Below are 70564 nucleotides of genomic sequence, written 5' to 3'. Positions count from 1 at the left end.
GTTCTGTCTCCCAGTCCCTTTGCAAGCTGGAGTCACTTGGCCTCACCCACAGTTCTGCCCTGTTTCCTAGTCAGAGTCAAGCATCTGTCCCTTCTGGCACAAGCCCAGGGTCTGTGTCCTAGCCCTTCCTACAGCCTTCCTCTCTGAGCTGCTCATTCATTCACACAACCAGTATTTTTGAAGCTCTAGCTATGTGCCAGGTTCTGTGTGGACAGCACCTTTTGTTCTATTCCCCTGTTGCAGCTTGGCTCTGCCCTCAATCATTTTCTAGCGAGGGAGTGTGGCAGAAGAGTGAAAGCACAGACTTTGGAGTCAAACTGATCTGGGTTGAATATTGGAACTGTCATCTATTTACCTGTAAGAGCTTAGCCCATTTGCTTCGCTGTGAGCCTCAGTTTTCTCATCTGTAAAGTGGGAATGCTGCCATTCCAAAGGCAGCACTAAGTGTAATTATATTTGTACCTGGCACAATGTGCGTTTCTGGCAGAAAAGCAAGAAGGAGCCTGGAACATGTGGAGAGACTGCGAAGATTACAGAATGGCTGGTGCAAAGAGCCCTACGCGGAGCAAGGGGGATGAGGCTAGAGAGGCAGACTGGGCAGATCACACAAGACAGGAGCCCAGGCCGAGGGACACGGGCTTGGCTCTGAGGGCCATGGTCTCTTTGGAATAGCCCTGGCTGAGCACCTTTCATGTTCTCCCACTGCCTCCATCCAGCCGTGCAGATTTCTTCTGCTGGCACTCCAGGCTTTCCAATAACCTCCCAGTACAGCCCTCCCTCCCACCACTCTCAGAATAGTATGGGGAATAAAGTGGCTTCTTCCTCATACCCTCTCTTCTGGCAAGTGACTAACGTGGGGTGCTGATGAGCAGGGCAATCCGGGCCTGCTTGGTGCCCCCTCCCCCTGCATCCCACCTCCCTCCTCTTTCCTGCCAGTATGATCCAGGGGGAATCGGCTCTCCTCAAGCCCAGCATCGGAATCAAGGTTGCTTCTCCTCCCCCCAACGAATGCCCAAAGGCTATGCATGGCCCAGCAAGGCCACTGGTTGCCAATCAGCGCCAGGGCTCCTCTTTGAGGACAGACCAAGGCTTTGGTCTGATTACATGGGCTCCAGCCATCTGAGATCACCAAGGTCAGGAAAAGCTGGCAGTCAGGTGGCCCCCACGCTCTGCTCCAGCAAGGCCACCCTGCTCTGAAAGCTACAGTCATGAAAATCAAAAGAAAGAAGGGCTGGATTAGAGAGGGAGACCTGGGTCCCAGCTGTTGTTAATAAGAACACTCTTTTTTTCTTTTTTTAAAAAATTGAGATATAATTGACGTGTAATAACGTATTACATATAATGATTTTATATGTGTACATATTATTAAATAAGTTTTGTTGACACCCATCACCATACATAGTTATCATTTTTTTCCTTGTTATGAGAACTTTTAATATCTACTCTCTTAACAACTTTCAAATATAGAGTGTTGTTAACTATACATTAGACCCGCAGGACTCATAACGGGAAGTTTGTACCCTCTGACCACTTCACCCATTTCAACCACCTCCCACCCCCTGCCTTGGACAACCACCAATCTGTTCTCTGTATCTATGAGTTCAGTTTTTGTAAGATTCTACATGTAAGTGAGGTCATACGGTATTTGTCTTTCACTGTCTGGCTTATTTCACTTAGCATAATGCTCTCAAGTTCTGTCCACGTTGCCACAAATGGCAGGGTTTCCTTCTTTTTAATATCTGAATAATATTCCATTGTACATATACCACATTTTCTTTATCCCTTTATCCATCAATGGACGCTTAGTCGGTTTCCAAATCTTGGCTATTGGAAATAATGCTGCAATGAATATGGGTGTGCAGATACTCTTTTGAGATAGTGATTCTATTTCCTCCAGATTAGTACCCAGAAGTGGAATTGCTGGATCAGATGGCAGTTCTATTTTAATGTTTTTGAGGAGGCTCCACACAGTTTTTCCACAGTGGCTGCACCAATTTACATTCCCGCCAACAGCGCACAAGGGTTCCCTTTTCTCTACATCCTCACCAACGCTCATTATCTCTTGTCTTTTTGACAATAGTCGTTCTAACAGGTGTGAGGTGATAGGTCACTGTGGGTTTGATTTGCATTTCCCTGGTGATCAGTGATGTTGAGCATCTTTTCATGTACCTGCTGACCCTTTGTAGGTCTTCTTTGGAATAATGTCTATTCAGATCCTCTGCCTACATTTTAATTAAATGGTTTGGTCTTTTTTATTGAGTTGTATGAGTTCTTTAACTATTTTGAGCATTGACCCCTTATCAGATATATGATTTGCAAATATCTTCTCTTGTTTTGTAGGTTGCCTTTTCATTTTATTGATGGTTTCCTTTGCTGTACAGAAGCTTTTTAATAGTTTACATTCTCACCTTTTAATAGAATTAATTAATTAGTCTTAGTTTCACATTCATCATCTCACTTGGAATCCCTCAACCACTGTGTGAGGGAGGCTACAGTGGAGATGGCTCTCATCCTTCTCTGCTGTACAGGAGGAAGCTGAGGCTCACAGAGGGGCCATGGCTTACCCAGCTCTCACAGCTGGTTGCTGCTGAGGTCTGCTGGCTTCTGGCCTCCTCCACTAGGCTGCCCACATGGTGAGTTTGGGTCACGTCATTTGCTTAGTACCAACCCAGAATCTTAGGATTTCAGTGCTGGGAGGGACTGATGTTTCAATTCCTCTTCAGTGGTCTTGGAGAGGGTGTGGAGAAAAGGGAACCCTCCTACACTGTTGGTGGGAATGTAAATTGATACAGCCACTGTGGAGGCTCCTTTATAAACTAAAAATAGAGCTAGTATATGATCCAGTAATCCCACTCCTGGGCATATATCCAGGGAAAACCATGGTTTGAAAAGATACATGCACCCCTAATGTTCATAGCAGCACTATTGACAATAGCTAAGACATGGAAGCAACCTAAATGTCCATTGACAGATGAATGGTAAAGAAGATGTGGTCGTATATACAATGGAATATTACTTAGCCATTAAAAAGAATGAAATAAGGCCATTTGCAGCAACATGGGTGGACCTGGAGATTATCATACTAAGTGAAGACAAATATCATATGATATCACTTTTAGGCAGAATCTAAAAAAAAATGCTACAAATGAACTTATTTACAAAACAGAAACAGATTCACAGATTTAGAAAACAAGCTTATGGTTACCAAAGGGGAAAGGTGGTGGGGGAGGGATAAACTGAGAGTTTGGGATTGACATGTACACACTACTATATTTAAAATAGAAAACCAACAAGGACCTAGCATATAGCACAGGGAACTCTGCTAGATATTCTGTAATAACCTAAATGGGAAAACAATTTGAAAAAGAATAGATACATATATATGTATAACTGAATCACTCTGCTGTACACCTGAAACTAACACAACATTGTTAATCAACTACACTTCAATATAAAATTTAAAAATTTAAAAATAAATGAATAAATAAATAAATTCCTCCTCAGCGTTCTGACAGCATCCAAGAATCTTTCAGGGAGTTCTTCCTCTGGGAAAGGAACCAGCACGGGTAGAACAGACACTGCCATGGCCCAGTGACTCTCCTGTCTCCATCTGGCTCATTACCCCCTCACTTCCAGGGACCTCCTCTCCCGTTCCTTCCCCCACTAACATGACCCAACTTCCTCAAAGAATCTGGAAGCCACTAAATCATGGTCAAAAAAATCTTGTCTGTTTTTGAGGGAACACACATTTCATTAAATTTCTAGAGGAAAAAAATTCCAGGAGGGCATTCGTAATTTTTAAAAATACATTACTTCAGGTTTTTTTTAATAGCCTGAATAATTAGATCCTGCAGCATATATTTCCATGTTTGAGGATTTCAAAAAGTTCTTCTCTAGCTGGTCAGGTCATTTTAGCCTGGACTAGAATCCAAACCAGATGGACTAGATAGACTAACATCTCTGCTTTTGTTTTTTTTAAATTAAAACCATTTCACTGAGACATGATTGACATACAAAAAACTGTACATATTTAATGTATAAAACTTGTTGCATTTGGAGATAAGTGTACATACACCTGTGAAACCATCAAGACAATTTATGTTGTAAGCATGTCCATCGTCTCCGAAAGTTTCCTCCTACCTCTTTATTTATTATTGCTATTATTATTTTTAACAGATTTTATTTTTTATTTTTATTCTATTTATTTATTTATTTTTATTTTTGGCTGTGTCGGGTCTTAGTTGAGGCATGTGGGATCTTTCATTGTGGCGTGCAGGTTTTTCTCTCTCTAGTTGTGGCAGGCGGGCTCCAGAGGGCGTGGGATATGTAGTTTGCAGCACGCAGGCTCTCTAGTTGAGGCACGCGAGCTCAGTAGTTGTGGCGTGCGGGCTTAGTTGCCCCGCAGCATGTGGGATTTTAGTTCCCCGACCAGGGATCAAACCCGAGTCCCCTGCATTGGAAGGTGGATTCTTTACCACTGGACCACCAGGGAAGTCCCCTGTTGTTGTTGTTATTATTTTTTATAAGAACACAGTGTTAGATCTTCCCTCTTAGACATTTCTAAGTATACAGTACAATATCGAGATGGACTCCAGTTTCAAGCTTGGACTAGATTCTTCCCTAGTCCATCCTACTCACTTGACAGACAGGGAAACTGAAGCTCAGGTCAGAGAGGCACTCTCCCCAGTGAAATTCAGCTCCTTGGTGGCAGAGCCAAGTCTCAACACAGGTCTTTGAGTTTCCATTCAGTGCTGCTTCCACGGAGCTGCAGCACCGCAGTGGCCTGAGATCTGGGCAGCCCAGGGAAGGGGCCGGGGTACCACTTTCTGAGCAGCCTTTGGCCTGAGACAAATCTGCCCAGGCCTGAGCCTCAGACTGCTTTGATGCTCCTAGTCACGCCTGTGTCTCGCTCAAACGACTGTCCCTTTGGACTGCTGCAAGGGGCTGATTAGCTGTAATTGCTTTGCCTAGAGCAAGCTATCCACTTAATAGAATCAGCTCCAGTAATTAGCCTGCTGGAGGCTCATTTCCCTTGCTGGAGCCCTAGGGCCTCTAGGCCCTTACTCCAACCTGTGAGTATTGGGCTTCTGCAAGCAGTGAGGTGTAGGGTATACGTGTGGGGACCTTGGGTGGGTGGGGATGGGGGAGCTGGGAGAAAGCAGTGCTGTGAGGGCTCAGCAAGGGCTCCAGGTACAGCCCTTCCTGGGGCCGGAGCGTTATATAGCATTTCCAGGAGGGTCAAAGGGCCTGGCACAGAGGAAATGCTCCATGAATGGACCACAGAGTGCATCTAGTCCAGCCCCCACACTCAGTACTTTTAGCAATCATGTCAGAAGGCATTTCTTGCAGATGCTATGTGCCAGGCACTGTACTAGCTCTTTGGATCCTTCTAAAATAGCCTCAACCCCAAATAGGCGAGGGAGATTAAGAGGTACAAACTTCCAGTTAAAAAATAAGTGAGTCATGGGTATGAAATGTACAGTGTGTGGAACATAGTCAATAATAATGTAATACCTTTGTATGGTGACAGATGGTAACTAGACTTACCGTGGTGATCATTTTGTAACGCACAGAAATATCAAATCACTTTGTTGTACACCAGGAACTAACAAAGTGTTGGAGGTCAATCATACTTCACAAACAAACAGACAAATCCGTAGAAAAAGAGATCAGATTTGTGGTTACCAGAGTTGCGGGGGAGGGTATCGGATGAAAGCAGTCAAAGGTACAAACCCCCAGTTGGGTCTAAGATAAATAAGTACTAGGGATGCGGCGTGCAACATGATGAACACAGTGAACACTGCTGTACGTTGTCTAGGAAAATTGTTAAGAGAATAAATCCTAAGAGTTCTCATCACAAGGAAAAAGATCTTTTTTTCTTGAATTTTGTATCTATATGAGATGATGAATGTTGACCAAACTCAATGTGGTAATCATTTCATGATACATGTAAGTCAAATCATTACGGTGCACACCTTAAACTTATATAGGGTGGTATGTCAATTATACCTCAATAAAACTGGAAGGAAAAAAAGATGAAAAAGAAAACAAGACAGCTTGAACCCAAGCGATCAATCAGGCTGTGCTTGCATAACTTCATTGACCAGGAGCTCATTACATCTGGGCAGCCCATGGCTTCTGCAGAGGCAGAGAGAACGCTCCATCTATTTTAAGCTGAAAGCTCTTTTACTGGAGCATTTCCACACAGATCACCGGCCCCTCCTAGGCCACCCAGAACAAAGCGAACCCCTCCTCCGTGTGACAGCTCACATGTCCTCTGCATCTTTTTTCCAGGCTGAACATGCCAAGTTCCTTGGTTTTGCCATGTACATCACGTTGGTGAAGTCCCATGTTAATCTGGTTGACAGGCCTAGAACTGGCTTCTGTTCATCCGTTCCTCTCTCCCAGTATATGGTCAGGACCCCAACATCCAGGACGACAGGATAGGACTCCTCTCCCGGCAGAAACAGCTGCAGCTCTAGCCAGATCACAACTCTACCCAAGGAGTGCCACGGTTGTGACCCAGCCCCTCAACTGAGGGAAGGACACCTAAAACCTGCTCACTGGGAATAAAGTCACCCCCCTTGCCCTCTCCCCGACCCGGATGGACACACACACACACACACACACACACACACACACACACGCTGCCATGCATGCTCACAGGCACCACTCAATGCTCACTGGCTGATTAATCATTGCAAGTGCTATTATAATTATTGTGTTTGTTGCTAAGAACTGGCTGCCTCTGCTTGCTTCTCAGAAGCCATAAACCTGCAAAGAAGGATCTCAAGATTTGTGAGGCTGTTGACTAGATCTCCAGGCTCATTTTTTTCCTTAGCAGCAACACGTTTGTCAGAGAATACGGGTCATGGCGGCTCCAGAATCTCTACTGAGGACAGGCTTAAGGGACTTAATTCTAGTGATGTGAGGGGGGAAAGTCTAGGGCACTTACCTTGCCCTCGAGGGCAGGATAGCTAGGCTCAAATCCCAGCTCTGGCCCAGCAAGCCATGAGGCCTGGAGATGCGGACTCCCCTTGCCAAGCCTCCGTTTCCTCATCAGCACTGCCTGGTCTAAGGTTTCCTCTAGTTTTAATTATTCTGTGAGCTTGGCCAAACACAGAGGAGAATGTGAGTGGAGGGGAAACTGACAAGGGTTGGCGGATAGAGAGGGGGAAAAAAAGATCAGGCCTGAAACTGAAAGTCTCAGGCTCACAGCCTCCTTTAGACACACACACACACACACACACACACACACACACATACACACGCGCACACACACACACACACGCACACGCACACACACACACACCGGGCTGGAGAGCAGCGGCTGGTTTTCTCCCAGATCTCGCTTTGTCATCACCTGCTGGCCTGCCTAAGACCCCAGTAATGTAGGGGAGGGGAAAGGGAGAGAAAGGGGGAAATTAGTAGAAAATAGTGAAACATACAAGTGGCAAAAATAGAAAAGTGGATCATACCAGTGTCAGTGAGGAGCAAGCAGACCAACTCATGCGCTGCCAGGGAGAGTGAAAACCAAGACAGCCACGCTGAGGACAGCCCCGCGGCGTTTAGTGCCATGCAGTGGGCATAAGTACTGTGACGCTTCTGGGTATGCGTCCCCGTGGAAATTCCCTGCAGGTCCGTAAGGACACACACGAGGATGCTCATCTCCACGCAGTATTCAGAGTCAGAGAGGGAGGCCACCAAGGAGATCGTCTCTATGGGAAGGGATCCGTCCAATGTGGTAGCTAGGTGCAGACTTTGGACTAAGGCTTTCTGCTAACGAAGGGAGCAAGCCCGTTCCCTATGGCAACTCTATGAAGACAGGTTGGTTCTCACTCTCACTAGCAGGACACCCAAGTCTGTGTTGTGAGCTTGTCACCCAGCCCATCGGGGCAGGACTGAGAACAGAGCCAGGTGTCTACCTCCAGGGGTAGCGCTCTTCCCCCAGCAGCTCGCAGAGCCTCTCCTTTGTGAACAGCTGCCTTTTGTGTTTGGTTTGGGCTTGAGATGTTAAACAAATAGTGTCTCTTGACAAACGCAAGCCGGCTGCACTGGACTGGTTATGCTCTGTAAATCCAGACTAATCCTCCACGTCTCTCCCTACAGAGGCACACCAAGAAACACCTCAGTCATAGCCTAAGTGCCCTGAATCCAATCAACCTGCCCTCGGAGGCCAGGATCCCTGGGGCACCTCTCCATGTCAGCCACTTCCCTCTCTGCTGCAGCTCCTGGGCCCACAGGGCCCTCCCTCTTCTCAGGCCTGCCCCTGGCTTGATGTTGAGATGGCCCTGGACACTCCTTCCTACAGCAAACCAGGGGCTCCAGGCCCTGCCAGCCCACCTAGCCCAGCCAGGGCTACTGGAACGAATGGAGGAGTGTTTCCAGAGCGCTTTCTGGGCCAGGTGCTGTACCAAGCATTGTGGAGCGTGGAGATGACTAAGGCCCTATCCCTGCCCTCCAGGAGCTTGTGGCCTCATCCAGCCAGGATGGACCAGAATCTCACGGCAGGCTCTGGTCCAACTAGTAATTGATAGAATCAGGATTTGAACCCCAGCTTGTCTGACTAGGGGGTCAGCCCTTTCTCCCCCTACCTCACCACCTCCTGCCACCATCTTCCAGCCAAACTGGCCAATAAAGGGGGGCTGGAAAGGGAGGGACAGAGAGGCCTCTGTGCCCCTCATCTGTCAGACCGTATTCTTGGCTGCTGTCGAATGAGCATTGCTAATCACGGGGCTAAGCCTGTCGTTAACATCACGGAATGTCAGAGTGAGAAGAGACTTTTCAAGATAATCCATCCTTTCATCCTATAGAAAAGGAAATCGAGGCACAGAAAGACAAAGCGACTCCTTGAGTCCACCAGCTAGTTGGTAGTTGGCAGCAGCACCGGGACCAAAGCTCCTGGACCTGGACTCCCAGTTCAGTGCTCTCCCCACTGACTTTCTCAGGCCTTCAGACTCTCAAATTTATCTTTATCCTCTTCTTCTAAACGAGGCAGGGCTTGCTCCAGCCTTTGAAGTATCTGCAAAGTGTCACAGAAAAAGATTGTCCGGGTTTTTCTGCCCACAGGCTTTGCTGTCTGGGTCCCTGGCCTCACTGACGCTGCTGGTCTCTATCCCAGCAGGTGAGGATGCTTTAAGGTCTTCACTGTGTACTGAGTACCCGAGGAAACATGTGGGGCGACTCTGATGTGCAAAGCACGGTGCTCCCACTGCGGGAGGTGTACCATAAGTAAGAAGGGTCTCTGCCTGGAGAAAATAATGAGCCGGGGAGGAAGACAAATATTAAAGGGTCAGCGAGGCAGGGGGAGTGTCTACTGAGTTGAAGCTTGGACAGGGTGCTGTGGAAGCCCAAAGGAGCCAGTGATTCTGATTGGAGGCAACTGGGGAATGCTTCATTGAGGGTGTGGCCTTTGAGTTGGGTCTTGAAGCCTGAATAGGAGTTCAATAGATGGAAAATGGAGAGGTTGAGGAGGTATCAGCATCCCAGCTGATGGGAGCCACATGAGCCAGGAGTGAAGCACAAAAGTACTTGGATGTGTCTAGAACTTAGAGAGGAATGGAGTGGAATATAAAACTGGAAAATAAGCACAGGGAACTCTACTCAATACTCCGTAATGGCCTATATGGGAAAAAAATGTAAAAAAGAGTGGATATATGTATATGTATAACTGATTCACTTTGCTGTACACCTGAAACTAATACAACATTGTAAATCAACTATACTCCAATTTAAAAAAACCTGTAAAATCTTATGTGTATGATGCTTTGTACATAATAATATGCAGCAACTAATGATAATTAAATTCTGTACCGTTTATCCTGACTCAGACTGTGTCCTTTTCCTCACAAACTAAAGTCTTAAAAGCAGTGACTATACTCTCTTTTCACCTGATTCTTGGAAGAACTAGGGAAGCAGAAGCAGGCCGAGAAGGTCATGGGATGTTATAAATGAAGGAATAGACATGCCCTGATCCAAACCCCTCCATTTATGGCTGTGCAAACCGAGGCCCTGGGAGGAGTGACTGGCCCACAGCAAGCAGGTGGCAGAGCGGTGGCAGAGCCAGGACCCCAGCCCAGGCCTCCCAACTCTCCACCCTGTGTTCTCTGTACTGGACAGGATTTCAGAAAATCCTCGCACAGAAGGCTGACCAGTATAATGATTTGAAGGATGTAAAAAAATCTCTCTCTTACTGGCCCAAAGCTTCCTCCCCTGGAGTCACCAATGGATTAAAAAAAATACAAGAATTTGGAGAAGCCACAGCTGAGCAGTTTTTATCGTTTATAACGGACAGGGTTGACAGAGGTGCTTTCTGACACTTGGTCTTGGGCAGAGGGTGGGGCATCCCCATTGGGGGGGGGGGGTGGTGGTGGTGAGGTACAGGCAGGTCCTGGAAGTCCTGGACAGAAAGGAGCAGAATAGGCTTCCAGGCCTTTGGCACCATCCCACCCAGGTCGAGGGCTGGCCAATGCGATTCCTGCCTATAGGTCCTGGGGGTTACTCAGAAAACGTGAGTGGCACCCGTGCAATTACACCCACTGGTCCCCCCTCCTTAAAAGAAGGGAAGGAGGAGGGGCAGGAGGAGGAGACCCAGGCTGCCCTCCTGGGCTCCAAGGGCACTGTGCTCCCCTGCTGGTCGGTGTCCTGACCTCAGACATAATGAGAGATAATAGGGAAGACCCCAGCCACGGCACGTGGGTCCTGGGCTTCCCACTCGCTTTGGGACCCTGGGCAGCACCCTTCTTACTCTTTGGGCCTCAGTTTCCTCATCTGTAATGTGAGAAGCTTGGGCTAGATGATCTCTAAAGGTCCTTTCAGTTCTGAAGTGCTGTGAGAACAAGCATTATCATTATTAATAATAAATGCCCTGCCCCTAAAGAGAGCTTTTTCCCTTTTCCAAAGCTCTTTCACTCATAATATCACCTTTCATCTGCACAGCAGTCTGGTCTGGTAGCCAGAGGTGAACAGACCTTGGACACATACATAGCCTTTCACACTGAAAAGCAGGCTAGTGAGACACTTGCTCCCCTAGACCGGCTTCGGGGGAACTGGCTTCTGGGGTGATTGTGGCCAGGAACACAGAACCTAACTTGAGCCTGCACCCCTGGGAAGCCAGGAAAGGCAGTGCTTTTCTTCCAAAGAGCTGCAGGATGCCAAGAGGGAAAGGCTGCAACAGGCTGAGTTCATGGCCAAAGGGGCAGGACCAAAAGTTTGTGGCGGATCAAAGAGTCTGACACAACCCAAAGACCTTTGAGGGGAGGGGGAGGGGACAAAGAGCCACCAATCAAGGCCTTCCCAGCAGGCTCTGGTCAAAGACCTGAGTCTTAGGGGAGAAGAAGTTGTTATAGAACCTCATATTGTCTGATTTACATGTAGGTCATCCCCTTTGATCCCTTACAACAATCTGTTCAAGAGCTAGTGTGATTAGCTATCCCATTTACAGTGAAAATAAATGAAGGCTCGAGGAGTCATCATGCAGAAGAGGACGGGCTTGGAAAGCAGATGGAAGTCTCTTCCCAGCAGAATGCCCTTGGGGGATTCTCTGCATTGCCTTTAGCCTCAGTTTCTACATCTATAAAATGGACATAACCATCCCTTCCTTTCAGGATCATGGTAAAGACTAGAGATAATGAATGTAACGTGCCTCGCCTGATACAAGGCAGATGTTTGATACATACTTGTTGCACGAATGGCGGAAGAAAGGGATGAGTTGGGGGCACTCCTGGGAGAAGCAGTGTAGTGACCGGCAGTGACAGGTCAGCCCAGGATGTGGACAGATGGTGCTCCCGCTTCTGGCTGGCTGCCTCCTGAGCCCACCCTCAGAGGTCTTGGGGTCTCTCGCATGTCTCTCCTCATGGCCCACGCCAGGGTCCTGTGAAAGACTTTTTGACCCTCCTTGGCAGTGGGATTTGCATTCCAGTCATTCTGCTCACTCAGCCCATCCAAGTCTGGAGTTGTTTGGAGCTAAGCAGGGCCTGTGGGATCATCTGCCGTGGCACCTCATTGAGGAGATAAGGAAGCAAGACTCCGAGGGGGCAATGACGCCTCGCTGAAGTCCCACAGCCTGCCGTCCTCGCCACCACTGCACCATGTTGACAAATGAAGAAACTGAGGTGTAGGAGGAGGTCTGCTGGCTCCTCCAATTTGTCAGCGAGGCTCCTGATCTGCGCCCCCCCCCCACCCTATTTCAGTTAGATCCCAGTTCTATTGGGATGCCCCGTGGTGGTGTCCAGTACTATCCCTGGCAGCCCGGCGCAAGCCCAGCCTGGCCAGCTGGTGCAGGACAGGGGCCATAGGTGTCAGGCCCGTCCTCGAAGGTCCCTGGGGAGCAGAGCAGGAGCCCCTAGGACTGGGTGCTAGTGGCCTAGGCTAGCAGCCTGTGCTTCCTCAGCCAGTTCCAGGAGCTGTGCTGACCTAGGAAGGGACACATTTCACGAGAGCAGGGCTTTCCCTTGGGTGTTGGCCCATGTGTGCCCGGTCCACAGCTGTGCCCTCCTATTTCTGAGACAGCCAGCAGACTGGCACAGGGGAGGGACTAGGGCCTGGGAGGAGGGAAAGCTTGGCTGGGTCCGAGTGCTGACACTAACTCACTGTGTGCCCTTGCACGGCACTGGACCTCTCTGCCTCAGGTTCCTCATCTACATAGTAAAGGGCAGGACAGCAAGGCCCGAGGTCCCGTCCAGCTAGAGCCTGTTGTGATTTTGGTGGAGGGATGAAGGTGGGGTGGCCCAGAGGCCTGATTGGCCCAGTTCCTTTCCCCTTCCTTGCTTCTCTTTTTCTGTGTCGTCGGTTTATCTCCAGCTATCCAGGTCTCTCTGTCTCTCGCCTGCGGCTCTTTCTGTTTCCATCTTTCGCTCTGTGCCTCTCTCGCTCTGTATTTTTCTGCCTGCCTCTTCTTTTTTCTGTGTCTATGAGTCTACCTCTGGTTTTATCTCCTTGTCTGTCACACCCCCTTCTGACTCTTCTCTCTCTCTTCCTCTGTAGTTATATGCATTTCTCTGCCTACTTATCTTTCTCTGGGTCTCTCCCTCTCTCTCGCTCTCTGTCCTGCCCGGTCTCTCCGCTGCTCTCCCGTCGCTCCCCCTCCCCTCCCCCTCCGGCAGCCCCCCCTCCTCCCTCCCTCGGCGCGTCTCCCCAGTCCTTATTTGGCTGGGCGGGAGGGCTGGCGGGAGGAGGCGGCCTGCGGGCGGGGGGCGGGGGGCGGGAGCGGGGCCGGGCGGAGGAGGGCGGTGGGTGGTGCTGAAGGGACAGCTCCGCGGCGGCGGCGGCGGCGGCGGCGGCGTTGGCGGCTGCGGCCCCGGGGCGCGGAGTGGGTGCCCGGCGCGGGGAGCAGCGAGCGCAGCCATGCCCCAGGCCGCCTCCGGGGCAGCAGCAGCGGCGGCCGGGGCCGGGGCGCGGGCCGGGGGCGCCGGGGGGCCGGCGGCGGCCCGGGCGGGACGATGAAGCGGCAGAATGTGCGCACGCTGGCGCTCATCGTGTGCACATTCACCTACCTGCTGGTGGGCGCCGCGGTCTTCGACGCGCTCGAGTCGGAGCCAGAGATGATCGAGCGGCAGCGGCTGGAGCTGCGGCAGCAGGAGCTGCGGGCGCGCTACAACCTCAGCCAGGGCGGCTACGAGGAGCTCGAGCGCGTCGTGCTGCGCCTCAAGCCGCACAAGGCCGGCGTGCAGTGGCGCTTCGCCGGCTCCTTCTACTTCGCCATCACCGTCATCACCACCATCGGTAACTACTCGCCGGGCGGGGGGCGGGGACCCGGGGGCTGGGCGCCGGGTTCTGGGGTAGTCCGGAGCCGGCTGGGGCTGGGAGGTTCCCCCGGAGAGGGTCTAGGCGCCGAACCCCGCGCTCCCAGAGACCCGAGTTCAGCCTGACGTGTCTGCTCCGTAGGGACAGGGCTCGGGGGAGGCGTCGAATCCTGGCTCCGGACTTGACTCTCCAGCAGGGCCAGCCCTAACTTGTCCCTGCCAGGCTGCGAGAGGGCCCCAGGGGACTCTGAAGTGTGTGAGAGGGGCAGGAGCGACGGGCGGCGGCTGGGGAGGAGGGGTGTGGCCGCGCCAGGCCCTGGAGCAGGGCGCCGAGTGTAAGTGGTGGGGAACGCTCGACTCCTCCGTGTCCTTGCAGATCGGCTCCCGGACCCCAGCGTGTCTACGCCGACTGGGGCTTCAGGGAGACGTGTGGAGGCAGGTACTTGGCACTCTGAGGCACACGGGGCCGCTCTGGGTGCCTGGAACACTCCATAACTGTGGCTATGAGTACTTCTTGGGGGGGGGGGGTGTGTGCGTGTCTGCGTGCACGTGTGTGCCCAGCGCCAGGAGTTTAGGCTCTGCCAGCCAGTGCCTTTAATTTTCTTAGGGCAGCAGAGCTGGTGCTGGAAGCCAGACCCAGCCCTGTCTGCCTTCTTTACTGCTGTCCCAGGAAAACAGTCACCTCACAGGAATGGCCCCAGTTCTCCTCTTCCAGCCAGGGCAGACCTCAGTGTAGGAGGCCACACACAGCCAGACTCTCTCACAGTATAGGCACAGGTGCACACACAGGCACACACGCAAGCTCACACAGGACATACACGGGCACACACACAAGGCGCACAAGTGGGTACCCGAGAAAGAATCTCCAGTGAGGCCCTTGATGTGCTATTCAGGTGTCCAAACAGGGATAAACACCTTACCCACTCCCAAGACTATAATTCCAGCCCAGCTCCATTACTTGTCCCATTGTATGACCTTGGGCAAGTCCCTTCCCCTGCCCGAGTCTCAGGTTCACCTCCAGACAATGAGGGTTTGGCCGAAATGACCTCCAGGACTCCTCCGGGTCCTGATGTGCTCCCAGCCCACCTCCCCCCAGAGCTCACTAGGGCACCTCCAGGAGCTGTTTCCTCCATCTTTCCCGTTCCTTCTCCACTCCCTGGTCCTCCTCCTAGCCCTGGCTGAGCTCCCACGGGCTCATTGCCATTTGGCATAGCCCATGACAAGATGGCAGTGTTTTCCTGGGAGTCAACAGGAGCCGAGAGGGGTAAAAGGCAGTACTGGACGCCGTCCCTGCCGTTTGTCCACTGCAGGACTGTCCCGAGATTCCGCTGCTCTCTGGAGACCGCAGGGAGCTATGCTATGTGGTTTCTGGAAGATGATGAAAAGGACCCCAGGAGTGGATGTGGCCCAAGTGGGGGCACCTCTGGGTCCTGCTGACGCTGTGAGTGAGTTTAGTGCAGGATGGTCAGACTCAGGTCTGCCCAAAGAGGAGCCTGCTTTCCTGGGAAGGACCAGACTGGGTTTTGTCCGGCGTCTCCTCCCCTCTCCCACCTCCCTGCCACCTGCCAGGGTTTCAGGAGCACTGCAGGTCCTTAGACCTTCCCTCTCTCTCTCCCCACACATCTTACCCTTGGTGTGTGCCCCATCTTTCTCAGTACCCTGGTCCCCAGCTCCACAGTAACCACCCAACTGACCTCCTTGCCTCCAGCCTCATTCCCCTTTAGGGCAAGCTCCCGAGGATAAGGCTGCCAGAAAGAATCTCCCCAAAGCACAGCTATGACCATACCAATACCCTTCTCAGAAGCCCTCAATGCCCCCCTGCTGCCCATGTAATCCATAAATCCACACTCCTCATCCCAAATTTTCAGGACCTCATACCTGGCTGCAATCTCTATGTCCGACTTCATTTCTCACTTCTTACTGACATGATCTCTCCACTGCAGCCCAACTGTCCCTCGAGAACACCTGAAGTGTGCCCATCTGGCATGCCTTTTTCTCTGTCTTCTATTTATCTTGTCCAAGCTAACCTTCCAGGTCCAGTTCAAATCCCATCTCCTCCTTGAAGTCTTCCAGACCATCCCAGGCCACTGGCTCCGGATGACTGCAGGACTTACTGTCAAGACCAGCTGAGTGACACAGTGTAGGCTGTTTTGCACAGCTGTTTACATTTCAGGGGGTGTATTTTGTCTCTTTAACCACACGGGGTGTAATTAACCTCCGTGGGGGCAGGGCCCTGTGGTTCCCATCTCTGTGCTCGCAGTGCCGGCACAGTACCCAGCAATACGCAGGAGCACTCAGAGAATGCTACTGATGGGTTTAAGGTGTGCAGAAGTGAGACGGCATCATCCTTCCCCTCCATCCCTGCCGTTTCCCGAAGTGTTTGTAATCCTCACCAAGAGAGAAGCTGAAAGCTGGGGGTAGAGGCAGACAGAGTGTGGTTCTGATGATTTTTTGTTTGTTTGTTTTTTTGCGGTGTGCGGGCCTCTCACTGTTGTGGCCTCTCCCGTTGCGGAGCACAGGCTCCAGACGCGCAGGCTCAACAGCCATGGCTCACGGGCCCAGCCGCTCCGCGGCATGTGGGATCTTCCCGGACCCGGGCACGAACCCGCATCCCCTGCATCGGCAGGCGGACTCTCAACCACTGCGCCACCAGGGAAACCCTGATTTTTTTTATTTATAAGGAGCTTGGCAAGAGGAAAGAGAGCATCAAAGAACCACCCTAGTTCTGTGGGGGCCCTAGACTGGCACTGCCCACTCTGCCCCACCCAACCATCACTGGCTTTTTGTCACCTCTCACTCTGGCTATGATACCTGGCTGGGAGCTGTCCATATGGGCTCAGATCTAAGAAACAGCTCTCTGGGCTGTGATCAGATGGTTGGAAAGGGCCCTATATTAGACTGATCTTGACCCCAAACCCAAAGGCAACAGTCTGTATCCACCTGACCCCTTTGGGGACACAAATGGGTCTCCTGAGAGACTGGGAGTCCCTCTGGGATAGAATAATGACAAAATTTCCCGTTCTTTCAGTGCCTTAGTGATCACAATGCACTTTCATCTCATTTCTTGAGTCTCAGCCTTCATAGCTCAGGGGAGTTGCCAGGGCAGGTACTGTTAGCTCCCTTGCACAGATGAAGGCATGGAGGCTCAGGAAGGGGAAGGGACTCCCTCAAAGTCACGCAGCTGCTGAGCAGCGGAGTTACTTAGAGCGAGAAGCAGGGACTCCTGACTCTAAGCCCAGTGTTCCTTCCCCTGCTGGTTTCTTGGCCGCTTCCTCTGCCTCCATATGCCGTGAAGCCCAAAGCCAGCCAGGATTGGCATGGCCATGACGTGCTCAATCATGCCGGCTTGCAGGGCGCTCATGGGCAGCCCTGATTGGTTGAGGGTCAGCAGGGTCTGAGTTAGTCATTCACCTGGTTAGTCACAGTCACCACTGACTGCGAGGATTCCTCCAGCTCCCTCGTCCCTAGTCTCCCAGACAGGAAACCCTTCCTTTGTCGGGCCCTAAGTTCATCAAATGCGAAGGGAAACTCTTTTTTGGGAAAGTTTAACCTCTCTAGCTGTTGAGTCATTAGGCTCCTCCAGGGCCCCAGCCACGTCTATTCATAGCCTGGAGGCTGTCAGAGCAGGAAAGGGCCCTGAGATCAGCTGGTGCTACCCGCTCCTCTTACCGAGAAGGAAGCAAAGAGGTGACGGGAATAGGGTAGTCAAACCTGACTCGCAGGCCCCCGCTCCTTCCACTTGTGCAGACTGCTTCTTTCTCTGTTATTATTATTAACAGCAGCAACGGCAACAATGCTAGTGGCAGCCACCGTTTATTAACTACTCTTCGGCAGGCTGTATACAAGACGCTTCATTTATATTCCCGTTCAGTTCTCTCCCCAACCCTTCAAGGTGGGCATTATTATTCCCATTTTTCAGTGGTGGAACCTGAGGCTCTGGGTGTAAATTACTCACCATGGCCTGTGACTTGAAAGTATAGGTTCAGTGGAGCCTCTCTGAGTCCCACGCCCTGTATTTTTTACCAATTCTTCCTCTACTTCAAGAACCCAGCCCAGACCCTTGTACTTTGGGTCAAATAGCCAAGGCTTGTCTCTTCCTCTGGCAAAATCCTCCCCAGAAAGAGAGGCCCTCTGGCTCCAGCACGCTGCAGCCAGCCTCTGCTGCCCTGCACACTGGCCCCTGACCAACCCAGGCCACGTGCCACAGCCGTGCCCAGGCCCTCCCGGAGACTGCCACGGGCTCACAGGTGCCCGTTCTCCCACCGCAGGTCCGTGGATTCCTTGTGGCTCTAAGGTAACAAGAGGCCAGGTGATTGATTAAGCTGACGGAGCTGGGACAGAAAACCTTCTGTTCTGCTCTCTCCCCAGCTTCCAGCAGAGCACAGGCTCCCATCGCCCACCACATGGCCTGGGAATCCTTAGATTGTGAATTCAAGCAGGTAGTTCATGAGGGAACCTGTACTTCTTGCATCTTTCTAAGAAGGAGGAAAGTATAGGAGTGACCTGCCACCCGCCAAAATCCCAGAGTCCTCAAATCAAAAAGTGAAAGGAGACAGTAGCAGTCATCCCGACATCCAGAGAGGTGAGTGACTTGCCCAAATTCACACAGCAAGTCGCAGGTACAACCCTTTGGGTGCCTAAAGATCTCTCCATCACCCCAGCCTGTTTTCCTCACGACCCCCACTTTGCTCTTAGCACCAGGGCGTCCGTCCGCTTATCACTCAGCTGTTCCCAGTACTCTCTTGACTTCCCGGGGGATGGAGGGGCAGTCCAGCCTGAAACGGTCCCACTGTCCGCTCTCAGTCAGTATTTCCTTCCTCGCTGCCCACAGACCACCCCTCTGCTTCAACTGTACAGCCTTTCCTGAGGGTGGCATATGAACACGGGTGCTGGCTTCGAAACCCGAGTGCCTGGCTTCATCACTCAATCCCCCTCTCCGCTCGCCACCTCCACCACCTGCTACTAGTTGTGTCACTTTGGACAAGTTACTTAGTCTCTCTGAACTTGCTTTGTCATTTACTATATGGGAGAATAATATCTGCCTCCTAGGATTAAATGGGATAACATGGAAGAAGTGCCTGGTACAAAGTATGTGCTTAATAAACAGTATCTACACTTTAAAGTGTTATCATTTCTCATGTATTATCACTTTCCCTACAGAAGGGAACTGCTCTGTTTCCCAAGGATTACTGTGACCACAGCACCTCTACTCCTTCCTAACAGGTGGGGACAGTGGGATTGGGGACCAGAGGCTGCCACACCCTTCCCTTTATCCTCCTAATCTCACTCCCCCATCCCAGGCTTCCCAGATCCTCACTCACGCCTAGAGTCTGCCTGACATCCAGGCTCAGGGGCAATGCTCCCTCCTCTGAGCAGGCAGACCCTGCAGCAAACCAATCAGGGAGAGTGAGGTGCACAGTGGTAGAACCCATCCTGGATTGGAGCAAGAGGACAAAAGTTCCAGTTCCACTTAGCTTAGCTGCTGGTCCTCTATGACCACCAGTTTCTTCATCTACAAAGTGGACGTATTTGATCAGAGGTCCTTCTGGCTGCCATGCCTCCTGCCTGCACGTCCAGTTCCCACACGTCATGATTGGGGGCTAGAGACATGGAGGGAATGGGGGACAGAATAGGACAGAAATAGAAGACACATGCCTGGCCACAGTGGGGACAGGACAAACACAATAAGTATTTTCAAAGAAAACATAAACAAGCACAGATGAATGTAGTGCAAATCACCACTAGAAACAGCTTTCAGCTGGCAGCACAAACGGTAAATCTGTGAGTTGATTTTGTAATAAAAAAATGTAAAAACGATTTCCCTGCCGTCAGCCAGCAGCAAGGGAAGAGACCCAGCTCTGATTGAGATCATGATGAGTTTAGGCAAACCTCAGCAGAGACCCAGGATGGGCACTCCCTCCCTCCCACCCCACCCCTGCCTTGGATGCAGGGAACGGACGTGTCTATAACACGTCAGGCTCTGTCCGAGGCATTTCTCACCTCCTGCATTCCCACAACTACCCTGGGAGGGCAGGCATTATCATCCTGTTATGGTCAAGGAAAAGAAAGCTCAGAGAGGTTCAAACATTGGCCCAGGACCCTACAAATATAAAATGACAGTAACAGGGCTTACGCCCAGGGCTGTAGGAAGTATCTTTTCATGGAGTCGTGCAGCGCCCTGCTCCCCGCGGAGGCTCTGCTGTCCCTCTCGTATGAATGTCACAGACAATGGAGGATGGGGATCAGGGTCATGCAGGGCACTCAGCTGTGACCTCAGCTTCAGGATATCACATCCTCAGGACTATGGGTAGAGCATTTAGCCCAAAGAGAAATCAGTTAGCTCCACCTCTCTCATTTTACAGTGTGGAAACTAAAATTCTAATTGGAGAAGAAGGGAACCCTGTTTACTGATGCCTCCTTCCGTGTTGTTCACCACCCCCCCCCCCCCCCACCAAGGCTCATAGAGAAGAAAGCAGACTGCCAGCCGGCCTGGCCTGCTTGCCTGGGGCCCCCTCCTCACCCCTCTGTTAGGCTCTGGTCCTCAGCACGTGACAAATGCCTGCCGTGAAGCAGTCACCGGCCCAGCTGATGCGGCCACCTCCCAGTCTGTCCACACTTCCCCGTTGTCCAGAAACTGTCCATGCTCAGGCAGCTCCCAGGTGGCTCCCGGAGACCTGCCCCTCACCTGGAGCCACCCCGAGCCCCTACTGCTGCAGTCACGCCTTCGCTTTCCCATTTCCAGAGCTGGCTTCAGCTACTACCTGGAGCCGACAGCTTTGGTCCTCCTGGTTCTGTGGCCCCTGGGATCCCCACCACGCTGGGGCTGACTTCCCATGCTCCCCCTTCACCAAAGCCAGCTCCTTACCACCCTGCTTCCCACTCCCGCCTCTTCCAGTGACACACAGGGTCGCCTTTGTGAAGAGAGTGTATGGATGCAGGGAATATAAGGCAGGAGCCTGGGCTGGGAGCTAGAAACTGGGTTCTTTCTCTCCCCTTAGACAAATCATTCTCTCTCCCTCTCTCTCTCTCTCTCTCTCTCTCTCTCTCTGCTTTCCCCCTACTCATGAGAGGCACAGGCACTACCCTGCTGGGCTTCAGTCTCCCCATTTGTACAAAGGAGATGTTCCCCAGGGGGAACTAGAGAAGGCTAGCTCAGCAATACGGAATTCTCTACATTAGTTCTTCTCCCTTCGTCACCTCTGACAATTTGGTTGGTCTTGTTTAAATGCAGATTCTGAACCAGTAGGTCTGGGATGGGGCCTGAGAGTCTATAATTCTCACAAGGCCCCCAAGGGACACTGATGCTGTTGATCTGCGGTTTACACTTTGAGTAGCAAGGATCTAAATAACCTGGACACCTGACTTCCGAGAACAGACCTGAGGTGGGGACTGTGGATTTAAGAACAAGATTGTGTAGAGCTGAAAAGGTCCTTAGGAATCTGGTCATGGAGTGTCAGAGCCAATGGCCTCAGAGCTGGTGGAGCCTCCTCTGAGGCTGGGGCAGGGCTTTGGTTTGCCCCAGAGGAAGTAGATGCAGAGGTAACCTGGGTTCAATCAGAGAAACACAACCAGCTGGATATATATATAGAGACTTATGTGTCTTGACTTACGTGATGGTAGTTGCTGGCTAAGTGAGTGAAATCTATACGGCAGGACATCGGGAAGGACAGTCTGGAACTCTCTCCAGCTTGGGCTGAAGCTGCTGTTCACAGGCAGAGTTTCTTCTTCTTCAGGGAAGCCTTGGCTCACCTCTTAAGGTCTTTCAACTGATTGATTCAGGTCCACCCAGTGATCTAGGATAATCTCCCTTACTTAAAGTCAACTGATTATGGACTTTAATCACATCTACAAAATGCCTTCATAGCAACCCCTGGATCAGTGCACAATTGGATATCTCAGAGCTTTAGCCTAGCCAAGTTGACACATCAAAAAGATCATCAGGGCTTCCCTGGTGGCGCAGTGGTTGAGAGTCCACCTGCCGAAGCAGGGGATGCGGGTTCGTGCCCCGGTCCGGGAAGATCCCACATGCTGCAGAGCGGCTGGGCCCGTGAGCCATGGCCGCTGAGCCTGCGCGTCCGGAGCCTGTGCTCCACAACGGGAGAGGCCACAACAGTGAGAGGCCCCCATACCACAATAAAAAAAAAAAAAGTTAAAAAAGATCATCACGCTACCCATATATCACACTGGGGACCTCAGTAAGTGACTTTTAAGGTTCTTACCAACCCTGAGATACTTAGAGTCTTGATCTTCAAAGAGGCAGCCTAGAGACTTAGAGTACCCAGAGTGGGACTCATCAGCGTCCTGGGGACCCCCAGACCCTCTGGATCACCTTCCAAATAGTACTGACTTTAGCCTTCATTTCAGGTTTACCAAACTTCATTTTCAGTTTACTAAAAATCATTGAGATCTTCTGAGTGCCAGACACTATACCAGGCACCAAGAGAATAGAAAACTAAGATCCAGATCCTTCCCCAAGGAGCCCCCGGTCTGCTGGAATCCTGAAACCACAAGCTGAATGGTATATATGCTAAATCCTAGTGGCGTAACTCAGAATGAGGATCTGAGAAGGCTTCCTGGAGCAGGTAGTACCTGAGGAAGGCTTAAATGAAGAATGAGAACTGCAGTAAGTGAGGATTGGCAGTGAGAGCTTTCCGGGGTAAGGGAGCGGCATGAATTGGGCTGGGGCCATAAGTCTGCCCAAGGAAAGGTGGGCGGAGCCAACCTTGGAGGGGGCTGAGTGCTGGACTCTCGCAGGTGGACTTGATTTGACAAGAACTGGAGGAGGGAAGTGATAGACTCCAACCTGTGTTCTCCTGCCTGGATCCTGACCAGGGATCGGGATGCAATGCCCCTATGACCCCAACTGAACCACCAGCTGCCTCCATCATGCCAGTTGAACCAGTGGGTTACCCCAGTTGAACTAGTGGGTGCCTCATGACCCCAGTTGAACCAGAGGGTAATGGCAACCTGAATCCTGATTATCTAGCTTCAGCCCCACCCTGGTCACCCAGCAGACCTCAGCCAGCCCCCAGGAAGTGCTTTCACTTCCTCCCCTCTCCACGATTCCTGGACCAAAGATCCACTCTGGAGCCTAGACCAAACCCAGGCTTATGGATGGCGTTCAGGAGGCCCTGGGACAGCACGGAGCTGAAGGAGATGATACTGTCCCCCACTGCTGTGTGGACATTTTCTGCATAGACAACGCCAGGCCCCTGCTGCACGGCTTGGCATGGACTCAGTGTCCCTCTTCAGGAATGTGCAGGGCCTCTCCTGACCACAGCTCCGATGCAGAAATAACCATCGCAGAAACATCCGGAGAGGCGCATTCCAGCCCGCTGGCCACAGGACCATCTGGGAGGCTCTCTCCAGAGACCCGAACTGTCAGGCCCTGGTTGCACGGCCCCAAGAGGGTGATGCCAGGTTTCAGACAGGAGGCAGCCCTCTCCCCCAGGACGGTGCTGTCCTCCCACCAGGGCCCTGGGGGCAGGCAGGGCTGGGTGGTTCCAGGCAGGAGCAAGTCTCAGGTCGACGCAACAGATCCGTTCTCGCTTGGACCTATTCTGTCCAGATCTTAGACCTGACATGAAGCCGCCACGCCCCACAGAGCCTGCCTCAGTTTCCACGGTCATGAGCCAAGGCTGCCATTCCCTGGGAGGTTTCTCTGGGCTGAGCCCGTCACATTACCTCATTTAATCTTCAGAGCCACCCTATGTAGGCGACACTATTACTATTCCCATTTTACAGAGGGGGACCCTGAGACTCCGAGGGGCCAGGGCAGGCCCGCACAGGTGCGCTGCAGGCAATCAGCAGAGCAGGGGTGTGTAAAGCAGGCCCAGCACTCGCTTTATAAAACGCTTGGTCACACGGTATCTCTCCTGAACCTCATAACAACCCAGAGGTGTAGGTGTCAACGAAGAAACTGGACTTGAGAACATAAGATCGCTTCCCGTGACCCAGAGCCAGTGAATGTGGAGGCAAGAGTCAAGTCCAGACCTTCCAACCCCAAGACCAAGCTCTCCCCCGAGGAGTGCTCTGGCCCCCCGTAGCTGAAGGTGGGTTGGATGGTCCGGATGTTGGGGCATCGTAGAAGTGGGTGTTGGCCTATGGAGGGTGAAGAGGATGGTGCTGGGGGGCAGGGGGTGGCCATCGTCATGGAGTGGCTTAGTTCCATGCATTTGAACAGGAGGGAAACCTGAGACTAGAAATGAGGATAGAGTGATGGTTCTTAAGAGCAGCCAGTGAGTGAGAGAAGGGCCTGGTTGGGGGTGACTTGGCAACTCACCTGCTCCCCGGCGTGCGGGGGGGAGGGCAGGGAAGATGGCCCCTGCGTGCTGAGTCGGACGCTGGTCCCCGTAGCAGTAGTTATTTGAAGCCAGAGCAATGGGTGTCCGGGCCTGAGCTAAGCCCAGGAGGCTGTGAGTTTTAAAAACTCCCCTGATGAGGGGAATCTGCAGCCAGGTTTGGGAAGCACAGGAAAGAAGAGAGCTTATTCGAATCAGCGTTCTGTACTTGGGAGGCTGGGCCACTTGCCAGCCAGCAGCTAGCATTTTCTTTCTGGGTTTCCTTGGGACTTGAGAAACAGTCAAGGGGCAGCTGAGGAAGAATCTTTGGAGTTCACAAGCCAAAGCTCCTGGGGTGATCCAGGTGGCAGAGGCCCCAGGAGTCAGCGGGTGGCCCCAGGAGAAGGGCAGGTCCCACTCTTCCCAGAGGAGAAGGGGACCGAGAGGGTCTCAGTGGGGGTCATGGGACAGGAGGTGACTCCTCCATGGCTTAGCTCTCAAGTGACCCCAGGGAAGGGGGTCACCCCCCTTAGCTGTGTGAGTATCACTCACCTGGGAACAAAGTGGGGGGCTGTAGCCTGGCTGAGCCAGCGTGGCCCCTCTTCAGCATGACCTTGCATCGTGGATTTTCCACCATGAGGGCTAGACAGAGGAAGACCCTCCGGGGCTACTCTTGGTCCTTGATCTACCTCCAAGCGGGGCCAGAGGAAGAGAAACCTGGACGTAAAGTCAGTGGCAGACCTCCTTCCCCTGGGTGCCCAGCTCAGTGCCCCAGACTCCTAAGTACTTGTCTTCCCTGGGCACCAAAGAGGCCCTGACGCCCCCTATCTTCCCCTTAGGATCGTCAGTGGGCTACGTGTCGTTTCTCAGAGCTGTGACTGGTGTTGTAGCACAGCTGAGCTAAGGAAAGTGGGGGACACAGACCCTTCTGCTGTTTCTCTGCTCCTGCCTGGCTGTGAGACCCACAGCAAGTCACAGCCCACACTGGCCTTGTCTGCAAGGGACTGGGCTGGTGATGTCTGAGCCCCTTATAGCTCGGACCATCTCTACTCCAGCTCAGCCAGGACCTAATCCTGGCCTCTGCTTCCAGCCCCCCCTGAGATGCTCGCTACCCAGGGCTACAATCTTGTCTCCACTTCACCGCATGATGGCTGAGCCCTGGAGGGACTTCCTCTGTGTCCAGTCCCAAGAATAGAGCCTTGTCCAGGACCTCCAAGTCACCCCTTTCTGGAAAGAGCATTTCTGACTGTGGCCGCAGCCTTGCTTATCAGCAGAGCGAGTCCACTGCCCCAACCCCTGGGACAGCTGGAATGCGGGAGACTCCCACCCAGAAAGGGGGGCCCCCTAACAGCTGGCAGCTCCCGCAGTAGTCTGTGGATGGGGTGTGGGAGGAGCAGTGGTGCTGAGAGCCTGCTGACCCCAGCCAGCACTTTCAGGCAGGAGGGTAGCCAGGAGAGAGGCTGCAGACAGTCTTTCTTCCCAGGTTGCCCCTGGACCTGAGCTGGCCCAGGATGAGTGCACTGGTGGCAGTTCCTACAATCCAGGCCCTCGGCTAGCTCAGAGGCTTCCAGGGTCCTGGGGGCTAAGGTCCTGCTCGTGGACCAACCTTCAGCGTCCCACCTGAATCAGTGACCTGCTAGACCACTGAGCGGCTGGAGTTAGCCGCACGGGTCCTCACAATGGTTTGATTTGGGCCATTACATGGCGTGTGTGTGTTGCAGAGCATACAGTCACACTCCTCCGCCTTTGGCTGGAATGGGGTCAGTTCAGGGTGCTGACGCCAGCATGCTCTTGCAGTATAAGGGCTCAGCTTGGCAGTGGATGGCATCACTGCAATTCCTGGCGTCCTTCAGATTCTTTGAGAATCAACAATTCAGCCCAACCCTTCTCTCTTCCAGATGAGGAGACTGAGACCAGGGCAGCGTGCAGGGGGAGATGGGGCGTGGCCTGCCCCCGCCACCAGCAGTGCGATATCAGAGCCAGTCCTCAAACTCAGGCCTCCTGACTCTTTCCACTCCCCCAGCACCCACACAGTCATTCCTCCATTTTCTTTCTTTTTCTGAGCATCTTCCATGTGTTGGGCACCGTTCTGGGCCCTAGGGACTCAGCCCTGGTCCTCATGATGCCTACATTCCAGAGGAAGCAGATAGTTGATAAACTACATTATGTGATCACACACACACACAAAAAAGAAATCATCCCAATGGTGACAAGTGCCGGGAGTCAGTAAAACAAGAGAATGGGGTAGAGAGTGATGGAGAGGAGGGATGGGCGATCTGGGAAAGCCTTCCAGGGAGGGGGCCTGTGGAATGCAAAGATCAAAGCCTTCCAGGGTGGGGGCGGAGCATGGGGACAGCAAACGTGAAGTCCCAGGTAGGCCAGAGCTGACATGATTGAGGGACAGGAGCAGAAAGGGCAGTGCGCCTGCAGCACGCTGAGCGAAGGGGTGGAAGCATGGGAGGACTGGATCCTGCAGGGCCATGGAGGCCGTGGTCAAGAATTTGGATTTTACTCTACATGTGACGGAAGCCGCTGGAAAGCTTTAAGCAGGGTTGTGGTGTGATATAACTTAAATTTTTACCAGTTCCCTCTGGCTGCTCGAGGTCAGCTGGTTGTAGTAGAAGAGGGAAGCTGGGAGACCCGTCAGGCTGCAGTTGAGTAACTTGAAAGACAGAATGGTGTTGGATGGGACTCGGGTAGAGACTGTGGAGACTGTAGAGAGAGGTGGATTGGGGGTGTGTTTTCAAGACAGAGTTGGCCCGACCTGTTGATGGATAGGATGTATGTGCTGGGGGAAAGGAGGGAGCCAGAGGGCTATGGGAGTAGGGGGAAGGGAATAATCAGGGGTAGTCTTTGACCTGAGCAACTGGGTGGAAGGTAAGCATTTACTGAGATGGGAACTAAAATTCAGAGAGTAAAAGGTTTGTTAAAGAGATGAGATTCCAGACTTCTTGTTTTAGACATACAGGTTAATTTTGAGATGCTTATTACAAATCCATGCAGGCAGCTAGACAGACAAGTCTGTAGCTCAAGGGGGAGGTCAAAGCTGAGATATAAACTTAAGAGTTATCAGATGGCAATAATATTTAGAGTCATGCAACTTGATGAGACCAGCCAGGGCGAGGGGAGAATGGGAGAGAAGAGCCCAGGCCTTTCCTCCAGCACGGGGAGGCCAGGCAAGGAAGGGGACCTGCCAGGACACTGGAGGGAAACCTGCGGAGTGCAGTGTCCCAAGGCCAGGAGGCGTTGACTTAAGAGAGAGGGAACTGTCAGCCAGGCCAGCTGCTGCTGGGAGATCAAGTCAGATGACCGCAGAGAAGCAACCAGTGCGTTTGGCAATGCGGTGACCACTGGAGACATTGACCATGAAAACATGGTGTAACTAACATTTGAACAGCTTGTTCCAGGAGCATGGGGAGGAGAGAGTGGTAGGGCATCCTTTGTATTTGACCAGCCTGACACGGAACAGAGGGGCCAGATCCCAGCAGAGGCAGGAGAGGGAACAAACAATACCCCAGCTCCCCATTTTCAGGCCTTTTCATAAATGCTTTACAAACCTCCTCCTGCAGAGGCCCGTGAGGTAGTCATCATTATGTCCATTATGCAAATGAGGCCCAAGGCCCAGCAAGATTACTGGCTCAGGACACCCAGCCAGGGCCCTGAGTCCGGGCCTGTCTGACCCCAAAGCCCCTGCCCCCAACTGCCGCTCTGCTGTGTCTCCTGGCTGCTCCTTTCCCCCGCCCCTCCCATCCATCCTTGTCCTTTGATCATTTCTGTCAGCTTCCAGCAGTCTTGGCCTCTGCCTCCCTCCTCCGGGAAAGCTCTGCTTTTTCTCTTTGATCCTGCACGTCTGTCCTCGGCTGCGTCCTCTGCTGGGCCCTGTGTCCCCTCCTCCCTGTCGCTTCAGGATGTGCTGAAGGTAGGGGATCTGCAAGAGTTTCTGAGAGCCTTGCGGGAACCTGGCCTGCGGGATGAGAGCGTGGCTCCTGCTTCCCTGACTGCCATCGGGGAAAGAGCCTGGGGGCTCCTCGGGCCTGGCTGGGCAGCAGACCAAGCCCTCAGCACTGAGGGTCCAGAGACGCGAGCTCACAGGCCAGGGATGTCTGTGGAAGCAACTAGGAGGGGGCAGCCAGGAGGGCCATGCATTCTTACCCCGACGGGCCAAGATGGGCCTCTGAGTTCTTCTCAGGAGACAGTTACAATGATCGGTGGAGTTCAGGAGTCCTAAATAGGGAGATGTAATCGGCAAAACCAGCCACCTGGCTGCCAACACCACATGCAGAGAAAAAGGGGACACTCAGGACTTCAGAGTCCCTTTTGGAACCTGGCTGGTTCCAGTGGGAAGACAGGGGTGAGGCCCAGAGACTCTTGTCGGAGCTCCCTCCTGGCCTGGGTACTCTCCTCCGTCCCCCGCCTCCCCGTGTCCTGGCCGAGGTAAGGGAGGCCGCCCAGGATGCCCAGAGCCGCCTCCAGCTTCCACCCTCAGGATTCTGAGGCCCTGTCTGCCCCCGGCTGCTCTAGGAGGGCCTGGTACGCAGCCCCCAACTGGAAGAGGTTGGCAGAGGGAACGCAGCACACGGAGCCACGGGCCCATGCACGCTCCTCGAAGCCCTGACCGGGGGCTGCGGCAGTAATTAGCTCCTCACACATCCCCAGGGTTATTTTTAAGCCACGTTCTTCCCTGGTTTATTTTTAAAGTAACACTGGCACGTGGCTGGCCGGCTGCCCTTCCCAGGTGCTGGTGCCAATTCGGGCCAGGAATGGAGCAGGGCAAGATGAGCCCCTCCCCCAGGGCTCCCCACCAAGTGCCTGAGTTAACCAGCCCCTCCCTGGACGGCAAGGGAGGTTCCTGCTGCGCAGAAAGCCTGGGTCCAGCCTGGGATGAGCAGGTGGGCTGGCATGAAAGACACCCCCGCCACCCTGAAACTCCATCCCGCCTCTGATGCACACATTTCACATCTTGTGACCTTGACCGAGTCACCTCACCAGCACGAGCCTCAGCTTCCTCATTTCTCAGTGGGGTGAGTGATAGTGATTCTTGCGTCTCACGCAGAAAGCGAGCGATAAACTGAAATGTTGCACAGATCTAAGGGAGTATTGAGATTAACGCCCCCCGCAAACATGCTGCCCCCGCTGTCCCACTAACCGCTTCCAAGCCATGCCTGTCTCCCAGGGTGAGTGACTCGCAGGCTGGGAGAGGCTCCTCTTCCTTTCATCCCTTGACCACCCCCTAAGACCTGCCTCTACATTTTCAGTCTGGCTGGACTCTAATCCAGGCCGCCCAGGGTGAAGGGCAGCTGTCAGGCTGCTGGTGGCCATTAAAAGGCTTGGCCTGGGGCAGGGGATGGTGGGAAGTGCGACAAGGGCAGAACCATCCCTCCCCCAGCCCCTCCCCACCCCTTCCCCAGCCCCTCCCCACCCCCCACCCACCCACCCCCAGCAGCCTTCCAGAGAGCTTAGCTATGGAAAAGTACTGCCAATAGTTAGCTCCGAAGCCCTGTCCTAGGGTACAGTGCAGCAGCTCAGGCTGGAGAAGAACGTCAGGGACGTATGGTGGAGGACGCTGAAAGGCAGGTTGAAAGTGTGAGCTTCTTTCCCTGTAGGCAATGGGGAGTCGTGGAAGTTTGTTTGTTGGTTGTTTTTTGGGTTTTTTTCCTTCCTGCTTGTGGTTTTTATTTTATTTATTTATTTATTTATTTTAACATCTTTATTGGGGTATAATTGCTTTACAATGGTGTGTTAGTTTCTGCTTTATAACAAAGTGAATCAGCTATACATATACATATATCCCCATATCTCCTCCCTCTTGCATCTCCCTCCCTCCCACCCTCCCTATCCCACCCCTCCAGGAGGTCACAAAGCACCGAGCTGATCTCCCTGTGCTATGCGGCTGCTTCCCACTAGCTATCGATTTTATATTTGGTAGTGTATATATGTCCATGCCTCTCTCTCGCTTTGTCCCAGCTCACCCTTCCTCCTCCCCATATCCTCAAGTCCATTCTCTAGTAGGTCTGTGTCTTTATTCCTGTCTTACCCCTAGGTTCTTCATGACATTTTTTTCTTAAATTCCATATATATGTGTTAGCATACGGTATTTGTCGTTCTCTTTCTGACTTATTTCACTCTGTATGACAGACTCTAGGTCTATCCACCTCATTACAAATAGCTCAATTTCGTTTCTTTTTATGGCTGAGTAATATTCCATTGTATATATGTGCCACATCTTCTTTAGAGCAGAGCAGTGACAAGTGCAGAGTGGAGTATGATCTGGAAGTAGGCGTGAGGAAGATTAGGAAGTTACCGAGGATCGGCTCCCCAGGTCCAGACTGGAAAGGATGAGAGCCTAGGTGGTGGCTATAGGAACAGAAAGAAAGGGCAGGACTAGGAAAAGAGGAATGGCTGGGACTAGGTCCGGGGGGAGAAGAAGAGGGGAAGGCAAGGTGTTCAGCCTGGTTGACTGAGGAACTACTAGGAATCAGGCAGTACAGAGACGCCACATGGTGGGAGGGATGGGTTCCGGTGGCCCAGCCAGGCTTGCGTGCACACGCTCCAGCCAGGTGACAGTGTGCAGTAGAGCTGGAGGCGAGGCCTTGATGGCCTCCCTAGAACCAGAATCAGATCGCCCAGGCAGAATCTTGGTCCACTCTTAAAATCAGGGTGCAGGAGAAGGAAGCAGAGGCAGCAGGGGAGACTGCAAAGGACCCGCGGGAAGCAGGAGGGTCGGGTATCCAGTGAGGAAGAGGACCGGCCATCAGGGCTGAGCATGGCCAGAATATGAAGGAAAATGAGGATGCCAACAGCCAAGACCGCCATGTATGACTGTCCAGGTTAGGGACTGTCCAAAAGAATCCAGCTGATGGGTGTGGGTTGCTGAAGTCCGGCCTGCTTACCAAGCCATGCACTCTCCCAGGGGCTGCATCCACCCAGACGGGGCCCGTTTCTTTTCTAATTGGTCCCAGAGTGCCATGTAGTTAAGGCAGCCCTGCCCACAGGGCACCGGGTCTGGTACTCAGGCAATTCCTGATGCTGTCGGGGAGAGTAGTCTTAGTGGGTGAAGCAGGGGCATCCTGATGGGTAACGGGAGAAGCAACAGGGGCATGGTGGGCCTGCCTCCCTTCCTCCTTCCCTGTCTCCCTCCCTTCCCTTTTTTGAAGACTTGAGGCAAATAGTGAGAAGTTAGCAGAGGACAATTTAAAAATACCCTCAAATGGGGGGCCTCCAGGAGAAAGGTTAGGAAGAAAAGCCCAAGGCCGGGGCAGCATGTAGTTAGGGGTTCAGCCTTGGGAGGGGAGGCCTCACCACCTCTGAAATGGGAGTTGGAGGAAAAGAGCAAAGCACTCAGAGAGAGCAGGAGAAGCAGTATGGGGAGAGCCTCGCTCTGCCAAGTGTTTGCTGTGTGACCTTGAGCAAGTCACTTAACTTCTCTGTGGCTCAGTTCCTGCATCTTTAAATAGGAATAAGGGATGTTAGAGGAATAAAAGAGGAACATATATTAGTTCGCTTAGAGCAGTGGCACATAGTAAGCACTGTATAAAGCTCAGCTAAGACCGTTTTGAATTGGGGAGGAGGGAGCAGTGACAGAGTCATTGAATCATTTGAATAAAGCCAAGGGCAGAGAAAGCCAGCTCGCCCAGGTTCCACATGGGGGTGGACGGAGGAGAAGGCACAGCAGCACTGTAAGCAGTAGCTGGGGAGGGCTGGGTCCAGGGGACTCTGCGCGGCTTGCAGCTCTAGGCACTGCAGAAAGCAAGCTCGGGACACCCCTGCACAAATAGGCATGCTCTATAGGCCGTAGGAGCCAGGAAGTCATTCTCCAATTATACCCCAGCCCAGCCGGGCTCTCCTGCGATTCTGGGCTGTGAACAACAGTGTTGATGGAGAACTTGCAAGGCTGGTGGAGTGGCAGAGCTAATTGAAAAGGTTGGGAAATCAGAGGTCAGAGGAGAAGTGACAAGCCCGGGGTGAGTCAGGAAGCGGGAGGCAGGCTTGGGGGATGCGTGTCTGCTTCCATGTCTCTATGTAAAGGGCAGTGTCCCAAGGATGGGGACAGCTGCTTGTGTCTCCACTGAAGATGGCTGAGAAGCAATGGCCTGAGCCTCATTTCATTCCACCTAAGGAGCATTTCCGACAGGGCCCAGGGTTGAGTGAAGTGTGCTTCCATGGAGAGGGGCGGAATCTTAGCCTCTCGGTTGGGTCCAGGCCTGTGTGGAGGAAGAGCTGTGTTTGGTGGCTTCTTTAGATCCCTGAGGGCCTGGAACTTGAAGGAAGAGCGGGGGGCCCAGAGGCCAAGTCCTGTAGGGGACTCCTCTCCTTTTATCGAAGGGCAGATTCTCCTGCTTCTTGGGTGTGTCCACCCTATAGCCCCCTGGTTCTTGTACTCTCTGCCCTGGATGGTGGACAGGGTCATGCCAAGAGGCCACAGTGGGGGACATGTGGGGTATTGGAGTGAGTGAGTGTGTGTGTGTGTGTGTGTGCGTGTGCGTGTGTGCGCACGCATGCATGTGTGAGTGGTAGGGGTGAGGACACCATGTCTACAGGCTGGCTCAGAGGGAGAGAAGGTCCTGGCAGCTGGCTTAAGGCTGAAGTCCCTGCTGCCTGGAGTCCCTCTCCTCCTGGGCACTGTGCCAACCTACACCATCTGAGCTCCTGAGCCCTGGGCAGGGTGTTGAGCCTAAGAAAAACCTCCTTCACATCTCCTGGCATCTGCTCCCAAATTCCCTGCCAGCCCAGAGCTGTCTGGGCCACCAGCCATGACCAGCAAGGAGAGTGGGAAGCAGGTGATGGAGACAGAGCCCACGGGGGCCACGCTGCCAAAGCCCAAGGCCTCCCTGCCAAACCCAACCCATGCATCCAGACCAGCTCCACGCAACCGCTGGGAATCCACCACAGACACCGGGCAAGGCGGGCCAGTGCGAGAGGCACCCACCTCCACGCAAAACTTAATACCTGGCAGAGAGTGGCAGGGACAGAAGAAGGTACCGTTCTCCCAACTGGGAGACAGGGGAGGGTGCCCCAAAAGAGGCAGCCCTGGAGCTGCCCCTCAGAGGAGGAGGGAAGAGAGGAGGGAGGGAACTCCAAGCAGCCCAGCAACATGAGGAAGCGCTCAGAGGTGAGGCGCAGAGGGGACTGGAAGTATTGGGGGAGCCAGGAGAGAGCAGGCCAGGTTGGGGGTGCATGAGGTTGTGCACAGCCTACGTGCTGGGCCAGGACACCCCTAGAATGTATTGTGTGCATTTGGGGAACTAAGGAAGGCTTCTGAGTGGTGAGTGGCAGCTCAGAGCTGTGCTTTAAAACACAATGTTAACCACAGCTCCCACCTCCTGAGACCTTCCACATGCCAGGCCTTGTACTAGGTACTTCGCACACTGTATTTCTAACCCCAAAGTCACCCAGCTACCTAATAAGAGAGGGGATCAGAGAGGCAGTGTGGGTTATGGGAGAAGCAGCAGGCCTGCGATCAGGAGGCCTGGGTACCAGGTCCCACTCCGGCTGAGACACCAACCTTTCCAGGTTTCAATGTCCCCAGCCATCGGATGGAGACCACCCCTGCCCAGGGGCCACATAGGGCTGCTGCGTGGATTCAGCAGGAATGCCCCTAAACACTATAGTGTGCAGTGCCCTTATGCGTCTCCCCAGACTCATCCAGGGCCCTTCTGCTGCGCTGCTCACTTTGCCAGACACACCTGGGACACAGTGCTTGGGAGCCTGGCTTCTCCTTCTGGAGCGGCTGGAGCTTAGCCAGGGTACCGTGCCCCCTTGGACCTGTGTGAGTAAAAGGGGACTTCTGAAGGGAAACAGCACCACTTAGCTGGTGTCAAAGACCCGCAGTCAGAAGCCCAGGCCTCTCTCTCCATCTCTCTCAGGCCACACCATCCCTGTCTCTGCTGTTCCTGTTCACTCTGGCTTCTCTTCCCCAATAACCCCAACTTGCATGTGGCTTTGGTTCACCCTGGTCTCAGTTAGGACCCAATTCTTTGTAACCCTGCAGCTCAGCTCCCCAAAACTACCCAGCCGCTCAGCCCTCATCACAACCCCTGGGAGAGACAACCTGACTGGTCCACCCAGCTGATAGCTCGGGTCCTCTTAGATCAGGTATGCATCCCTAGTCCAACCCGTAGTGCAGGGCCACATGGTACAAAGGTGCTACCTGGGCCCATCCTTAACTAGGGTTGTTGCAGGACAGCTCCGAAGAGGCAGGAAGGGGGTAGCCACACCAGACATGTCCACCGCAGACAGCCTCCCTGGGGGCCCTGGGCCCCTGCCCCCCAGCTCTCCTCTCCTCACCTCCTGCTCTGTCTGGCTCCGGACCTGACTGATACATCCAGGAATCTCTAAAGAGAACCTCCAGGGAGCTGTTCCCTGGGACAGAAAGGACTGGCCATTCAACTTCTGGGTTCATTAGGCTGGTGGAAAGCAGGGGAGGGGCTCAGAAGAGAGGGGCCTTGGCAGGATGCCGTCAGGATGGATGCAGGGCCCTAAGCCTCTAATACCCAGATCCCACCCTGAGGGGCTTCTGGTGGTCTTAGGATGATGACCAGCGGGACACATTTTCCATGTTCTATTCGCAAAGTGAAGGGTCCCAGGGACACCTGAAATTGCCTGGACTTCGAAGGCGAAAAGATCTAGGTTGAATCCCAGCTTTTCCAATTTTTATCTGCATGACCTTGGACAAGTAGTATTTAACCTGAGCCTTAGTTTCCTCATCAAAATGGAGTTAATAATGCCCACCTTGAAAATCAGGGTGAGAGTTGGAGAAGATTGCTGCAAGGGGGGCTGAGTTCCTGATACCGTTCCAGTTATTAGTAGGTGCACTAGGAACAGCGAAGGCACAGGCTCTGTTCTGGCCTGTGACTGTCCCCTCTTTCTCTCCCCTTCCTTCCTCTTATACTCCATCCCCTCCCGGTCCCCACCTGCCACCCCAGACCCAGCTACACAGAGGGGAGGCCAGGAGGCGAGTCCCCACTCAGGGGACCAGACCTGGACCCTGACCGTCTCTCAAAAGCCTTGTCCAGGGCCCAGCCCCACCCCGGGCCAGCCGCCCCCAACCTCCACTCTGCACAGGCAGACTTGACTAAAAGGAGGTTTGCTCACAGAGGCATCACTGTGCATAAGGTGGTGGGTAAATACGCCAGGCAGCGTCTGCCAAGAGGCCAAGTGAGTGGCAGAGATGGATGCTGTGTGCAGAGCTGAGAGAAGGGGATGCTTGTGGCCCAGAACAGGAAGACGGCTTCCTGGGAGAAGGCAATGGGGATGGGGTGGGAACACAGCAGCCAGCCACGCATCACCAGAGGCTGTGAGTGTTTTAAAAAGGAACGCAGTGGGGGCTTCCCTGGTGGCGCAGTGGTTGAGAGTCCGCCTGCCGATGCAGGGGACACGGGTTCGTGCCCTGGTCCGGGAAGATCCCACATGCCGCGGAGCGGCTGGGCCCGTGAGCCATGGCCGCTGAGCCTGCGCGTCCGGAGCCAGTGCTCTGCAACGGGAGAGGCCACAACAGTGAGAGGCCCGCGTACTGCAAAAAAAAAAAAAAAAAGTAAATGGTAGAAGATGGAGGAGGAGGAGGAAGAAAAGAAGAAGAGATGGAAAAGGAAGAAGAAGGAGAAGGAGGAGAAGAAGATGAAAGAGGAGGAGAAGGAGGAAGGAGGAAGAGAGAGAGAGTACGGCCTCAGGCACTGACCTTGATCCAATTCCTAGTGACAAGCAGGGCCAAGCAGCTCTGTGCAGCAGCCAGGGGTTCACACCACCCTGAGCAATGCTTCCCCATATCCAGGGGCCTCTTCAGAGGCCCTGCTCCTGGCCACAGGAGCACTGGCAACACTGCTGTGCCTTCTAACTCCTGGCTTCCGGGTGCCTGCAGTCCCACCATCACAGAAGGGCCCCTTTGACATAGACTCCCCACATCCAGCGATAACTCTTCACTTCAGGGACAGTCTTCTCTCACCTGCCCACTGGCTTGTCTCTGTTCCCAGAGGGCAGGACTGAGCCAGCCCCGTCTTCACATCCTCTCCCAGCGCTCAGCTTGGTGCCTGGCACAAAGTAGTAGGTGCTTGAGAAATATCTGTTCAATTAATTAATCAAGGGCAGCTAAGAGGGAGTAAAGCCATTTTTGCTTTGATGATTTTCCAGCTGATTTTTCAAGACCAGCCAAGTGCTGCAGCCTCCCTGGGGCCCCTCCTGCCCACTCAGCCTCCCCAGATGCCCCCCTTAGCTGTTTCCAGGGCTGGCTCTGAGCTCTCCCACCACCTCCTGCCTGGCTGGAGCCGGTGGAGGGCGTCTTCTGGGGAGACCCATCACACTCTTGGGTCTGGCCTCTTGGGAGAAGGGCTGGAAAGAGGAAGCATCTTAGCTGGGGAAAGCACATGCTTGACAGACAGGGAGCAAGCTGCCATGACTTTTCCAGAACGACCTTAAGAGGAGCGATTCATGAAGGTCCCACTTAGATGGGCCACGGACCCAGATCCCTGACCCCAGCCCAGAGACCCCGGAGGCCACCGGGATGTGGAAGGAAGAGAGCAGGACTCGCCCTGGCTCTGCCACACACCTGTGTGGCCTTGTCACCCAGCCACTCAGCTCAGTCTCCTCGGCTCAAAACCAAGGCACCTGCCTTCCAGATGCAGCATCTAATCAACTAATACGGGTTAGGCTGCACGAGGCAGCGGGTCTGAATCTGTACCCTGACTCAGCCACTCACTGGCTGTGGGGTCTTGAATGAGTTAGGGAAACTTTCTGTGCCTCGGTTTTCTCATAGGCAAAGTGGGGATAATATCTACCCCATAAAGTTTTTGTGAAGATTAAATAAAATAATGTAAAGCGCTGAGTACAGTCCCTGGCGCACAGATGCTCCACAAATGTGAGCTTTATGATCAACTACTATTACTACTGCTGCTACTACATCACCACTATCACCATTACCATTAGCTCTACTGGGTGACAGGCACTGAGCGCCTGAGAAATACAAGACGCCATCCCTGTCCTCAGAGTCCAGAAGGAGACTGAGAGGACAAAATTAGACGAAAAGGAGGAGGAGGTGGAAGAGGAACCGGCAGAGGAGGGAAGGAGAAGGAAAGAAGGAAGAAGGAAAGAGGAAGAAAGAAGGAAGAAGGAAGCAGCTGAAGAAGCAAAAAGGAGTGAAAGCTCAAAGGCTCCAGAGACTGGTCCCTAGGGCTAGATGAGGGCGGGGCTAGGGGCCCCTTTAGCACTCAGCAGTCAGAAGGGAGAACCTGGGGACCAACAAGACTTCAGGCAGGGACGTGCGGCCATCTCCTGCTTGACTCTGCGGCCTCCTGCGCTGGGAGGCTGCGTGCGGGGTGAGGTGGGAGGACAATTTTGTCTCTGAAGAGTCAGCTCTGGCTGCCTCTCTACTTCAGCGGGACCAGCCCATCTCCAACCCTCCCCCTTCCCATGACAGCCCAAGGATTCTCACCCTATGCACAGCCTCTGCTCAGTGCTGACTAGGACAGCTCTGCAAAGGGCCCCAGCATCTGTGGGCCTAACACGCACCTGGAGGCTCAGGGCCATTGCTTTGGGGACCCAACTGTCCCACCAAGATGACTGCTTTCTTCATTGTTTGTAGGGGAGGGAACGTGGCCCCTCTGTAAGCCCAGAAACCTAGAATGTCACAGGACCTCAAGAACATCTCCTCCACCTCCCAGAAGAGGAACCCCAAGCCCAGAGAAGGGCAGGGTCCTACCTGTGACCATACAGCGGCACAGCTGGAAGCAGACCCCCGGTCTTCTGACTTCCATCCGGCCCTGGAGAGTCCTGAGGCGACCAAGTACAATGGAAAGAGAAGAGCCTTTGAATTTCAAGTTTGATTCTAGCATTTATGGCCTGAGATAAAACACTTTACCTCACTGAGCCTCAGTTTCCACACCCGTAAAACAGAAAATAATAATAGTAAATACCTCCTCTAGGGATTGCTGTGTGAGCTCAAACAACAGAATGCATAGAAGTTGCTTTGTAGACGACAAAGGGCTGCTTAAGTGCAACACAGAAACAGTTATTATTCTAGAACTTAGAGCACTACGTATATTAAGGACTCAAAAAACGTCTGCTGGTTGAATGGATGAATGTTTGTGGACTGGTGAGTGTTGAACAAAGGGCTCCAGGAGCACTGATTTGTTTAGGTGGGTGGGATCAAGGAAGGCTTCGCAGAGCCGGTGACTTGTGAAATGGAATTTGATGGAGGAGTAGAAGCCCATCAGGGACAAAAAAAGAGCATGAACAGTGTTCAGAAATGGGAAAATGCAGCCATGCCTCCAAAGAGCTGTGGATACCAATTCCACGTGCAGGTTTGGGCTCCAGCCCCTGCTCAGAACTCACCCCTATCCTCAGGGCCTGTGCGTGGTATGGGGAACAGGGGGAGCCAGCAATTTATTAAATCCTAAAATATAACTTGTCTGAGAAGAAATAACCTTCTAATCTAACTTCCCATGTGATAGGTAAGAAAACAGAGGCTCAGGAGCTGACATGCCTTAACAAAGACCCTACAGCAGGCTCAGCAAACTAGAGCCTGTGAGCGGAATTGGCCCACCGCCTGCTTTTGTAAATAAAGTTTTTTTGGAACATAGCCACACCCGTTCATTTACATACTGTCTAGGGCTGCTTTCTTGAGACAATGGCAGAGCTGAGTGGTTGCAGGAGACCATAAGGTCTGTCAAGCCTAAAATATTTGCTACCTGGCCATTTACAGGAAAAAGTTCAACAAGTCCTGACCTACAGCAAGGTAGTGGCAGAAGGAGGATGGGAGCCAGGCCCCCGACTCCTGGTTGGGTGTTCTTTAACTCCGTGCGTGCGTACCCTACCCTCTGGGGTCCACCTCGCCGCATGTAACACTGCCTGCAGGATGCGATTTCAGGCAGCCAGGCTCTGGGCAGGCTCAGCTCCAGGACACATGGTGCAGCCAACAGGGAACACCCAGGCTGGCCACTGTTGGCCCCATGACCCAACAAGGCTTCCTGTTGGGAGCAGTTCAGTCCCTTTTGGGGGGAGTCTGACAAGGAGATGCCAACATGTGCCCGCTTCTCCTCCGTGGGCAAAACAGGAAGAGCCAGAGAGTGTAAGTGTAGGACTCAGGCCAGCCAGATGCCAGACTTACAGACACAGCCTTTCAAGAAGCACAAGGGTGGGGGTGGGGGGACTGGCATCCCAGCCATCTGCTGAGGTGGCCAAGTCCACTTTCAATTGTGCTGTAGAATTCCTTTCTCAATGCCAGACTGTCCCTGGTGGATTCATTTAATTAAAACCCCACCAGATCCAATCTGTTACAAGTTCTAAGCTCACACATGTTCTATCCAGCTAGTCATAGGATACAGACAGGCCACAGGCCTGGGCCATGGCCACTGCTGCAGTGGCTGGGCTACAACAGACCTCACAGCCCCCAGGTCAGTACCCTCCCGGGTTCACCCAGTGAAGCTGCCCTGTGTTGTGTGAGACACTGCCCGTTCTGGGCCTCGTGCTCTGTCCATCCTCCCTGGCTCCATCCCATTCAACCCTCAGGCTCATCCTTGATGACTCCTTTCCTTGATTCACTCATTCAGCAGAGATTTGTTGAGCACGAGTTACGTGCCGAGCACTCCTAAGAGTGAGGAATCTGGTAGTAACAAAAGAGACAAAAATCTCTGCCCTCGTGGGCCTTACAGTTTAAATCCACAAACACGAGAGCATCTCACACACTGCATCTACGCTTTCCCTTCTCCCCTCTCCTTTCCTTTCCTCCTCTTTCCTCCCTTCCTCCCCTCCCCTCTCCCCTCCTGAACCTACTTTAGGCCTGAGCACTTGACAATGGGACCATGCAGAGGCCCCCTGCCTGGCATCTCCCACTGCCATCCCCACCCCTACACATAGGGATGCCAGGAAAATCCATCTCCATACCTCTTTGGCGTGTACCTCCCCTGCTCAGAAGCTGTCAATGGTTCCTCACTGTCTTCAAGTTAAGATTTGGATTCCTGCACCTCCCCTTCCAAGCTCTTCCCATTTTAGCCCTTGCTCACCATACGAACCTTCACTACTTTCTGCTCCAAATAACCCGGAACTTTTGTTGTTAGGTTCATAATATTCATATTAGGTTTATTCCTATTCCTATAGGTTTAAACCTATTCATAAATAGGTTTATAATATTTATAATTCATTTCTTTATACTTAGTAATAGATTTTTGTAGAAAATATAGAATCTATAAAAGAAAATTAAAAGTAATCATGAGCCCATGATTCAAAGATAAACTCTTAGGAGGTTTTTAGTATATTTCCTTCCAGCTTCTCTTTCTATGTGTGTGTATGTGTGTGTGTATAGCTGCATTTTTCATATTTGTATATTTACTGTGGGATCCCATTACACATAAAGGGTTGTATCCTACCACTTGTACTTAACCTTCGATGGTGGTTTTCTATGTAATTAAGAGACTCCTAAGAACAGCACTTTAATGGCTACCCAATATTCCCCCACATAAATATACCTTAATATGTTTAACCAAACCCTATTGGCGAACATTTGGACTGTTTGCAATTTTTCACAATGAAAATGCTGCTATAAACATCCTTGTTCATAAATCTTTGTTCCGATCTCTGGTTATTTTCCCGGGAGAGATTCCTAGAAGTGGCATTGCAGGGTCACGGGCAGACACACTTTCAAGGCTCTTGAGGCATATCGTGTAGCTGCCTTCCTGAGAGAGTCTGCCCGTCCCCCTCCGCCCCTCATTTGTGCGCATGCCCGTTGGCCTCGAGTTAATTTCCTCTGCCCCTAACATGCCACGTGTCTTCCTAGCATTGTGTCTTTGTTTCAACAGCTCCCCTCCGTCAGAACCCTGCATTTCCCACCCATCCTTTAGAGCTCGGGGCAAATACCACCTCCTCCACGTATCCAAACTGAAGTTCTCCACCACTAGCCCTCCCTCAGGTCCTGTCTTAAATTCTTCCTAAAACTTTTCCTACCTTTGCCTAGCATCTTAATAATTTGTGTAATAACAACCTCTTCTTTGGGCGGGGCATTGAAGTTTTCAAAGTGCTTCCACTGAGATGTTTCATCTGATTCCCTTTCACATGGAAAGTGTTTTGTGGTCAAGGACTGTGGTTTGATCATCTGGGTCTACTTCCCCTGGCCGCATCACCCACCTCAAGTCTAGCCCAACCTCAAGCTAGCCCTTAATTTACTGGAAGTTTACGACAGCCTTCACTATTCCTAGTCCTACCAGAACAGATTTCAGAGGGCTCCGCTCTGCAGCGAGGACTGAGCTAGATCAGAACGCCCTGGATTTCAGTCCTGGCTCTGTCCCTGCCCCTCTCTGGGCTTCAGTTTACCCATCTATAAAATGAACGAGTTGAACTACATAGTCTCCCATACTCCAGGATAGATGGCTCCCGCGGCCCCTGGCCCCAGGCACCCAGAGCAGCCCTGGGGTGCCTGCGAGGGCCCCTGTGCAAAGCCAGCCTCTGGGATAGGCCAGAGGGAGCTGGCCAGGGAGGCAGGCCTGGCTCCAGGCCAGGCTGTGTCTGCAAACACTGACCTTGGCTGCCGCGGGGATTTTCCATGACACCAGCACCACCCCCCTCAGCTCCCCCTAATCCCATGTGGGCCTGGGGAGGGCAGAGGAGGGGGGCTGTCCTACATCAGAGAACCCTGAACCGGAGTTATAGGGGCACCTGCGGATGGAAGAGAGCTAAAAGAGAGACAGAGGAGAGGGCAGTGGGCCGCCACGTGGGAAGCTGGGGAGGAAGGCAGGGGGAGGGGGACGACCATGGTGGGGAGTGGGGACAAGAGCTGGAAGAGGAGCCGGGAGGATGGGAAGAGAGGATCTGGAGAGGGGCAGGGCCGGGGGGGGGGGGGGGGGGCGGGGGGCGGTGCTGTGCCTCCGAGCTGTCCTTCCCAGGCGCTCTGGCCTGGAGGGGGACAAACTCCAGACCCAGTTCTGCACACTGGTCCCTCCTGCCAACCCAGGTCCTTGAGGCCCCAGTGGTTTCCCAGGCCTAGCTCAGGCCTTGGCCAGGACCGGGGACAGCAAGGGATTCCTTCTGGGCCCTAAGGCTGATTTCATTTTGCAGAGTCCTGGGGGCCACAGGGAGGGCAGGAGCTATGAGTCACAAAGGGCCCTCCTCTTATTCCCCACCCCACCCCCACCCCACCCCTGCTGCCGCCGACTGCTGGGTGTCTAGGGGAAGTTTCTCTCATCCACATCTCATACTTCTGGGCTGTCTGGGCTGAACAGCGTTATCTGAGCAGCTGCACCCACCCGGCCTTGTGCCGGACACAGGGGACTTGCAGGCCCTCCGGGGGCTCAGAGCCCTGCAGAGCTCCTCTGCAGAAATCCAGGCCTGAGCGCGAGGCAGAGGGAGAGGTCCCTGCAGCTTTGGGGAGGTGCTCCAAGGTTCTTGGAAAAGGCAAGGTCTGAGCTGGATCCTGCAGGATGGAAGGAGAGGGCCTGCGCTCCCCTCCCCATCTCCACCAAGCTGGGCAGCCTCTTTCTTCCCTCCCTCCCAGGGCCTGGGCCAGCTTCCTTCCGCCTGCCTCGTATCCTTTAACACACCAATTAGGTCCCTGCGGAGCCTCCGGTCCTACTTCCTGGCTTCTCACTGCTGCCACCTCCAGATCAAGGGGGCGGCTCCCTGTCTGTGCCTCAGGGTCCTCCGTGGACCTTTCTGAGGTGCCCTCTGCAGGCCCAGCAGGAGAGCTCAGCCTCCTCTGGGGGTGCCTATGTCTCACAGCCAGTCCCCTGGAGCCGCCCCATCTCCCTCAAACCCCGAGTCCTCTCCGGCTGCCCCACCAGACCCAGACAGCATGCTGAGGTCACACCCCCTCCCCAGGTGCAGCTTTGCATCAGCCCAGCTTGGTCCAGAGCGCACAGCCTCTGGGTACCTCTGGCCACGGGTCACCTCATCCATCTTCTCTCAGGGCAAACATTAGCCCAGCCAGGGCCATATTTACATTAGATAACTAGGTCTGCGGGGAAACCAAGAAACAGGTTGCAGCTAGGCATTGCCAAGGGCTGTGTGTTTCTAATCTACGGAAGGGCTGGGCCAACCAGAGACGGGACACCAGAGAATCTCAAAGTCAGAGACCGGGAAGAAGGACTTTAGAGTTCTTGTTGCTACAGAGGAGCGTTTCCCAAACTGTGCTCCAGGGAACACTTGTCCAGCAATATGCACTGTGAGAGAAGTGTTCCAAGGTCATACTAGCAGGAAAATTTAAGCACATTCTCCCAACTTCAACTGACCTTGCTCTTGAACACGTCTGTGGCTCTGATGAAGCCTCCACTTAAATCAGATGACAACAAATGCAGTTGAATTCAGCATTCCTGCAATTTCATTTAACCAAGCAACACTTTTCTCATCCAACAGTTATTAATAGTACATGAAATTGGTATTCCAGGAAATTACCTTTGGGAAACACTGATCTCAGAATGTCAGTGCTGAAAGGAACTTTAAAGACCATCTAATTTTGATGTTCCCCAAAATATTCATACTAATGATTAATATTTATTGATCCCAACATCCTAAGCATTTTAAGTCAACTAACTCGTCAAATCCCCAGAGCCACTCTATGAGGTAAGTGCATCATTATTCCCATTTTACAGATGAGGAAACTGAGGCGCTTAGAAGATTAAGTAACCTGGCCAAAGCTGAAAGCTGTTTGACTCCAGAGTCTGTTCTCACCTATACCACTAAACTGCAGAGATCCCCGTGGAAAGTAGAAGTATCCATTTTCAGTATTTCAAAAGCATAATAATAAAGTTCAGTCTCAGAATCAGTTATCCCATGCTAATCAGAAGTTCTGACTGGGAAATGAGTTCCTAATTAATTTTGATGGGAAAATAATTCATTTTTTCACAATTATCTATGCAGTGCCTATTCTAGGTAGTAGCTACACTGTACTGATCAACATATTATACTTCATATGTAAAATATTTAAAAATTTAGACTGTATGAATGGGTGTGGGTGAACAAAAAAAACAAAAAAGGCATCCATAGCAGGGGGAAAAGGTGGGAACCCTTTATCTTGTCCTGTCCTTCCATGTCACAGATGAGGAAAATTGAGCCCCAGAGAGGAAAAGGGACTTGCCCAAGGCACAAGCTGGTTATGATTAGGGCCAGGTCAGACCCCCAGATCTCCCGCTTCCTAGTCCCAAGCTCTTTCTTCCACCCAAGGCTGTGGTCAGCTTTCTAACTTTGTGGCCAGCTAGGCCAGGGGTAAGAGGTCAGGCACTCAAGCTGGCAGGTATGTGAGGTCAATGGGAACAGTCAGCTGAGTTCAATCCAGCCAAGGCCATGACCAAGGGCTCAGACTGATTATTTGTGCTTCGACTAGAAGGAAATAGTCCACAGAGAGAAAAAGTTCAGTAAGAGGGAGGGATGGCCCCCCAACCCTCTGCATCTCCCTGGAAGACAGAGCTTTGGCCAGTTTCTGAGGCCCTTGGTGATGTTGGGAGGAAAATAGAAGAACTAAGGCCCCGGGGCTCCCATCCCACCTAATTTTTCCTGCTGTCTCAAAATATTCATAATTAATATTTATGTCCAGCCATATAATTTTTAAATCTAGCCACTTGGCTTCCTCAGGTAAATTCTATGCTCCAGCCAGGTTTCTAGGCCATCTCCTAGCTGGGTTGCTCCCAAGCAGGGGCTGCTGGGCTCTGGTTGAATGAACAGGGCAACCTTGGTTATACTGAGCCATAGGGCAGAGGACAAAGCATTGAGTTTGGAATGGAATATCCCAGGTTATAGTCCTGGCTCTTCCATTCACTAGCTGTGTGATCTTGAGCAGGTCACTCTCCCTCTCTGGGCCTCTGTCGCCTCATCTGTACAATATAAGGACTGGACCATATGGTCAGTAAGGACCTTTCTGGCTCTGAGCATATGGTGGATTCAGGAAGGGTAGCTGGGAGAAGAGGGGACAGGAACAGCCCCAGTCAGCTCTGAGAGGCAGGGTCGAGAGTCTCAGGGTCAGGGCGTGAGTTCTGGCTGGTCGGTCCATCACGTATTAGGAGGGAGGATCCTCAGAGAATCAGCCCCGGAGCGTAGCCTCTGTGTATGTCAGCAACACACAAGGACAGATGGAGCGCCTCATCCTGAGATGCGCAGGGCTGGACAGGAAGGAGAAAACGGGGACTCCCTTTGCCCCCTCTCCCTGGTAAAAACCAAGCCTGAGCACTGGGCAGGCGGCAGGCCTGCTGGCAGGCCGACAGGCCTTGCCAAACTCCCAGTTACTTCCCAGAAGTTCCAGGGCCCCCTGGGAGTGGCTCCACCCCAGCTGGCGCCCCTCCAAGCTGGGTGCCCACGTCAGCAGGTCCTCCCAGCTCCCTCGCCCTTTCACCCAGTGACAATAGAACAGGCGAAGGGGCGGGGGCATGCTGACCCTAGGCCCGATGCTTGGAGAAGCATCTGAATGCCTTGGCGTTGCACCCCTGTTGCCATTTCCGCCCCATCCAGCTCAGGGCAGTGGCTGAGACGAGGCTCCAAATGGACTGCTCTCCTCTCGGGTCTCAGTTTCCCATCCTGATCGCCTTCCTGGGTGATAAATTGGCTCTGAGGCATCAGAATGAGCGATGAGTCAGAAAGTCTAGTGGCCTTGGCCAACTCACGAGGCTCCTCCAGCTTTCATTATTCCAACTATAAAGTGGAGATAGTCATAATAACGACCTTGCAGCAAGTGTTAGAGAATTAAAGTTAAAAATGTATCTGAAGGATAAGATGTGCAGCCTCAGCGTGTGGTAGGAAGTGAGGGTGGGCCCTGGAGGGCACCAGACCCCAAAGGTGGGGCAACACTGCACAGGACAGTGGCCGTGGCGGAGCATGAGACTTGGGGCCGGGGGGCTCTGTGGGCAGCCCACAGCGGGTAGTGAGGCTGCCAGGCCGGCAGGCACTCGGTTTTCCTAAAGGATGGTGGACCGGAGGGCAGTTACAGCTTATGAACAGACACAGGTGAGATGCAATGGTGGTGAGAGGGGGTCATTTTCCCTGACGCTGGGATGTAGTTGCCTGACCCCATCAGGGACTGCCTGCCGCTCAGGACTGCACTTTCAGGCCGACTTTCCCCTGTGAGTCCCCTCACTGCTCCTTCTGTCGTGAACTCCACAGGTTCCAAAGCACTTTTACGTCCAGTCTCTCCTTTACTCCTTTTTTTGTTTTTTTGTCTGCGCCATGCGGCTGGCAAGATCTTAGCTCCCTGACCAGGGATCAAATCTGGGGCCCTGGCAGTGGAAGTGTGGCGTCCTAGCCACTGGACCGCCAGGGAATTCCCTCTCCTTTACTTCTGACAGCAGCTCTGGCAGTGGTGGCCGGGGTGGGGATTAACAGCTGTAGCTCAACCCCGCAGAGTGCAGAGCAGACGAGAGAGGTCCAAAGAGGGGAACGGATTTGCCTAATGTCACACAGCCAGCCTGTGGTCAAGCCGGGGCTGGTCCATGCCTCCCTATCCCTGTTCAGCCGTGGCCACAGTGCTGTGCCCTCCCCCGCATCCTATGCTGCGCAGGCCTGGGGGACAGGGAAGGGCAGGATGATGAGCTGCTCTGACTCGGAGCCTGCCCAGCTGTCGAGGTGAGCTGTGGTCTGGCTGCTGTGGCCGAGCTGGCGGGCACAATCTGTTCTCACCCTGCTGGGGTGCAGACGGGCCAGGCATGGCAGCTCAAGAGCTCAGCTATCCAGGCCCCTGGCAAAGGGTGACACAGTCACCAGCTAGAGGCCACGGTCAGGGAGCAGGGGAGCCCATTCTAAGGGCGGCCCACAGCCTCACATACCCCAGCAGCAGTCCCCCGACCTCCCTGAGCTTTAAGATTCACATGGCTTTAGGCTGACAGAGATGCCAAGCTTACTGGAAATGAGCCGTCTGCCAGCCTAGGTGGTCTCTTGGAAATATGAGGGAAACCTGGCCCTGCATTGTGAGCTGTTACTGAGCTGCTACTGAGCGCTTCATATGTACAAGACTCCGTGCTAAGTGTTATACACATTATCTCACCTATTTCTCCCCAAAAGTCCTGTGATGCAGGTGCTACTTATGAGCCCCATTTTACAGATGTGGAAACTAAGGCTCAGAGAGGTTTTCTTTTTTAGAAAACACACAGTCCATGGCAGAGTCAGGATTTGAATTCAGATCCCATACCAAAGCAGACGGCATCCTGCCTTGCCATCAATTCAACAAACATATTTTGGGCATAGCCCATGGTCATGGCTGGCAGTGAGTGGGGGGGGGAGGTAGGGAAGAACATGACAAAGTCCAGCAGTGCCCACCCCCACCCACCCCAAGCTAGTATTTAGCGTACATATGTATTTACAGTTGGGGGACCTGAGTGACAGAGTAGGGGATGGTGGTAGTACTGGCCCTGGACTTCAAAGCTGAACATTCTCAGGGCCACTCAAAGCAGGGATCACTTCCAGCTGTGAGCAACCCAGGATGGCTGCAGAGAAGAAGCAGCATTTTTAAGTTTTTTGGTTTTTTTAATTTTTTAAAATTTATTTTATTTTTGGCTGCATTGGGTCTTTGTTGCTGGGCGCAGGCTTTCTCTAGTTGCGGCGAGCAGGGGCTACTCTTCGTTGCAGTGCTCGGGCTTCTCATTGCAGTGGCTTCTCTCGTTGCGGAGCACGGGCTCTAGGTGCTTGGGCTTCAGTAGTTGTGGCATGCGGGCTCAGTAGTGTGGCTCGTGGGCTCTAGAGCGCAGGCTCAGTAGTGGTGGCGCACAGGCTTAGCTGCTCCGCGGCACGTGGTATCTTCCTGGAACAGGGCTCAAACCCGTGGCCCCTGCATTGGCAGGCAGATTCTTAACCACTGTGCCACCAGGGAAGCCCTCAGTTAAGTTTTGATAAGGCTTTAAAAGGTGGGAAAAATGGAAAGCATTACTTTATTATAATAATCCTGTTAATAAAAGTAATAAATATCTTAATAGCTCAGTGAAGGAAGCAGGGCCAGGACCAGCAGACATAATTTTACAAATGAGGAAACATGCTCAGAGAGGGGGAGTAATTGGCTCAAGGTCACACAGCCACTAGTGACAGGGCCAGACTTGTGCCTAGGGCTTCTGAGTTCCCATCTAGGGTCCTTTCCTCTCTAGGTCTCCAGGCAGAACTCTTGACTTAGGCCATGTGACGGTTGGCTCAGAGGGAGGCTTTGCCTCTGCCTGGCTCCTGGCTGGGTGAGGGCTGAGGGGCATGGCTGGGCGTGATAGGGTTGAGACTGTCTGACTGGTGATAGCAACACCTGGAAGGACAACCAGGGCCCTTGCTTTGACAAAGGCAATGCCACATCCCCATGAGGAGAGACCCTACATTGGGGCCAGGCATAGAGGATGATCCCAGGGCCCCACAGAGGGTTTGATGAGGACTCTGGAGCACTGATTCATGGGGGGAGGGCACTGTCTCCTTTCTCCTCCTCTGACACGGGTGGGCCAGCTGCCTCTGGGAGACTGGTGGGCCCCAGGGGCGAACTACCCCCATAAGCTTTGGCTGGAAGCAAGGAAATCATCAAGGACCCCCAGGGTCCCTCCCTTCACACTGAATCACAGGATGCAGGACTCATTCAGTCCAACCTCCACCCCTTATAGTCAAGGCAACCGAGGCCCAGAGAGGAGAAGGAACAAGTCCAAAGCCCACAGACACTAAACTAGAATCCAGGTATCCCAGCTGACTTGCCAGTACTGTTTCACGCTATCCACGCTGCCTCTAGACTAAGTTCCCAACAGCAGCACGAGTCAGCTCCTATTCTGGGTAGAGAAAATGGTCAGGTCTTTGAAGCCAAACAGACTCTAATTCAAACGCACGTTGCTCTGCCTCCAAACAGTGTGACCCCGGAAAAGTCACTTAACCCTCCCTGCTTCCTCTTTCCTTCCTACCTACCCCCTGGAGTGGTCATGATAGTAAATGAGAAATCATCAGCAAGGAACTAGCACAGTGCCTAGGGACAAGGATGCACCCATAACGGTGAGTCGCCTTCTCTTTGGCCAAAGGAAAAAGAGGCCAGACTCTGCGAGGCTGGGGAAGGAGAGGGGAGAGTAGGGGGAAGGGAGGCAGGTTTCTGGAAGGGCAGCCCCTTAGCACGTGTTTGATCTCCTCTTCCCCTTTTTCCCCCAGGCTACGGCCACGCAGCGCCCAGCACCGACGGCGGCAAGGTGTTCTGCATGTTCTACGCCCTGCTGGGCATCCCGCTCACGCTGGTCATGTTCCAGAGCCTGGGCGAGCGCATCAACACCTTCGTCAAGTACCTGCTGCACCGCGCCAAGAGGGGGCTGGGCATGCGGCGCGCGGACGTGTCCATGGCCAACATGGTGCTCATCGGCTTCTTCTCGTGCATAAGCACGCTGTGCATCGGCGCCGCGGCCTTCTCCTACTACGAGCACTGGACCTTCTTCCAGGCCTACTACTACTGCTTCATCACGCTCACCACTATCGGCTTCGGCGACTACGTGGCGCTGCAGAAGGACCAGGCGCTGCAGACGCAGCCGCAGTACGTGGCCTTCAGCTTCGTCTACATCCTCACGGGCCTCACGGTCATCGGCGCCTTCCTCAACCTCGTGGTGCTGCGCTTCATGACCATGAACGCCGAGGACGAGAAGCGCGACGCCGAGCACCGCGCGCTGCTCACGCGCAACGGGCAGGCGGGAGGCGGCGCCGGCGGCGCGGGCGGCAGTGCGCACACCACGGACACCGCCTCGTCCACGGCTGCGGCAGGCGGCGGCGGCGGCGGCGGCGGCGGCTTCCGCAACGTCTACGCCGAGGTGCTGCACTTCCAGTCCATGTGCTCGTGCCTCTGGTACAAGAGCCGCGAGAAGCTGCAGTACTCCATCCCCATGATCATCCCGCGGGACCTCTCCACGTCCGACACGTGCGTCGAGCAGAGCCACTCGTCGCCGGGAGGGGGCGGCCGCTACAGCGACACGCCCTCGCACCGCTGCCTCTGCAGCGGGGCGCAGCGCTCCGCCATCAGCTCCGTGTCCACGGGCCTGCACAGCCTGTCCACCTTCCGCAGCCTCATGAAGCGCAGGAGCTCCGTGTGAACGCCTTGCGGGGCCTGGAGCACCTGGGAGCGCGGGCGGGGCGGGGGGCTCCTGCCCGGAGGAGCAGCGGGGTCGGCGAAGAGACCGCCCCAGCCGCCTTTGGCGCCCCTACACCCCTTACCACCCTCCCCCCGCCCCCCATCTCCGACTGTGCCTGCTTGCACCAGCCGGCAGGAGCCGGGGCTCTGAGGACCCCTGGAGCCCGCATCTGCGCCCTGCAAATTCCGAGAAATGTGAAACTTTGGGGGGGGGGGTGGTCGGGGAGGGAAGGCAGAAGCTGGGAGCTTCCCATCCCTTTGGAAAAATAAGGAGCTCCCCAGTTCGCAGAGGCCCTGCTGGTAACCAGACCATCACCCCTCCCCCTGTCCCTTACGGAGGGAACTTCGTGTTCCGTGTAAGTTTGCATCTCTATTTATACCTCTGTCCTGCCAGGTCTCCCACGTTCCCTTGGCTCCAAAAGTCAGGGTGTCTTTGTCGAGGTCACCCCACACAGTCCCACTCCCCTTCCTCATCCCCAGCTGTGTCTCCCAGTCTCCCACTACCTTTTGTGTTGTTTTGCATGGCTTTGCAGTTATGGAGGAAATGGAAACCCAGCAGTCCCTAAAGCTAGTCCCCAGAGGGCAGGCAGATGGAAGCAAGGACAGGCAGGCTGCAGAAGGGGTGGAGAAGGGAAGGGGGAGGCAGGGGTCCAACAGTCTGCAGGGTGGTCCCCTTGGTAGGTGAGAGCTAACTGGCCTCCAGTCACATCCTCATGTGGGGCCAGAGGGAGTCCAGCCTTCCAGACACTGCCCTTGAAATCAAACAGAAAACTTCCTCCTTGCCATCACTGGCCGCTGCTGCTAATAACCGACTCTTAGATCCGTGAAATGAGTTTGAAAACCCTGTCCTGACTACCCATTCGTTTGATTCTCACCACACCCCAGTTAGGTCACCAGGGCAGGAGTTGTCATGCCCATTTTACAGATGACACTGAGACCCAGACAGGTGACATGACTTGCCCAAGGTGACACAGGTAGCAAAAGGCAGAGGGGAGCAAGAACCAGGCTGTTTGTTCTGAGCCTAAGTGCTCTTTCTTTCGACTCCTCTTCCCGCTCTTTGAAAGCAAAGTTCCCAGCCTGCACACCCTGGCGTTGCGTGGGCAACTGGGCCTTAGACCAGAACCAGAGCCCAGGACTGAGCCAGTGCTGGGCTCAGCCGCTCCTCTGCTTGGCCACGAGGCAGGGCTCTCAGTGGGCTGCTGAAGCAGGGTAGGACCACTCAGTCAATGAACTTCCTACTTACAAACAGGGGAGTCCTTAGGGCCAGATAAGCGGAGCTGGGGCTGACAGCAGAAAGGCCAGGAGCTGGAGCTCTAGGAGTTGGGGAATTGGGCAGAGCAGCCTAGAGAGCTGGCAGGCATATCCTCCTGGGACGTGAACCCTGACCCCACAACCAGTGTTGGTGCCTGTGTCCCAAGTAGCTAGAGATAAGCCATAGCTGCAGCAAGGAACGCTCCTCCCAGGTGTACCCCCTGCCTACCCCACCTGCAACCCAGAAGCCCAGGTACAGAGCAGCAGTTGGAGGTGAGAGCCTGGGCTCCACGGTCAGGGCCCAGAGCTAGAGCTGGGACCATGACTCAGACAGCATCAAGGGATGGGTGAGGGGCCGCTCCGCCTCCAGCTGCCCCCTCTTACTGTTCCCGTGTCAGCTCCTTAACACTGCTGAGCGAGGCCAGCCCTGGCATTCAGGGAAGCTGTAGTGGGGGCCCCCAGGGGGATCAGCCTCAGCCCCACCCTGACCCTGCGCTCCGGCCTCTGGGCACCACGGGAGGGAAGTCTGGCCTGGCCTGTGTGTGAATGCCGTGTCAGTGTGGAGCGTCCTGGCTGCCCAGGTGCCACAGAGAGCAGGGCCCAGGAGCCGGGGCTGCCCTCTGTGTTTATGTTGGGGTGCCTCTGTCCGGTGTGCGACCCTGCCCTCGAGGGGTCCTGTCCCGTCAGTCCCAAGGGAGCCACGACCAAAGTTGTAGGGAGATGGTGGGGAGGGAGGCCGAATGGCCCTCGCAGAGCACGGCAGACTGCTCGGTCTCCGGCCAGGTCTTTCCTAGGGAACTGGAAGGCCGGTGTTGCTTCTCCCTCACCCCCTCCCACTGAAGGCAGCCTTTCTGCTTCCCCAATGCCTTATGCCTGGGCACACTGCCACAGAATATGCAATACGTGTGGGTGACATGCCCCTGCGCCCACACCCTCACCCCGGGCAGCCCCTGGACCCCACAGGCCGCAGCTGCCACGGCCTCCCTTCAGCCCCTCCTGCCTATCTGTCTTCACACTGAGAATGGCGCCTAATAAATGCTGTCCATGGAGACCAGGGTCAGGCTCAGCTGCCGCTGTCATCGTGTACCCTTGGCACTGCCAGGGAGTGGCCACTCCCCCTCTGCGGTCTGAGGACACACCCAGCAGACGCAGCTCAGGGGTGAGATACATTGCGGGCACCTCTCTTCCAGGTACATTTTCCTCTGGGTGTGGAGGGACAACACAGCCTGGGACTGGGCCCCAGAGCCCAGGATAGACCCGGAAGCAGATGCATCCTGCAGTGGTGCTAGCGCCTGGAATCAGCGAGCCAGTGGCTTCCAGGTGCCACTGAGTACGATCCACAGTGGCCTTTGACCCCCCAACCCATGCCTGTCTCCCCGTCTGTCTTTCTTTCATGAAGCAATACTCAACCCCTACTACAGCCAATGCATTCTAATACTTTCTATTCTAGTTCATGTTATAAAATGCTGGTCACAACCCACTAAATTGATTTCTCTCCCCACTAATGGTTTGCTCCCTGCAGATTGAAATACACTAGAGAAATAAAGGCAGTGTGGGTAAGGCTGCTTTGTCCCAGTCCTCCCACCCACCCACATAGGTCAGTTGAAAAATACAGAGAGAGACCTATTTACTGGGGATCCAGGGGTCGAAGAAAGAAGTGGTGGCACATGCAGGAGGCAGGACACGGCCAAGCCTTGTGTGACGGCGCTCCTGGCTGCTCCTTGCAGCTGCAGGCAGGCCCCTGGGACACACTGATTGGCCTTCGGCCCTGGGGGTGACCACGGCATAACCGGCCCTGAGCTCCCCTTGGCTCACCGCACCCAAGACCACCTCATCAAAAGCCAGGGCTTCCTGCCCACGGCCTATCTGCCTCTGTCTTTCTTAGAAGAGCTAAGTTAAACGATGTCATTTTTGAGGTCAGCAGTGGCCAGTCCAATATCGCTTTGACTTTCCTAGGCAGTTCCTACAGGACATAAACTTGCTGATGCTTGCCCTCCTTTCTTCATTGCCTAGGGTGAAATAATCAGAAGTCGAAGGAATTCCCCAAGGGGCTGCAGTCATCCCAGTCTTCCGAGGGGTGATCAGAATCGTGGCTGCAGTGACCTGCACCCCAGCCCCTGCCCACAGCTCCTAATGGCTCAGAATTGCCCTTGGTCCTACCGTGGGCTCTTTATCTCCAGGTGATGCCATCCCCACCCTCCTCACTTCCACACAGCCTCTGAGGCATCCTGCACTAAAAAAAATATATGTACAGCAAAACAAAAATAGAAAACCAGCACCCCAGAGCGGGGTGTGGTATAAATATACCAAGACTCTGACTGAAGTGGTTCCTCTGCGCCAGCCTCAGATGGAAACAGAAGCTTCCTGGGAGCTGAGAGAGAAAAGGGTCTGCAATGGAACGCTTCCCAAAACGTGTCCCATGCTATACCTTGTGGCGAAAAGAGTTCCTTGGTCAGATACACTGCACACATCGCTCAAGTGTGGAGCTTCCCGAGACATCTTAGCCCAGTGAAGGTTCTGAAAAGCCCAACGGCAGACCCAGCTGTTTACCTGTGCTTAGACTCACAGCATTGCCCAAAATCACTCCCAGCACCAGCCCTTCTGTTTGCACGACGTCTCCTCACACCCCGGGTCCCACAGAGCACGCTTTGGGAAACGCTGATCTAGTGAAACCTGTCTGATGAAGAGAGACGTTTGATCCTACCCCCTCAATAAACTCCAAAAGGAGCTGAGCTTATAAGTCCCTCTATAACTGAAGGCCGTGACATTATGAAATACCTGTTTTATTCCCTATTACACGTTAGCTCAAACCAAGGCTCGGAGTAGCTCACTTGCCAAGATCAGGCGGTGGGCTGGTGGCAGAGTTGGGATTTGAGCCCAGGCCCGATGACTCCGAGGCGTAAGCTCTCAGCCACCTTGCTGCGTCCTGTCCCCAGGTGGTCCACGTCTTCAGCAAAAGTTTGGTGGAAGCCGCAGAGCTGTTTAGGACGTGTCATTTCTTATTCAGAATCTTGGTGAGTGGGGAGCCTATAACCTAAAAATGTCTCCCTTCAAAGATGACAGGTCCTGAGGCAGCCAAGAAATTCTGTCCCATCTTCAGTCCCCGCATCCCATAGATAGGACCATTCAGCTCTTTCTTTCTTTTAGCTTCACTACAACTTATCTCAGGAAGCCAAGGGCAGGGAAGGGATGTCTAGGGCCAGGGAAGAACTTCAGAACAGACACACTGTCAGAGGAAAAAAGCAACAGCCCCACCTCAGGGCACACCTCGCCGTCTGCACTGAGTAGCATGACGCTTAAGCCCCCCTGTCTCTCCTGAAGCTGGGTTCAGCCTAGAAGGCTGAGACTTCATTTCCCTAGGGGCCTCTGAACAGCCCAGTCTGTAGTGGACACGGTCCCCTCCTCTTGCCCAATGATGCTGGGACAACAGCCTCAGGCACTGCCATCACCTCGGTCAAAGTTTGCAAAGCATCACACGCACGCACACACACACACACACACACACGCACACACACACTCCTCTAGATTTGTGGTCCGGCTCCTCTTTCTCAGAGGAAGCAATTTTGGTTCAGAGAGAGGAAGTGAGATGCTCAAGGTCAGGAGGCAAGATAGCGGTGTAGCCAGGATTGGTATCCGATAGCCTCGCTTTCCACACTTCCTCCCCACACACCCACACAGAGCAGAGGCCCAGCCTTCTCTGACTCTGATTTCAGATGAAAGCTGCTAATTGCTAATCTCTGAGGTTGAGTCACTCTCACTCATGCTGGAAATTTCGCACATCTACATCTGGACACACACCAGGAGACGCACAGCCCCGCCCCTCACTCACCCAGCTGCAGGGGAGGGCCTTGTGGGTAATGCCACCCTTAGGACGGGGGCTGTGATAGAATTGACTCCATGATCTTCTCTGGCCGTGAACTCCCCGAAAGTCCACGCTAAAGGCGTTTTCCATTTACAAAGCCCTCTCACTTCATTCTCTCGTTGGTTCGTTGGACAACTCTGTGATTTAGGTGAGAATTAACGCTCCCATTTTACAGATGACAGAACTAAAGAAAGACTTGAGGTCCTGAGAGCCGGCACTGTTCCACATTCACTTCCATATTGTTGATGGTTGTGCCGGGCCACAGCTCCCTGTGTGCCCCAGTACCTCTGGGCCCCAAGTGTCCCCCACAGTGTGCCAGGCTGGTTCCCATGGGTTGGGGAGGCCCAGGTGGATGTGACTCACAGAACCTATTAGCAGAAGGAGACAAGGAGTCATGAACGTTTTACCCACTTCACCATGAGCCCTGAGCAACTTTGTCCAGAGCCATGGACTTTGGATTAAGGGCAGCACAATGCCCTTAATAACAAGCCCCGCCCTTCAGCTGGAAGGGCCATAAGATCCCCGGGAGAAGGTCGTGCCTTTGACCCAGGCCAAGTCCCTAAGTCAACACTCTTCCTCCCTGAAGAGGGAACACGTGAACAGGTCCTCCCTGACTACAGAGTATTCTGGTCTGACTACCGGATCAGAGTGGTAGGAAGAAGGCCCACAGCCCTGGGCTTGTTCTGGACCCAGCATCAGGGTTTGAGAGGTACTGTCCTTCCAGATTGCACAGGTCCAGCTGGGGAGACTGAGGGTGCCGCTGGGGCAGGGAGCCTGGCCTGGGCTGTGTTGTGCTTGGGCCTCACCTTTGTCGTAAAAACTCTCATTCTGCCCTTATTTCAGGCCACCAAAACTTCTAAGGAAACTTTTGGCTGCCAGAAGTACTGTGCCAGCCTCTCTCCAAAGGTAAAGGACATGCCAGAGAATCAAGAGTGTGTTCATTATTGAGCACCTACTGTGTGCCACAGACTTTACAAATCTCACAACCACCCTGTGAGGCAGGTGCTGTTACCCTCATTTTGGTAGATGAGAAAGGTAAGACTCAGAGAGGTTAAGTGACTTGCCCGAGGTCACACAGATAGTAAGTGGCAAAGCCGCACCCAGGACCCTCTGGCTGTAATGCTCAGGCACTTTCCAGGGCACATCCGTGCCTGGAATACATCTAGCCCAGCCTCCCCACAAAATAAGAACTGCCTCAACATCTTCCCTACCAGGCCATACAGCCTCGGTTTACAGGACCCTTGCTCTCCGAGGCCGCCCCTTCATTCACTGAAAAGCAGCTCTAATGACCACATGGAGACGTTGACCATATCCTTTCTATTGAGACAAGAACTGCTTCCAGTTCTGGCTGTGCCTTCTGGAGCCACAGGGAGTAATTCCGTCTGTTTCGGGCATTGCTCTAAAGGATTCAAGATGGCTCCCCACGTAGACAGGTACCTCTAAGTCTCCTCCAGGTTAAATGTCCTATTCTTTCAGCCACACCTCCATAAACAGTACATCTAGACCTCTCACAGCCCTCCTCTGGAAGAGCTTCAGGTTACTTCTTCCCCAGGAGTTTGATCCCTCATGTGTGGTCCAGCTGCACAGAGGTGACGAGCGTCCCCTCCCTTGCTCTGGATCTTCCTATTAACGCCGCCTAAGAGCACATCTGACACATGGACAGCCGCCTCACGCTGAGCTTGCAGCCCAGCAAAACTTTCCCGGAGCTTGTCGTGTGAACCACTGTGACAGACACTACTGGTTACCTGATCAAGGGCCATCCCTGCGCCCTTCTGCCTTGATGGCAGAGGGAGACATTCCTCAGGTGCTGACCCTCCCTCAACTCCTGTTCCAGGAAATAAGCCAATCACGGTGACCTCAGGCAGCTTTCCAAAGACTGAATTAGTACGAGTGTGTTCCATTCTGGTTAATGGGTTCTTCAGAGAAGTCTGCTGGGGGCTACTACGAGAGGCTTTCCTGAAAGAAATCACAAGGGAGGAAATGCCACTCTACTTTGACTGGAACTTGCCAGGTCTATGTGTGATGCCTGGAATAGTGACAGCCATGAGAGAAGACATCGTGGGCACAGTGGGGATGGCAGAAGGAGAAGGTGGAGAGCTTATTTGTCACTGTGACAGTGAGCGGCCCCTGGAACCCCTGACCTCAGGCCGTCTCGTCACAGGAGACAAAAAGTGTAAGACCCAGATGGGTTTTCCATTACTGGCAGCTGAAAGCCCCATGGCCCTCAGGCTCCTGCAACAGGATTATTGTACTGTCTGAACCTGGTGGACCCCAAGGGAGAAATGGCTTTGTTCTTCCTCCCTTCACGGCCTTTAGCAACACTAGCTTGAGCTCCCATTCCTGTCTCTTAAATATCAGCTGGGGCTAATCCCAGAGCTTTGTGGTCGCTCTTGGGTATAAGGAAGTCCAGGCCAGTCTAGTCCAGTTTAAAACTTTAATCTCAGATCCATTTTAATGCTCATATTCTCCCTGTTCCCAGAATAGACCATCCTTCAGCCGAAGGGACTTAGAAAGGGGAGGAGGCATGCTCTTCTCCCCAGCCCCCTCCTTCTATTTCTGGCCCTTCCACAGTCTCAGGCTGGGGAGAGGAATTAAAAAGACAATGGAGGAAAAAAAAAAAAAAAAAGACAATGGAGGGACTTCCCTGGTGGCGCAGTGGTTGGGGGTCTGCCTGCCGATGCAGGGGACACGGGTTCGTGCCCTGGTCCGGGAGGATCCCACGTGCCGCAGAGCGGCTGGGCCCGTGGGCCATGGCCGCTGAGCCTGCGTGTCCGGAGCCTGTGCTCCGCGGCAGGAGAGGCCACGGCAGTGAGAGGCCCGCGTACCGCAAAAAAAAAAAAAAAAAAAAAAAGACAATGGAGGGACTTCCCTGGTGGTCCAGTGGTTAAGATTTTACCTTCCAGTGAAGGGGGTGCAGGTTCCCTTCCTTGTAAGGGAGCTAAGATCCCACATGCCTCATGGCCAGAAAACCAAAACATAAAACAGAAGCAATACTGTAACAAATTCAATAAAGACTTAAAAAAAAAAAAAAAGACAATGGAAGCCCTCCGTGTGGCCTGGCTCCCAGTGCTGGCTCTCCAGGGTTCGGTGTGGGGTTTTCAGAACCCACACAGGAGCCTCTTTGTCACCCTGTTCCACGGAGGGGCAACCCAATGTCCCCACAGGCTCTAGCCCGTGGGGGTCCCCCCGCAGCCTCCTCTGGCCCCGCAGCCTTGGGCGGAGCACTGTAAAAATCCAAAGGTGGCCCAGCCAACTTCTAGTGTCCACTTGGTCCACAGGACACTCCCACATCCTGACCATGCCAGTCAGTGGGAGTACAGACGGCCCCCAGGAACCCCTGCCACCCCTCCCCAATGCTCTTCACCCTTGTTCAAATAAGCAGAAGATGGAGCAGCAAGTTTATATCTAAGGAGACATCCAACCTGGGAAGAAGATGCTGTCTCCCCTTCTGGTAGTTTCAATGAGGGATTTCCGGGAGCCCGCTGCCCCAACCTGGCTAGGCTGCAGAGGAGGGAGCCACAGCGCTCTTCCCCCAGATTGACAACTCAGAGCTAAAGTGATTCTCCCTCCTCTCTCTGATGTCCTGCTTATTTATCCAGGCTGGGGAAGACTGAGGACATCTCTTTGCCCTTGAGTGTGCATATGCCAGGTAGCAAATGCCAGGGTAAGAGAAAAAGTCAATGCCTGTTATGTACCTTTCAAGCCAGATCTTTCCTGAGAGGTAGCTGAGCAGCTGCTTTTCTTTTTTTTGTGTGTGTGGTACGCGGGCCTCTCACTGTTGTGGCCTCTCCCGTCGCGGAGCACAGGCTCCAGACGCGCAGGCTCAGCGGCCATGGCTCACGGGCCCAGCCGCTCCGCGGCATGTGGGATCCTCCCAGACCAGGACACGAACCCGTGTCCCCCACATCGGCAGGCAGACTATCAACCACTGCGCCACCAGGGAAGCCCTACTTTTCCTAATGTCAGTGCAAGATCTTGCTGACTTAGCGCTACTAGAATCTCATCTGGTTGGTTCCAGGCTTTTGATGATGTTCTGAGTGTTGAAGCCTGGTTCCACTGTTAAATCTACTCCCGCTCTCTCCCAGCTCTGTGTCACCCACAGATTTGATAATCCAGCTTTCTGTGCCATTATTCAAGCCTTTGATGAAAATATCAAAGAGAACAAGACCGAATAGAGGATCCTTAATTTAGGACGACATTTATTCCAGCATGTTCTTGGTGAACTGTTACTGGCTCCAGCCACTTACCACTTCCTTTTATCTGTGCTCTAAAACTGTCTGTTTAATCAACGCTCACAGGTGATGAGGCTCCAGTCCATAGCTCTCCAGTCTCCCGGGATGTCAGTGACCTGGGCTGGGGATTTGGACTTGCTGAAAATAGCAGGTGCTTCCCCGCCTAGCTCAGCCTTCACCCTCTTCCCCCCTCCTCTTCCCCCCTCCCTCCACCGACTCGTTTGGGCATCATCATTGAGCTCAGCTCTGCCCAGCCACACCCCAGCCCCAGCCCCAGAGCTGAGCACCGCCCGTTCATCCCCTTCCCGGCTCAGACTCAGCTCCTCTCTCAGGCAACTGGTCTGTCCCTGAGGTGGGGGTGGGGGGGTGGGGGGGCGGGAGGGCAGTCACTGGAGTACTCAGATGACCTTAAGTGTTGAGCTCTGCCACAGGAAGCTGCTGACGTCCAGGACCCTGAGGTCAGCTGGGGCTGGGGTGGGTGGAGCACAGAACATGTATTAAGCAAGCGCCAGGAGCTGGGCTAGATGTGTTACCAGAACCTCATCACAACCCTCATCACATCAACTGTCTCCATCCCCTGGGTGAGGAGAGGAGGTGAGGGAGGCCACACCATTTGACTAAAGACACCCAACCAACCAGTAAGTGGCAGAACCAGTTTCTGACCCCGAGGCTGTGGTTCCACCTTCCAAACTGGCCACCATACCCTCTGGGTAGCTGTGCTGCTCTGTTTTCTCACCTTCCCAGATTCCCTCCCAGGCAGTTAGGGACCGGCTGCTGCTTCAGCAGCCTCTGGAAGACAGGGTAAGCCTGAGCACAGCCCTCCCTGAGCCCCCGGGAGGGAGTAGCACGTTGAGGGCAAGAGGAGGGCGGAGGAGGGGGGAAGAGGGGGAGAGGGGGAAATCAGGCTGCAGGGAAACGAGTCCAGTGTTCCCAAGACCTGACTGATTTGGGATTAATCTTCCAGATCTGGCACCACAGATGCGATAGGAATCTGCTGCTGCCCCGCCCCTCCAGCCCATCGCTGGCGGAACAGATGGGCTGACCCCTCCCTGGGGTCTAAGTAGGGCACTGCTGGGGCTGCTGGGAGGCAGGGAGGGAGCCAGTGAGCCGGGCAGGGAGAACAGGGGCAGACCTAGCTCCACCTCCCCTGCCCGGGCCCCCCAGCTTCCAAGGCGGGTAGACCCTGAGGGTCCGCTGTCTGCTGCCAACAGTGAGTGGGGTTGCCACAGGAGGCAAAGACTCTGGTCCCTGGAGCAGAGCCTGGACGAACACTGCAGGGGATTCATGCACAAGTCAGGCAGTCCTTTCTAATTCCAAAGTCCTTCACCTGAGGCCACTGGAACGGAGGAGGAACCGGAGCTTCCTCCTCGGGGCTCTGGAGCAAGGCTTGGGCAGCGCTGTGCCCAGAGCACCCTGGTCCTAACCAGGCCCAGACTCTGCGCGGGCCCTCCCATCACCATGAGCACAGTGGGGTGGAGCAGGCCCTGGGAGGCCGGGACAATGCAGACACGTAAAGACAGCAGCTGTCAGGGCTGGAGGCACCTTAGGACCCATGAGTGCTCTTTACGTTCCAGAAGCGAACGCTGAGGCTCGGCGAGGAGAGGGTCCTGCACACAGGGAGTGGGTAACAGAGCCGGGGGGGCTGCCAGCTCCCGAGTAGTGCTCCTTCCCTATCAGCACAAGCTGCCGAGCTTTATTTGTAACAGCAAAACCCAGGAACAACCCAGACGTCCACCAGCAGGTACATGCATAAACCAACTGGGCATTTCCACGCCGAGAACTAGTTACCACTCAGCAACAGGAAGGGATGAACCAGTGATACGTGCAACGTGGATGAGTCACAAAAGATCACAGAAGTCAGACAGAGAGGACACACTGTAGAAGTCCATCCATTTAAAACTCTGGGAAGTGTAAACTGGTCTAGAGGGACAGACAGCAGATCGATGGTTTACAGCGCCAGGAGGGGCACTTTAAAAAGGGGCACAGGAAAGATTTGGCGTGAGGGGTATATTCACGGTCTTGATTGTGCTGTTGGTTTTGCAGGTATGCACACATGCTGGGGAGGGGAGGGGGCTGATGCGGGCCGGGGAGGGGATGGACATGGAGTAGAGCTGGCCCTGATGGAGCCTGGAAGGAAGGCTGGGATGTAGCAAATGGCAAAGGCACTGCAGAGGCAGGAGCTTGAATGAAGGCTCAGACAAGGCAAGGCTCTCAGAAGGATCCAGAACAATGGGAAGAGCCCAGGGCTGCTTGGGATGGGGAGGGCGTGGGGCTGAGAGGGGAGCTCTGTGTCCATCTCCTTCGTGGTTATATCTCTGGAGCCTCACAGGTACCTACACTTAACAGGCATCAAAAGATGGTTGTGGACCTGTGGAGGGAGAAAGAAGAGGGGAAAGAGGAGGAGAGTGGAAGAGGGACCCTGGATGCATCCACCAGGCTGGGGTGTGTGGGTATATTATTCCACAGGCAGCAGGGAGCCAGGGCAAAGGAACAATGCATGTAATTTAGAGTTTCAGAAAATATGCCTGGCAGCAAAGTACAGGGACCTCCACTCTGTCCTGACGGATGCAACTGCTCTCTGGAAGGACTGCTCCATCTCTGTACCAGCCTGGACAGGGGAGTGGCAGGGCACATAGCAGGCTCTTCTCCAAGAGCTGGGAGGGCCTGGGATGCCCCAGCTGCTGCTTCCAGAGCTGAGAACAATTTACTCCCCTCGCCAGCCAGGGAGGCCAAGGAGGACCTGTGGCACAGCTAGGAAGGGGGAAGATTTTCAAAACCCTGTGATGGAATCTCCCTGGCTTTCCCCGGCCTCATGTTTCACAGGTGCTCCCAACCCACAGATCAGATCCTCCAGCGGCAGCAGTAGCCCCAGCAGCCCTGCCTCCAGGGCAGGAAGGAGGAACACAGGCCTGTAGGAGTGTATGAGGCCAGGAGGGGCAGGCAGGTACCACATGTCCACTTGGCTCTTCCACAACCCAGCAGCTGAGGAAACTCAGAAGACCCAAGTCCCTCCCCCAAGAGACCACCTCCCCCAGGGCCAGCTCTGGGCTGGGAGTAGGGATGGGCAAATGAATGGGCTTCCGGGATGTTGGGCCAGCTGTCTGCCTGGACCAGACTGCTGTCATCCTGTTTTCAATTCAAGCACCAAAAATGAATAGCAGCTACCTGGGGTGTTAAGATGAACCTTGTTAACTTTGTTCAACCTTGTTCACCTTGAACCATCTTAACCTTGTTCATCTCAACTGTGCATCACTGCACAGTTGACCCCTTCATCTCCTCCCTGAACCTGCGAAGCGGTCCAACTCTACAAATAAGGGTTGCATGCTTCAGCTAGGCCTGTGGACTTGTCTAAAGCACCACAGCTAAAACGCTTAGGAGGAGGGAGCTTCAGCTTCCAAGCCAACCTCAAGAAGGGCCCAGAAAGCATGAGGACAGGATGGATCTTTACGAGGAAATTTACAGACAGCCCAGGGCAGGACCAAACTGTCCCAGCCTCATGGGTCTGCCATTACGGAGAGGCCCCAAAGGGACCACCTTATCCTGCCCTTCAATTTTGTAAATGAGGAGACTCACTGCTGAAATAACGTGTCCATAGTCATACAAGGAAAGTGGCAGAGCCAGTCTCGGCCTGAAAGGCCTCTCTGGTTTTAACAATTGTGGAGAGCACTTCTCCCTTCCTTCCTGTCGGTTCATGGGGAAACATCTGACTCTCGCATGCGGACAGTGTCCCGTGTCACCAAGGATGCACTGGGAGCTGCCGGGGAGTCAGCGCAGGCCCAGGTCCCGTCTTCAGCAGAGCTGTAAAGCATCACAGGGGGCTTGCCTTTCCCTGCCTCAGTCTGCCTGGGGCAGAATTAATCACTGCACAAGATTTGACCAGAGTTAGAAGGAACCCCAAAGGCTCAACCTGCCTCATTTCACCCATCAGGAAACTGAGGCCTGAGAAGGACCAAGGAGGCGGTCACAGGAATCTGTACTTTCAGCAGCTCTGAACTGAGAGAATAAGAATCAGGGAGAGGCCCGGACCGGCTGGCCCAGGGGGTCCTTGGCAGGGAGAGGCTGTGTTTGGGCAGAGTTACGAGGGGCATAGGCTCACCCCATCCCCTGTTCCCACAGCACAGGCAGATACCCTGAAGCCTGTCCCCCAGGGGTCCATGGCCAGGTTAAAATTCTCTACTACAGGGAAAAGAACAGCCACGACTGTTGAATACCTACCAGATGCCAGCACTGTACAAGGCAGGAATCACTCTCCCCACTTTACAGATGAGCCAAGATTCAGGGAGGTTGAATGTTCTGCTCAAGGTCACACAGGTGGGAAGGAGCAAAGCCCGGACTGAAAATGCAGTGTCCTTCCCACTGCACCTCACTGCCCTCAGCCTGCGCCACGCTGCTCTTTGCTTCTGGAAGGAATTGCCCAAGCTCACCTGCTCAGCCAGCAGCCCTGAGATGGGGCCTCTGCGGTCCTTCAGCTGCCTCTCTCCAGCCCATGCTTCTGGGATCATTCAATGCTGACCCCCGGCCCTCGCCCCAGGGCCCCTCACACAGGAGTCCCCTCATCAGATGGTGTGGAGACAGCCCAGGCCAGCCAGGACCAACTCACCAGACCCACCCTTTGAGAATCTCCAAGCGATCAACTTGGGAATCTGCATTTTTACAGGAACCTTTTGGAAGCACTGTTTTGGAGAAAGAAAGTGAGAAAGGCTGGGATCTGCTGCTTTCAGTAAAGATCTCTCGCAGGTCTCCCTACGTTGGAGAAAGGAAAACCTATTTCCACTCGACTCTCTCAGGCCTAAAGCAAGCTGGTTGATTCCCCTTGGTGGAATCAAAGGCACCCCTTCTGGGAGGCACAACATCATGTGGTGAAAAACACCCCCATCGTGTGGGGAAAAAGGACGCCCCTTCCTCCAGGCACCTCCATAGCTGAGGGAGCCGCTCAGCGGGAAAGAAAGCTAGGAGGTCTGATGCCCCCGCCCACACGGTCACGTCTCACTCAGGAGAACACGTCCTCCCCTGACACACTTGCCCTGCCTGCCCCCTCAGGCTAAAACCCATCTCTGCTTTGATTCCACAGCCCATGCCCTTCAAGGCCGTCTGCCCCAGCCAAGGAATCCCTAAACTGACAGGGAGTCTGAAACCTTGTGCCAGGCCTGGGGTCCTGCCAACCTCTTAAGCAGTCTACTCTCCCATCGTGGCTGAGGACACTTGACTGGACCCTCCACCATTTGACCCCAAGAGAAGCTGAGTCCTCAGCCCCTCTTTTTGTTATTCTGCATCTCTCTGAATCACTTACCTTACAATGCCCAAGATACTCCTGGGGCAGATGCTTTTTGATGTTAAAGTTTCCTCACGTGACTCACAAACATTTTAAAAAGCTGGATGGGCCCCAGCCTCAGCATCTCTCCTTTAGCAGTAGGGGCAGCACACCATCTAGTGGCTGTGTGGTGAACCTCGTATTGGCCAACCTGCAGGGGCAGAGCCCAGGATCTGGGAGGCCCTTAGGTTGTCAGGTGGTCCAACTGAAGTTCAGAGAGGGGAAGTGACCAGCCTACAAGCACACAGCAAGTCAGTATTCAGTCCTTAGGACCATAACCCAGCTCTTGGGCAGCAAGACGGGGCTTCCCAAACTTCCCACACAGTTTCAGGGAAGCTGTGTGTCTGGGAGAAGGTCTCAATTCTGGTAGTTGTGAAAATGAAGTGTCCCGTTCACAGGTGCACCATCTTCCTGGTACTGCATCCTTTATTCTGTTTATCATTTTTGAATAGGTAAAGGTACATACGGTATGAAATCCAAAAGGTAGCAAAAGGGTATGTGATGAAAAGTGAGTCTTTTAGCCCTCTACTGCCAAATTCTGGGATTATCAGTTTCTACATGTCTGTCCAGAGTAATCTTTGTAATTTACAAAGATTTTTTTTGAACTTTTTTACACAAATGATAACTTTTCCTGCACAGGGCACTTAACAAGCTATCTTGGGGACTTCCCTGGTGGTCCAGCGGTTAAGACACCGCACTCCCAATGCAGGGGGCCGGGGGTTCAATCCCTGGTCAGGGAACTAGATCACACATGCCGCAACTAAGAACCTGCATGCAGCAACTAAAAGATTCCCCATGCCGCTACTAAAGATCTGCACACCACAACGAAGATCCCACAGGCAGCAACGAACATCCTGTGAGCCGTAACTAACCCGGCACAGCCAAATAAATAAATATTTAAAAAAACAAAACAAACAAACAAAAGGCATCTTGGAGATCACCGTACATCAGCATATAAAGAGCATCTTTGTCCCTTTGTATAGCCGCCCTGCACTCCCTGTGGGGTATATGGAGGCACCATTTAACTACTATACTTTCGATGGACATTTAGGTGGTTCCCAATCCGGTGCTTTAACAAACTCATACGAAAAATCCTTTAGAATAAATTCCTGGAAGTGGCATTGCTGGAATTATCAGCTGTGATTCATTTTGGTCTCATACAGCAGCAAACCCAATATCATAAGAGCTTAAATACTTCAGGCCAAAGATGATGTTATGAAATAAAGGCAAAGAGGAAAGATTTGAGAATGACCTTATGAGGGCCGGAAGCTGGAAGGAGCAGGTGCTGCCTAATCTAATCATCTCTGGTCGCCATAGAAACCAGCCATAAAGTCAGCCGGAAAGAGCTCATGAACAACATCTACCCCGTCTGCACCGGTATGGACCATTCACATTCCCTTCCCTGTGAGGTCTTGTCAGGCCCGGTTCTGTCGTCTCCGGGGTGTCCCCCAGGAGGGAGCCAGATCTTGACCCTGCCCTCCTCCTCCCAAACCCCTCCCTCCTCTTTCCAGCCACAGTCTCAGATGGCTGCCCTGCAATGCCCACCCTGTCGGGAGAGATGGGCAACTAGATACCCAGTCCTGTGTCAAAGAAAAAACAGAGCCGGACACTAGTTAGAGTAATAAAAACAGATTTCATTCAGGAGAATTACAATAGGGGGAAAGACACCTCAGCCTAGAACAAGGCTCAATTCCAAATACAGCATGGGCAAGTGGGAATTTACAGCCTAATAACAGGTCGGGGGGGGTGGGGGTGGGAAGCAGTCAGAGGATGGAAAGTTACTAAGAGGATACATCAGGGTAAAGGGGCTAAACCGACATAATAGGATTCTTGCTGAAGACAGGCCAGGGTAATCAGACATCCCCTGGGGGATGGTGGAGGGTGAGGAACTCTATCAGATAACAAAGATGGTCAGATACGGAGCTGGGGGGGGGGGGTGGGGGGGGCAGGTTCTGGTTAAACTAACTTAGCAGGGTTCTTGATAAAACTGGATTTTATAAGAAAGTGCACAGATGGGCCTAGGAGAAGGTTCAGGAGCCTGACTAAGGTTTGGTTACCTGCCCATCAGTAGGGCACCTTCTAGCAGGGGAGCAGTCTACACAGGAGGGAAATGGCCCAAGGACGTATAGCAAAAAACTTGTTCAAACCAAAACATGTCTGACCTGGCCTGTCTCTCAAAGTATCACTGTCCTTCCCAGGGTAAAATAACTCTTCTAATCCAAAATGTGATTAAACTGATTAGGAGAATGTTCAGTCTTTCAGACAAGCCACAGGCAGTCAGTAAGCTTTGAGTACAAATGCAGGAGTTTGCAGGGGCGCATTTTATTTGATTCTGGAAATTAGAGGCTCTTTGAAGGTAGCACACAATTTTGTTCAAAGTGTCCCAGACTTTGAGAGAAAAGACCCAAAGCCCATATCACGCTTTTATGAAAATCCTGAGAAGTGCTTTTCAACACACAGCCTGAGATCCTTCTCGGCACTGCTTAGCTAGACCTGCCCTGACCTCAGAGCAGCTTTACTAACTTCCCCCACACCTCCGCTGCACTTCCACATCTGCCATCCTTCCCTCTGCACAAAAAGCTGAGACTGTATTGTTCCCATTTTATAGATAGGAAAGTAGGGCTCTGAATGGTTGAGTGACTGAACCCGGTCACTTTGCTCTAAGTGGCAGACCCAGCTTCCCTCTCCTCCCTAGCCTGGGACAACTTGCACAGATGTCATTCCACTTCTGGACATTCTGCCCTCTTAGGGGTACATGAAAAAATTCCTATCTCCACCTACCGCCCCCTCCACACATGAGGATTCTGTGGCTCTGGCACCCCTAAGGGTCAGTAAATTTCCTCCCTTTGCTGAAAATTTGCTCCCTTTCGTATAACTCCAAGTGATCTTTGGGCAAGCTACAGGCTTTAGTCAGGACAATAAAAACTGAGCAGTTAGAAGACAACTGCTCCTCTGATGGACAAGATCACCACCCAAAGAAGGCTGGCCCACCTTTGACTTTGTAAAGGTTCGGAGAGGAAGAGAGGAGGCCCCGGAGGCCCCCAGATCTCCCTGCCCCACTTCACCTTACCTATTGTCTCCGCTGTCCCCAGCCACCAAAGTCTTCAGTGGTTTCCCTGGGCAGCATCCTCAATGACACCAGATCTCCCCAGAAATTTAGAAGGGCAGAGATCCAGGCCAAGTACAACATATTAACAACATATGTTTGGGAACATGTTATTTAGCCCAGGAAATCAGCACTTCCAAAATTATGAGGCAAATTTGTATCCAAAATACACCTTAAGCTCTACCCCTGAATTTCATCAAATAACAATTTCAAAAATAAAAGCAAAGCCAGTGTATGAACATACTGTCGACTGAAAGAAAAAAAACACACAAAACCTAAAAACTGAGTTATGTTTTATTCGATGATCTTACTGAGGACTATAGCCCGGGAATCAGCTTCTCAGATGGCTCTGAGGAATTGTTCCGAAGAGGTACGGGAGGCGCCAGGATATAGAGTTTTTGCTGGAAAAAAAACCCTGTGGTTGAACATCAAAAGATTACTGCTAATCACACACATACACACGCACACACACATACACACACACACACACAGACATCTCAAGGCAATGATTTTAGCGCTTACTTTGTATGGGGCAATGCAAGAATCTGGACTTATTAAAATTATTCCTTTGATATGCACCTTAACTACCTATCCTGCTTTCTCCATCCTGAATCCCCTCAGGGCGCACTATTGGGGGGCTGCAGTGGCTGAGGGCTTTATGACCATCATCCTTTGTTTACTGAATTGGCAAGTGACATTCTTTGTCTACAATATCCACCGTTTCCTCTCCACTTTTCTCAGAATTCCAATCTCCTGAGGCCCCATGCCTTGCTGCTACCTGGGGACACTAATGTCAACCTTACTTTTCACCTGGAAAGTGTAGTCTAGCCAGGCTGGCAGACACCTGGAACCTCGGTGTAGGTCACTCCCCAATGCGGGGGCTGCCACCACCTCCCGTGCGTCCAGCAGGGTTGTCTCTGCCTGGAGCAACCGCCTTCTCCACAGGTGGGCACAGATGGGGTGGCTGATCCAGGACAGCTCTGATTGTCACTGTCATGCCCTTACTCCCACCCCTCTTGAGGAATCTGTCCCTTTCCCAACTCCCTCTGCCTCTTACACATCCTCACGCTGCCGCATGGTCACCGGTGAGCTCACTCCTCTCCTCCATAAAATCCCGAACTCCTTGAGGGCAGAGACCTTGTCCTGCTTGGCTTTGGGGGTCCATACCTGGCTCTAGGCCTGGCACTTAGTGGACTCCACGTGTATTTGCCAATAAATCCTTCTGTCTCCTGGGCTCCAAAGATAGCAGTTGGATGAATGGTCAGAACATCGTGATAAAACTAAAATTTATTTTATGATGTGGCTGTGGAGACACACAAAGACTGTGACATCATGTCAGGCAGGTGACACCACTAATCATTAGTAATGTTTATTTCAAGACAGTGTCCTTGGCTTGGACACGTGGGGAAAACAGTTCGGAGCCCCGCTGAGTGTGTCACTGTGCTGTAGGAACTGGCTCCGACAGGGATGGGGCTACGCAGCTGCTGTGGACCGAGCTGGTCTACCCCTTGGGACAGAAGCTGTGTTTCATTCATCTCTACAGGCCTCAACGTCTAAGTCAATATTTTCGGATAACTGAAGTAATTCCTTTACATGAAACTAGTGGTGTTGAAGACAAGAAGCTCAGAAGAAACCTTTCTGCATCTCTCAACTCCCCCACTGACTGAAAAGGACAGACTACAGTGTAGGAAAGTTCCCAGATGGTCTGCGACTCCCAGACGCACTCCACACCCGCTCATACCTCGGTGCCATCGCACTGCCATTGCCTCTTCTGGGATAGCCCTTCCCCTTCTATCCTACTTTTGTCCAGAACCTCCCTTCTACACCTTCTCTGTCAGGTCTTCCTGGTCCAGCCCCTTGAGAGTTTTTTGATTCAACACTGGTCATTTTCATAAGGTCAAGGCGGTCTTAGGGCAAGCAGGAGGAGGTGGCAGGCAGGCCCTACCCCTGCACCTCCAGCAGCAAGATCTGCAATAACGGGGAAATGTGCTCACTGGGTCTGAAGCAGATCCTTGAAGGCCTTGTGCTCCAGCCTGTGGTGTGACCGGGCATGGCATGGCGTGCGGACACAGGCCTGGAGATGAGGACAGAGGGCAGCTGGGGGCTGAAAACTAGGAGCAGGATTTTAAAAGCTGGAAGCCTCTGCGCACAAACTGAGGTCTTCCTGCCTTCCATGCTCTGAGCAGCATCCGGGGAATGCAGAAAGGAGCAACGGGGTGAGATTGGTGGAGGTGCTGAGCGGAAGGCACGGATTTGGCGGAGACTGAAGAATGTACAAGCAAACCCCCACTCCGTCACTCACCAGCGTTGATCACAAGCAAATCACTTGGCTTTTTTTTTTTAATTTTATTTATTTTATTTTTGGCTGTGTTGTGTCTTCGTTGCTGCACGCGGGCTTTTCTCTGGATGCGGCGAGCAGGGGCTACTCTTTGTTGTGGTGCACAGGCTTCTCATTGTGGTGGCTTCTCTTGTTGCAGAGCACGGGCTCTAGCCACGTGGGCTTCAGTAGTTGTGGCACACGGGCTCAGTAGTTGTGGCTCGCAGGCCCTAGAGCGCAGGCTCAGTAGTTGTGGTGCACAAGCTTAGTTGCTCCGCGGCATGTGGGATCTTCCCGGACCAGGGCTCGAACCCGTGTCTCCTGCATTGGCGGGCGCATTCTTAACCATTGCGCCACCAGGGAAGCCCGGCTTTTCTTAATTTAGTTTCTTTTGCTGTAAAACAATCTCCCAAGGAGCAGGAACTAGATTCTTACGCCACTTTTCTGTAAGATGTGAGCAA

The 70564-nt window shown here is 53.3% G+C and overlaps 1 protein-coding gene across 2 annotated transcripts; it reads left to right on the top strand.

The window, feature by feature from the left end:
* Nucleotides 1–13287: 13287 nt before the first annotated feature.
* KCNK3 (potassium two pore domain channel subfamily K member 3) lies at nt 13288–53391 on the top strand. Of its 2 annotated transcripts, XR_009521481.1 has the most exons (3): nt 13288–13722; nt 49064–50380; nt 53289–53391. XR_009521481.1 is itself a non-coding variant. In XM_060026965.1 (2 exons), exons 1-2 carry the CDS (start codon nt 13440–13442, stop codon nt 49984–49986), a joined length of 1206 nt encoding a protein of 401 aa, XP_059882948.1. In that variant the 5' UTR covers nt 13288–13439; the 3' UTR covers nt 49987–52442. The 2 variants fall into 2 exon arrangements, 1 of the variants encoding a protein (XP_059882948.1); XM_060026965.1 differs by lacking the exon at nt 53289–53391 and having other exon boundaries at nt 49064–52442.
* Nucleotides 53392–70564: the final 17173 nt, after the last annotated feature.

Source organism: Delphinus delphis, chromosome 12, assembly GCF_949987515.2.
Source record: "Delphinus delphis chromosome 12, mDelDel1.2, whole genome shotgun sequence".
Taxonomy (NCBI): domain Eukaryota; kingdom Metazoa; phylum Chordata; class Mammalia; order Artiodactyla; family Delphinidae; genus Delphinus; species Delphinus delphis.
Note: the sequence above shows the minus strand (reverse complement) of the source record. Positions and strands in the feature narration are given on the sequence as shown.

What these genes read in the sequence shown, in the direction of transcription:
- KCNK3 (XM_060026965.1), top strand. Translation starts at nt 13,440, where the DNA reads ATGAAGCGGCAGAATGTGCGCACGCTGGCGCTCATCGTGTGCACATTC. An exon ending in CACCGTCATCACCACCATCG is followed by an intron (nt 13,723 to 49,063) that starts GTAACTACTCGC and finishes TTTTTCCCCCAG; the next exon opens with GCTACGGCCACGCAGCGCCC.